At 38.3% G+C, this 72,089-nt stretch overlaps 1 long non-coding RNA gene across 2 annotated transcripts; it reads left to right on the top strand.

The window, feature by feature from the left end:
• The first annotated feature begins 13,251 nt into the window (after positions 1-13,251).
• Positions 13,252-32,977, top strand: LOC149456997 (uncharacterized). 2 transcript variants are annotated; one of them, XR_016313761.1, is made up of 3 exons: positions 13,252-13,369; positions 23,098-23,223; positions 31,927-32,977. It is a non-coding gene; the product is annotated as an uncharacterized LOC149456997 (long non-coding RNA). The 2 variants fall into 2 exon arrangements; XR_016313760.1 differs by lacking the exon at positions 31,927-32,977 and adding an exon at positions 27,257-27,496.
• The last annotated feature ends 39,112 nt before the right edge of the window (positions 32,978-72,089 follow it).

Genomic DNA, 72,089 nt, shown 5'->3' with positions numbered 1-72,089 from the left:
ATCCTCAACTGCTGACCATACAGGGGTGACATCTGATTGGGACAAGTTTCAAGGGGACTTAGCCACCGACCCTACTCTGACAAGCTTCTGGCCCCAGGTAGGGCTTACCAGTCCTGGAGCCGGCGAAAGGATAGTGCAAGAAAATGGGTTGCTGTACTGAGTTGTGGAGAGCATTTCTGAGGGAGGCCGTGCTGGATCTCTTAAAAGCAGCGTGTCATCCAACTGGCGTGCACCAGGTGCCCTTGGACCTGCAGCTTAACCCAGGACAACAGAGGGCCATGAATTCTGTCTTAGGCCTGCACAGTTCTGTCTTGAAAATTCGCTTTCAACAAATTTTTCCTTACGTAAGTACCCGCAGTTGGATGTGCAGCAATCCCCCGTAAAGCTGTGCGAACTTTGCTGCAGCCGTATTGCGCCCTCCACTTACCGCGACTGTAGCTTAGCTCTACGATTCCTGCGCCTCCAACTGGTTTAGCTCTGTTGAGATGTGGGGAAAATGGAGCTCCCGTGACCCAGGAATAATCAGATGATACCCACAGGTTGGAGGTTGAATTCACTCTGTGTCCTGCTCTAACCCCAGACTCTTGTTTTATTCACTTACAAAGAAACACACACGCCCCCCCGCACGGAGGTTAGGTCAATCCCCTCCCACAGAACAATGTATAGGGGGTGTCCATACACAAGAATGTACATCCTGTTTGGAGTGTAGCATTTCCTCTTATCTATACTGAAACCAGTTAAACCAGTTAAACCAGTCCTCCCCCTGGTGAGCTCTCTTTGGAGAGCAAGCTTCCCATCCTTTACATGCTATCAGCTCCTAGTAGTATGTACATTGTCTGTACAAGCATCCCCTAGATTAAACAGTGGCAGTCTGCATCTGAATGGGCCCGATATGATCTTTATTAAAACACATCCATCCAGATACAGTTCAGGTCGGTAGGGGCTTGCAGAGATATACATGAGCCTACACACGGAGTTCTCACTGCCCGGCGCCTGGCCATACGAAGTACATGTGGTACAATGCTGCTGATATGTGGATACAGGCCCGCGGCCTACCGCCGGTGGCATTCGCATCGAATGCCGTGGTGGCATACACGCCAGTCTATAAGCACAGATCTGCCATCTCATCCATTACCGAGCTGAGTACTGTAATATATACATTGTAAATGCGCATGGCCTAATTGCAGCCTTCAGAGCTTTAATTAAGCCACACGAGAGACATATGAATAACACTAATATATGACACATTTAAAGTTCAACCTGTAAATAGAAAATTTCCATGACAGTTCCACTTTTTCTGCCCGGCCTGGAAAGACCACTATCACCACTCACCATGTGGTGACCCTGGGAACCCGGCCCCTCCAACAAGCTCCATATCGTGTCCCCAAAGCCATTAAGTACATTATGAGAGAGGAACTGAATAAAATGCTGGATCTGGGAATTATTCAGCCCTCCCAGGGCCCCTGAGCCTCCCATGTTGTTCTTGTCCCTCAATGATCAAATGGTTAGTGATGCCTACCCAGTGCCCCAAATCAATGACGTGCTGGACCGGCTGGCTGGAGCCTGCTATGTCACTACCCTGGACTTAAGCAAGGGCTACTGGCAAATCCTCTTATCCGCAGAGGGTCAGGAGTGCTCCTCCTTCATCATCCCCTTCGGCCTGTTCAAGTTTCTCAACATGCCCTTTGGAATGAGGACTGCCCCTCCTACCTTCCAGCGCACAGTGGACCAGCTGTTGCAGGGTGTCATGACTTTGCCTGCGCCTACCTTGATGACCTCGCAATCTTCAGCGACACCTGGAAGACCACCTCTGGCATGTGGGCCTTGTCCTGGACCGAATTGCAGGGGCCAACCTCACCGTTCGACCAGACAAGTGCCAGATGGGGATGGCGGAGGTGCAATATTTAGGACATCGGGTGGGATGGCCCACCCCCCAGACTAAGAAACAAGTTATGGCTAACTATTATCGCAAATTTGTTCCCCATTTCAGCATGATTGCAAAGCCCCTGATGGACCTCACCAAGAAGGCCATGCCCTGGATGGTAACCTGGACCCTGGCCTGCCAGACCACTTTTGACCTGCTGAAAGAGGCCATTTCTCATGATCCCAACCTGGCAGCGCCCAACTGCCAGTGAAGATTCCTCGTGCAGACGGATGCCTCTACTTATGGGCTGGGGGCTATCCTCAGCCAGGTAAACGAGGAGGGGGAGGAGCACCCTGTGGACTTCCTTAGCAGGAAACTACTGGACCGGAAGGTCGCCTATGCCACCATAGAGAAGGAGTGCCCGGCCATAGTGTGAGCATTGAAAAAACTTTAACCCTTTTTGTATGGCCTGGATTTCTTCATCTTCACGGACCATAACCCCCTCACCTGGCTGAATTGGATCTTAGGGGATAACAGCCGCCTCTTACGATGGAGCCTGGCCTTACAACCATACATCTTTACTATCCAATACTTACGGGGAAGCCAGCACCAGAATGTACCCCGTCAGCAAGACCCCAGTAAATAAATACAGTCCACAAGTGACTCTATGGGAACCTGTTGAGGTTCCCCTGGTGGCACTTGTAAAATGGAGGGGGTAGGGCTTGTCACTGCTTGCCACTCCCAGTTTGCAGCATCCCCTCACTGTGCTGCCACCAGCAATCTGCCCATCTGCCGAGGCGGCATCCTGCTCCTCTGACCTAGCACCAGAAAGTCTGCTCCCCTGCTTTGCCTGCATGTGGATTCGCCAAATGCAGGCTCCCCTCCTGTCACCCCCCTCCCTGTCTCCATGGGCACTGCGTGATCCCGCTCTCCTGTGCTCCACACCCACCAGAGACAAAGGCAGTGCTCCCTGTGTGTGGCCGGCAGTGAGGGGGCGTGGCTTATTGCCATGGTAACTCGATGCCAAGTCTCGTGTTACCACGGCAACGAGAATGTGCTCAGCTCCATATATAATCCCGGAGCAGGCCCCCCATCATGTGGTTCCTGGCTGCTTCCCCTGCCTGGTGTGAGTGAGGTCTGAGCTGTGGCCAGACCCCCCACTGACCCCCCTCCCTCTCACTGCCTCCTCCACTGTGAGCTTGCTATGTGAAATTTAACCCTAATGTGCCCGGATTTTCCTGTGTGGACTTTAACCTCACAGTGCCTGGATTTGCCTGTGCAGACTTTAACCCTGCTGTGCCTGGATTTGCCTATGCAGATTTTAACCCTCAGTGCCTTGATCTGCTAGCTGGTGAGTGAGTTAACCCCTCTATACCCAGATTTCTCTGCCCTGCGTGGACTTAGCCCAATTTTACCCGAAACCCTTGCTCACGGACTCCAACCCATGCAGTGCCTCGCCGCTCTGGCCTATTGAACCCAGTGGACTATCAGCCCCCTGCTGCTCCATATTGTCACCCTGAGAACCCTACTGTATCGTTGTGTCTTGTGTTGTTCTATTGACTAGCTGTTCAATTGTGCGCTCCCCGAAAAAACCCGCAATAAATGCCCGCATGTCGGGTTCCGTGCAATCTCTGTGCTCTTTCTCTCTCTCTGCGCTCCCAGTTCGTCACAGTAACTTTATTGAGTGCCCGGTAGTTTACTGGATAGGCCTGAGAGAGTTGTCCTTTTATTCCAAAAAGAAAATTCCGGCCCCAGCAGAAGAAGAAGGACGAATGAATCCCTTCTCGAGATTTGAGTTCTCAATTTAATCTTCCTAACCTGGCTTGGAATAATGTGGCCATGTTTAAATAAGCTTAAATGAGTTGACTTTATTTTTACTCATGATGGGAAAAAATGTGTGACCAATAGTTATACAGGAAAATTCCACCTCTTTGCCTTTGCTTTCCTATAGATACATGCCTATGGTTCCTAATATAAAAAAATCCAAAGCTTTGAATGAAGAGAAATAAGGAATCCTCCTCTCCAGGATATTGTTTTCTGACAGCTGCAACTTTGATAGAAGTCGATCAAATGATTGACTTCTCTCAACCAGGGATGGCCATACACTGATTGAAATTTGTCTGGTCCTTGTTGAACCAACCAAATTTCAATCAGTTTTAGCAAGCAAACATGCATTAGTCAAAGCCTGTAGTGTATCATATGTTTTAATGATTAAAGTCTTTGACCTTTATGTGATGCAACGTTTTTATAACATATTCTTTTATGTACCAATTAACTCTTTTTCTAACTTTCATTCATTTATTCATTCTGTGTATATTTATTGCTACGTAACACCAGGTGTAGGAAACATTGAATATATTTTTAGAAAAAAAACAATTAAAATGATTGGATTTTGGTAAAGTTATTCTTTTAGTTTTTTTTCTACCTTTTAGCTTACAACCTTTCTTTTGTGATGGTGATATGAATGACTCACAACATACAGGTGACCACAAATGATCCAGTTTCTTTAATAATTTATTTGTGAGCTAGTTTCTTCCATCTTGGAAGATTCCCAAGATTCTGCTCATCGTGGAGATTGTGTTTCTCATGAATATAAGTACAGTTTTGAGTTCCATTGTAACCTGTTACCTGCAGCAGTTAAGTTATTATTAGTTTATTGTATTTCTGTGTGCAAAAATTAGACATTTTACCTTTTATAGGCTAAAACCTGCATGCATTACACAAATACATGAATAGTTAGAAAAGATTGTGTAGTTTTTTTCCTTTTGATATACAGCTATAATTATAAAGATTCTCTTACCTTTACCAAAGGCCAGGGGCAGACTGACCATTCGAGCACTCGGGCACTGTCCGAGGGCCCAGGGTCAGTAGGGGGACTCATGAGATGTCCCTGGTACCTTTCATTGGCTTTTTCATAGGCTTTTTTTGGTGTGGGCGAGGACACAGGGACCCCATGATCCCCTATTGCCCGGGGGCCCCATGAGTTGTCAGTCCTCCCCTGCCAAAGGCATACCACAGCAGAGCCATTTATTGCTGCACATAGCTAAATCAACTACTAAAGAGTAAGAGTAAAGTGTAAATTTTGTCAACCTTGCAATCATGTACTCTCATTAAAGCCAAATTTCAGTTAAAATATTTGTTTTGAGTTTTTTTTTGATAGAATGGATCTCTTTGTCCTTACTGGAGAGATTTTCCCTGAAACCACACAAAAAGTGTAAATCTTCCCAACTGAGACAGCAACAAAAACCCTAGCCCTCCCCACAAAATCTGAAGGTAAAAAAAGGCATATCTAAAAAGCTAGCATATCCTGTGTCAAAAAAGGGATTTTAACATGTCAATATATATTTTTAAGCATTTCTTACCTTTTTTTTCAAACAATTGTTAATAAAGATATCATGTAAAGATTGTACATGTTGGAGAGAAAATTCTAATAGAGGGATGGACTTGTAACTGTTTCTAGCGCCTTCCTTGTTTTGAATATATGGTTAGTAGGCAGTCTTAAATAATTTCTATGTTAAATAAAGTATTCCATAACACACTTGAAGATGAAAAAGTATATACTGTAGATATATAATATATGGATTGTGACATATTTTTGGTGTTCACATCTTTATGTAGCACCCCTGCATGGAAATGGGTGCATTTTCCACATGCTACGCATCTAGATTTTCTGACCTCTTCACATAATTAAATGACCTCACACATTTATCATGGTTCATTTGAGAATTGTAAGAGACAGAAGGAAGAAGGGGGGGGTGCAAAAGTCTCAACTGCCCCCTGTTTTTTTTTCTCCCCCCTTTACCCCTTTACTGTGAACCCTTGTGGATATTGAAGGGTAATGGGTAGGCTTTCATGTCAAAATGTTTAGATTTTGTTTTGCTTTGCACTTTGGCAATGTGGTTTCAACTTGTGGGGTAATACAGAACTATCTCTGCTGAACGTGCAAGTCCTTCCCATCTTGTAGAGGTATACATTACGATGTCACAATTTATACTGTTGCGCCTTGCATGTAGCTCAGCAGATTGGGTTAAGCACATGGGTGGGAAGTTTGAGCGGAAATCATATTGGCCCTGGCTCCCCATAAGAAACAGCACAGAAACAATGAGGAAATGCCTCTGTTGAAGCAGGGTTTAACTGACCAAACAGGTTAAATAGCAAGTTGCTACATTACTTTTTGATAATATGAAAAACTCCCAGGATAGGGGAAAGAGATGTGGGATTTGTTTTTAATGTGGATTCCGTATACCTTCATGCTTTAATGTGGTTCTGTGAAATAAGTTCATTAAAGAGACATGGTCAAGGTCAGTTTTTTTTTTTGTTTTTTTTTAAATGTTTTCAGGTATAGCATTTTTTGTTATCTCAATATTTTTTAACTATATCCCTAGTAGTTCATTCAAAGTAATATTGGCTTTTGGTGTGAGGTTGAATTTAGTTTTTTGTTCCAGAAGAATTTTATTGAACACAAAGTAAATACTCAAAGGATAAACATATGACATAATTTTATGAGAAGAAATATATCCGCCAGGGACGGACTGGCAACTCATGGGGCCCCCGGGCAGTAGGGGATCATGGGGCCCCTGTGTCCTTGCCCACACTCAAACCACACCCAAAACAGCCCATTAAAGGTACCAGGGGCATCTCATGGGGGCCCCCTACTGACCCTGGGCCCTCGGGCAGTGCCTGATTGCCAGAATGGTCAGTCCACCCCTGATATCCGCTTTACGTTCAGTCAGTTGAAAGCAATGAAAAGAAGGTTGTCCTACCCATTACATAAATTCCAGGTATAATCTCAAGGTAAGACTGGAAAGAACTAAACGGGGTTGATTTACTAAAGGTAAATATACTGTGCACTTGGAAGTGAACTGAAAGTGCAGTTGCTCTAGGTCTGAGGGGAAACTCTATAAAAAAAAAAAAGCTCTGCTGATTTCTATCATCCAATCATGTGCAAGCAAAAATGTTCTTTTTTATTTTCCTTGCATGCTCCCTTAAGATCTCAAGCAACTGCACTTTCAGTGCACTTGCTGTGCACTTCCAAGTGCACTTGGAGTGCACTTGTGGTGCACAGCTTATTTGCCTTTAGTAAATCAACCCCAATGTTTCAAAATGAGACTATATCATCTGAATGTAAGGGTTGAATACAGTGAGCTGAGTTCCTGACAACCACAGAGTTTCAGGTGACACCTGAATGTGTATGTAATGTGCAACAAGTCTTGTGGATGAGGTTGAAATTTTTATTATAGAGCATCCTGAAGTGTTTTGGCTCCTACAGATGTTACACTAGTATTCAGTGCTGGGAGCCTGCTGTAGTAATTCCTGGGCCTTGGTGCCAAAAACAATTATAACAGAACTCTATCCACAAATTTCTCCTACCCTATCCTGGCATAACTGTTAAATACAGTATGTCCTAACACTTAACTCTTCCATGTATCCACATATAGCACAGAACTGTGTGACCAATCTTCTTAAAACTATAAAATAATCAATCTTCCCTACTTATACCAAATCCTCATCCAATACATCCAATAATAAGTAAAATTCAAAACACATTACAACTTATAGCACAGTGGTTAAGTGGTAAGCAAGGAGTGTGTATGTTCTCACTGTACCTGTGTAAGGTAAATTGGCCATAGTATGGATGAATGTGAGTTAGGGACTTCAGACTTAGGGACTTCCTTGAGGGCAGGGACTGATGTGAATGTATAAAACAAAGTGCTGTGTAAATTAACGGTGCTAAATAAGTACATAAAATAGTGCAAAAATACAGTTCAACCACTACAGGATTTACCTTTCATATGTATTTTTGCACTGTAAGTGTTCATGTATTTTGGGTGACTGTCTATAAATGTTTTTTTTTACTGGAATTACATGCTAGGGGGTCCCCAAAGAAAGTGGCTCTGTACCATGCGATTTCTGTGACCAATTACAGTTATCACAACTGTAAACAATGCATGTGAACACCTTTGTGAATTGCACAATGCTGAACACTGACAAAGAGTACAGAGCCAATGAGAGTGGCTCTGTTCCTCATGACCTCTGTGATTAATCACCGCAGTTGCAAGTGTAAATGCTGACTGCTATGATGTTCCACTGCATGAGACACCTCAGATGTTCCACCATCCCAGCACCATAATCTAAATAAAAGTCAGGAAAGAATCCAAAATAGTATAAAACCCTTTTATATACGCTAAGACAGATAAAAAAACACACTTCCTTTCCATTCCCACAGCATATATGAACATAATCTTTAATGTATAAATGAAAGACTGTTTTCATATTAAAGATTGATTGGTCTATGTATATACACCAATTAATTTTATAGGTTTAAAAAGATAGGGCACAGTGCTATGTGTGGGCACACTCAGTGGTATGAACCCATTGATGTTAAGCATAGCAGCTATTTACAGTATATAATCTATGTATAGGTGTATAATGCAGAGTTTTTCCAATACATTAACTCTTCCATTACCTGAATCTTTAATATTGATCCTAAACCTTAAAAGGAGGATTAACACTTTACCTTCCCCGAACACTTAACCTTCAGGTCTTAACACAGCTACACAATGACATCTCAACCATTGACCTTATCCTAGCTTTGAACCTCACCCTAGCCCAAGGTCTAACATTTAACTTAAGAGTTCAAATTAAAGTGGAACTATACTCACCTCTTCTGACATCTTCTGTTGTGTTTTTATTGTTATTTCTGTTGCCATTACTAATATTTTCCCTCCTCTCTTTGTGATATTGGCAAGAGAAATTGCCCAAAATCTCCCTTGCAGGAGCACAGATAGAAATAAAACATTTTTAAACATAGAGTTGGAAAGGGTAAGAACCTGTTAGTATTTTGTTTCTGTTTTTGCCCCCATCAGGTGGAACTTCTTACTTCCTATTTTGTCAACAAGACAAAAATTATGGAAAATCGCCCAAACAAGGGTACAAGCAGAAATAAGAAACAAACACTCTAACCAAAAAATGTAATGACTTGCATTGGTCTTTAACCTTGATTGTAACAATTACTGTATCTAAGCTTTCACCTAACCTAATTTCTAACACTACACAACACTTTTTTGGAGCATACTTACCTTATCAGATGCAGAGGATTTCAATGGCAAAGCATAACAGACCTGCACTAAAAAGCACATTGCTAATTTGGCATGCATGTAGGCACCTCCAGATGGAAACAACTGGTTAAGCTCTTTTAAAGTAGCTGATGTACAACACACTTGTCATTTTTTGATGTGTAACAGTTTGAATAATTCTATAAATATCATGTTTCTATATGTGTCTGTGAAAATGCTGCTGAATTCTCGCAATATGTTATTTCAAGCCCCTGCCACCTATGCAAAAAAACAAGCTGCTAGCACAAAAATTATACAATATCATCTAAACATGTGTAAAACATGTGGCACACTAAAATAACTAAATACTAAAAAAACTCTTTCTTCATAATTAATATACAGAAGCAAATAAATTAATCACATATATAACAAAATATTATAATGTGCAAAGTGCTTGATTAATAGATATATAAAGTGCAAAGTGTTTATTTTATAACTATATAATAGTGATATATAAGCTGAGTATTTCAATGTTTATATAGCTATGATTTAAGCACTTTATATTACATTGATGTGTTGTGATGAATTTATTTGTTTCTGCTGTATATTGAATATGAAGTAGGGGAGTTTCACTTATTTACTTATTTTAGCGTGGCCCATACTTTTTAAATTTTGCGGAGTTATTATAAAAAAGACTTTAAAGCGGAGTTCCACTCAACTTATCAAAAACTGACTTTTAAAAAACAGCCACTTACCTGTCCCTCGGTCCCGTGGTGTGTCCCCCACAGTTCGTTTCACTGGCCGTCCTGTATTCCAGAAGGCCGGCATCTTCAGTGTGGGCACCAGGCTGTGATAGCTTGCGGCTTCAAATCCGGGTACCCACTGCGCATGCGCGCGTAGCGCTGCGTTTCGTGAATGGTCCTGTAGTCTTCTGGGACCTGTCACGTGTCCCAAAAGACTACAAGGAGGGAGGACACCTTCCGTTTCTGATCACCTAGGCGATCGGACCGGAAGTGGGAGCGGGTACCTGTCAAATTCAGGTACCTGCTCCCCAAAGGTGCCAATTGTTAGTGGAGAGTGGCGGAGCAGTCTTTAAAGTGGAACTTCCCCTTTTGGATGGAGCTCCGCTTTAACATAGAACTATAAGAAAAATAAAAAACATATAATACAGTCTTTTACTAGCATGAACACAGCAGTTTTTGTTTTTCTGAAACCACTAATCCCACTTCTTTCCTCATGACATAGTTTTATTACATGTTGATCCTGCCAATAGAACTACTATTTTCTTCATTTCCTGTAATGGATAAAGTGATAAAACTGTACATAAGTGGATACACTGTACATGTAGTTTCCATTTTAAAGAAGTAAAGCCACATAAAAAAAGATCAATGAGGTTTCTCCTAATTTGATTTATTATAGAAACTGGAAAAATAACTGTTCTACAGACAGGATCAATATTACTAAAACTAGAAGAACTCCGAAAACAAAAAATACTGTGATATGATGCAGCCTGATGCTAACAGACTGTGTCATATCTGCCATTTTTTATTCTGCATATAATTACACTTTAACTGTATTTGAACTAATGTTTATTGTAAAACTTTGCTTCCAAGTAGTATTCCAAATGTCCTTCTGCCCTCTTGCATATTGTTCTCCAAGATCAGTGAAGTTTTTGCTAACAGCAAGGAGATGTCAATGTTATTACTTACCTCAGCCTGTTGGTCCTGATAGTATGCAAATATGCGGCCTCTCTGTGGCTGAGCGGCCACATATTTGCGTACGTACCAAAAGTAAACAAATGTGTGCTGAGAGCGCGCACCCTGCACTCTCCAGCCACATTTACTGGCTCCTTCCTGAAAGGTCTCACTACTTGCGATCGGGACCTTTCCTATCATGTGACTGCTGTGACAGCCAATCATGGTGGTCACATGACCCTAAACCTCATCCACATTCCGGCAACATAAACCCCTTAAAGGGCTGGGAGGCACTGGTCCGCAAAACGCGATGTGCAGAATTGGATCACATAGGTGTGAATACCCATAGGATCCAATTCTAGTGCAGACCCAAAAAAGGGTCCTGCACCTTTTTAGTGCAGGTGCGGTGTGATTAGAGCCATACACAATGTATGGCTCTAGTTGCACCACACACAAATCGCATGTGGTTTGCACAGGAATGCAGTACGGTTCCTGTGCAAATCACATGCGATATACCGCACCGCATATATGTGAACCCAGGCTCAGACAAATTCCTTTGCAAAGTTAACAGCCCATTTGCTTTTACTAAATCAACTTTATTGTCTTTGGTCAGCTGCATTTGCTGCTTTCAAAATAGACTGATCGACAGCTCAGCAAGAAACAATTTCCAACATGTCCCTTTGATAGAAGTTGATGGATAAATCGACTTCTGTTGAGTGGGGACAACCACACACTATTCAAAATGTGGCCGATTCAGCAGGGAAATTCAATCATTGTATGGCCAGCTTTGCTCGCTGACAAAAGAATTTGCTATGGGAACTTTGGTGTCAATTTGTAAAAACTGGATCAGGAAAATGTTGAAAATAGTGGGACAAGTGCCATCAGCAATAAACCAAATTCATTGGTTTATATTCAGAATCTGCCCATAGATGGGTCATTGTTTTCCATCATGTCCACTATTAACTTCACCATTATAGGAGGTGCTTGAGAAAGGGTGTTTTTACATCCCCAAAATGTTGTTTTTTTTCCCTCCTCCTCTCTCTTTTCACCAGGATCTGGCTCAGCTTTCCTTTTCTTTACTCTATTCTGGGTATTGTATTCCTGTATTTCTGAACATCAGTAATTATACATTTTAAGTGTAGCTCACTGTATCTATATGCATGCATGTTTTTTTGATGTAATTTACCAGTTGAATGAATATCTTTATTGTATAATGCTTGATATTAAATGACATACTTGGTCATCTGTACCTGTTATATAATTGTATGTATATGCTTAATACAAATGTATTGCTATAGCAGTTTGGCTATGTGATATGCTTACTCTGTATATTAAAAATTATTATTTTTTTAGTCAGTCACTTGCCTGTTCAAAAAAAAAAGAATGAATTTCCCTATCCATAAAATCAAGTTGGACGGAGGAATCCTCCTTACTATGCTATTGTATTTTCCTCTGCTGTCAGAATATACTGATCAGCACTGCAGTCAACTGGCTGCAGCCACTAATTGAATACAAATTTTCCAACATTCGCATTCGAAAGAAGTTGGTTGTTCGATTGAATTTTGTCAAGTAGGATGGCCATAGATGGATCAAAATTAAGCCAACCCCTACTGAAATTTAAACCATCTAAATTTGAATTGATCTATGGCCAGCTTTAGTTGTAACTTTGAGCACCACTTTTCATGTTTCCCAGTTTCCTTTCCTTACACATCTTTGTATATTGTTCTACTTTGCATCCCCCATTACTTATTATCAACTTTATATATTATCACAGGTGATTGAATTTCTTCAGCAAGATATGACCAAGGAGTGGCATATAACAACTTTTTAAAATGACAATAAAAAAGAAAATTCTACTCAAGTATGCATTGCTTAATTTAAAAATACATTCTATTGATCTCAGCCTCCTCCAGATATCCAGTTTACTATATTTTTTTGTGATCTGACTTCCTGTTTAAAGGGTAGCTATGGTCATTTTCCATAGTCCCATTGTGTTTACCAACATAGCCACACTCTCTTGCTCATTCCCAAGATGGACTGGACTGGAGACTATGAACAGTGGGTTATAGGATTTGTAGTGTGGTTACAGAGCTATTAAATAGTAGATGTGTATGGATTATTTTTGGCAAATAAAGATATTGTTTAGTTTCAATTTAAATGTTGCCAAAATCTGGCAAATATTCTGGCTTGCTAATGTTCCAGGTATTGCAATTTTTTGTTTTTCACGACTACATTTAGTAATCATATCAAAGCATGATTTAATAAATATTTATTCCATCTTAGCAAACAGCTTAATTTTAAACATTCAATGAAGCTGAATGGAATAAAAAAAATGTTCTTTTGGTTAAATGACTATACAGCCCTTTAAACAGGTACTGCGTACAGCACAAAGTGTAACAAATACTGATGTCTTTATATTTGAGGGCAGTAAATACCAGCAGATGGTGCTGTGCAGCATCTTATCAAGTATATATCAGCAAGGATATTATCAGCTCCTAAAAGTTTCAATGTGCAGCAAATCTTGAGCTGAAACAAATGTTTGTTGAATTAAGTACTGATTTCCTTCAGTCTCGAGACTGTTTTACAGGCTGAGTTTTCAGACTGTTTGCATATGCCAAAATGTACCCCAACCACATCCAAACTGTTAAACCCTCCTACACTTGCCGTTTAACTGTTTGCACGTTCCTTTAAGATTTGTAACACGCCTTTCTTTAGTTTGCTAAAATGCTAGAGAAGACACAGAGGGGCTGAAAAATGTAAGTAAACCTTGATCCTTGCTACTTTACAACAATAAATTATTTAGAGAGAATTTTCACTGCCCATTGCAAATATAACAAATCAAAGCCGAGTGAACACAGAAAACCAATAAAACTATCAACACTTTGGCTAAACAAACCATTTCCATGATGTCCTATGCAGTCTGATCAGATATAACACATTGGAGAAAGGAAATATAGTGTTACAAGGAGTTAATCAAGGCACAGTACAGAATTGGTCATGTGTGTGCAGGACAATATGATTGCGTCCTTGTTCTATGCACAGCTGACAATTAAGCTTTTACCTCCAGTATAGAGCAAAAGCTTTCTCCCTCTATGTGGCTGTTCAACAGACACATGTAAATGCTTTGTGTCTTCTTGTACTTCATTAATATTTGCATGCTTAAAACACAACATGCAGTCTGTTCAAACCTGGAAAGGATTAACTGTCTTAGTTATTTTTAATGATACACGTGACTTAATGACATGCAATCTCTATGAGAGTAAAATATGGTAAGTGCTACTGTTATGTATGATTGTGATACCACATTACACTTCTTAATAAGCAGGTGAGTAATTGTGTTGGGTTTTGTTAAAGTTTTTTAATGCAATCTATAAAATTTTTATTAATAGGACTAATTTAGAACCTAATTTTTTGTTACTTTGTTAATATGATGCAACAATTTGCATGTGCCCTGATTCATTTCTAATGCTTCTTAAAAATGCGTTTTCTTTTCTATCTTTGCAATTAATATTCTGCTAAAGCAGAGTTTAAGTGCTGATAATGCTTCACATATTTTTAAAAATAGGTGTGTTATTAGTTCTCATTAAGCAGTCAGATGTTATGTGATGGATCTTAATTAAATGAGAATGACTTGTTATAAAGATGGGATGGCACAGATATTAACTGCAGCCTTTTTTTAAATGAGAGAAACCTAGAGAAACACTACATAAACAACAGTACAGCACAAGGCTATAGACAAACTCTCCTGCTTTTTTAAATGTCACTATTTACTGCAATACAAATAAATATAACGCTCTTGAAAAAATGTTATTTCACAATAAAAACATCTCATTGTAAGTATTACATTGAAGTGTAGACTGTGTCTTATGTGTTTGTTTTTAGTTTAAGCAAAAATGAAAAGAGGCTGTGGAGCTCTGTGTAAATGCCTGCAAATGTTTTTTACTTGGTATAACACCGAAAAACAAACTTGAAAGATTACATTAATAATATGGTTTCTTCTCCTAAAATGCAAAAATAGTTCATATATTAAAATAATACAAATATGAAGTTTGACTTCTTCTTATTATTATTATTATTATTATGATTATTAATAACAATAATAATATGTGTGGAAGTACAATATTTTTTATATTTTTTCCATTCCCTTTTATGCCAATTATTTTATTGCATTACTATTAATAATATTAAAGATAAACATTTCTTTAGATACCATGCCTTAATATGCACGTTTTTCTTCAAACAACAGGTAAGCATAAATATGGTGTAAAAGCAGTAAGCAACTGGTGTGTGCGTGTCTGTGTGTGTTCACCATAGCTTGCACTTTCACATTGATTGAAGGAGGGTAAATTATTACGTTTATCAGACAATTTACTTGCATTCAAACACTAAATATAAGGAAAAAAAATGTTTTCAGTTAATTGCCTAATTTTATATTCAAGGATTTGGCATGGCTTTGGTAAATACCTCCATAACACTAAATAGAGCCACAAAAAAGTTGTATTCAACTAAATTTTATAGTGATATCTGAAGTTTGAAATGAAAATTTCAATGGGGAAGTTGAATTTTTTTTTTTCATTAATACATTCTCCCCCTTGGTTGGTTGAACGCCTCTTTAGTGAAGCAAGTGTAGTTAGTGTCCCTACAGACAAAATGGCGGCTATACAGTCTAGGACAATGTGATGTCTTAACCCACACAAATATCAGTTCTATTTAAGCTGAACAAAACCTTCAATATATGAGATGTTGATTTTTTATAAGGTAATATAAAAGCTTGAGAGACATTTGGTAATATACAGTCGGACATGGTTATTGTTTCCTTGAGGAGACAACATACAGTAAAAATGTAATTATGTAATTTATTTCTCAGCATAGTGTGGCAAAAGAAATGTGATTTACAATTATAAAACTGTCTTTCAAATTTTTCTGCAAATTCTAAGTTGTATATAATGTTTGGCTTTTGATGATGAGTGGTTTGTGGTTTGGAAAGTCTTATTATGTGATATCCCTGCTAGATTGTAAGCTCCAAGGAGCAGGGCCCTCCTATCCCTCTTGTATTGAACTGTATTGTTGCTGTATTGTCTCCCTTTATATTGTAAAGCGCTGAGCAAACTGTTGGCGCTATATAAATTCTGTATAATAATAATAATATCTGGAGAGAGAATCAGGCCTAGTATCAGCAGGGCTAGCACAAAACATTATTTGACTTAAAAAAAAAAAAGCAATTTTGAAGTTTATCTAACTGGATGTATGATATTTTGCACAATGACTGACATTCATAACTTTTATTTAATAGGACATATGTCACTTGGCCTTTCAAAAAAAAATCACAGTTGAATATGGTGCGCCACTGATGCTATTTGCCTCACTAAAATAACTTTTATTGTAGACAAAGACATCAGATCATATTGTCTGTTTTATTTGAAAACACCTACAAGGGGAGCAACTTCAGCAATTCTGATGACTGCCCTTAGGGTGAATAATCTCAGGGCATCTAGGTGTTAAATGTCATGAGTGTTGCAGAATGCTTGATAATTTCAAGACCTTCTACTATGGGTAAAAAAACCCCAACTATATATATGTGTGTGTGTATAATATATATATATTAGTTTGACAATCTAAAAAAGGTTAAGGCTGATTCTTGGATAAATCTGTCAAAGTATCAGATGATTATTAAAGATATATATAATAAAATGAAAATGCCAATCAGCTTCCAGGTTTTATTGTCAAAACTTAACTACACAAGCTGAAGTTAGAAGTTGATTGGTCGCTATGCACAGCTGCACCAGATTCTGTGTGCACCAGTTTTTGTAAATCTCACCCTTAGTGTCATGTAATCCTCTCTGAAGAATACTGCCAACTGTTGCTTCATCTTCTTTAGCCTAAAATTGCAGTTAACATTAAACTGCATGCTGCACATGGGAGTTATATAAAAGTCTAATTTCTCAAATACTGTGTAGGCATGAACATATTTACATGCATATTTGCAATTGTTATATCTTTAGGTAAACTATTCACCTATTTTTTTTTTCAGTCATTCACCTATAGCATGTATTTGACAAATATACAGTACAAATATATATATATATATATATATAACAGTATAAATATATATATATAGTAAATGTTTTAAAATGCTGAGTTGCATACATAACAGAGTTCTTACAAGTACTCAGATTCCTAAAATACAATAGTTTCTCAACAATTTAAGGCATTTGTTTTTTATGTAAGCAGATAATGTAGTTTAACCACTCCTTTACATAATATAGAGGCTGCATTAACCACATTTTGGAAATGACCAACTTTGTCACACGACTCCTTGCCTAAGAACAGCTGTCAGTTAATTCCTTCTCTAACTTTAAAACATGGTGGGCAGCTTTATATGTTCATTGAGATCTGAATCATTCCTTCTTTACAGTTCTTGGGTGAAACTAGCTTAAATCAACTCAAATCAAAAATTAATTAATGCATTGTATAATAGAACACTTTTTAAGGGTTTTCTGCATTTTAATAAGCGTAACTGATGTACTCCTTAAAAATAAGATTGTTAGCATTTTATAGTTGGTAGAGCAAAATGTAAAGCAAGTGTTTCATTTTAGAAACAAAAAGTGAACATCAGAAGTTGCTGTTTCTTTTAATAGATAAAAAGGGCTAATTATTAGAGAGAAAGATGTAGACATAGACCTGGGCTGATACAGGCAGACATATAAAATATATAGACAGAAAAAGAAAGAGAGGGAGGTGTTTAGAGACAAGTGGATGAATGGATGGACAGATGGACACATTGATAGAAAGAATACTGTACACAGCTTCTGTTGCTGATTTTTTACATTTTTTAAATTTTACACATTCTTGATAACCAAATGAACACAAGCATGCTCATTTTTAGAATATGGTGTCAAATGAAAGAATACGATTCTAGAAATTAATAATAATAATAATATTAATAATGATAATAATAATACATATTATTATTATTGTTATATAAAACAATAACAAAATGAATAAATGTTTGTTTAACAAAAAAGTGCAATAATAAGTATGTTTTTAAGCATACGCTATAATAACACTCAGTCAATATGTGCTTTCATTAAAAATCATTACCACTGTGGTCAAAGGACAAGTAGTATAATACAAGAGCTCTGATCAATAGCACCTACAGTTAATTGACATTATTACATGTTACTGCTTCAAATTTCTTTCAGTTATTTCTATTAATAAATACACTTTAAACAACATACTTAGACTTTTTTTCTGCCTAAAGTATATCTGAAATCTAATATGACAATATTTATAAGTTCAACTAGTAATAGGGATGATACTTATGTAAACAACTGAAAAGGTAATATTTTTTTCCAGGCTGCAAATTTAATGGGTAAAAAGGAAACCGCAGAGTAGTTTTCACACAGTCAAATAACAAGCTGCATCGGCCCTGTAGCCTACGTAACCTTTTCACATACGTCTCGTACACCTTCCAAATGATTCTGTCTATTTTTAATTTTAAGTGGATTACTTTTCTAGTACGTTCCTTTCACAGCACTCCCTCAGATGCTCTATATTATTAGGTACAATAAGTTCAGCTTCACAAATCTGTTAATACATAATATAATCCTCTTATGTTTAAACCAGGTTAGAGGGAAGACATAAGATTTATATTTGATCATGCAGAAGTGCTCCTAATCAGATTTACTTATTTCTTCTGCGTTAGTGTTTTTGCAATTATCATAATTGTTGTTCTAAATATGTTTGTCTTAATGTCTGACTTTGGGTATAATCTTCTCTCTACAAGCTGTCTTCATGGCAGCGACTGAAATTCCTGTACAGAAAAGACCTAATTAATATTAACATGGCGTCCCTAATGCTTTTACAAGCAAGGAGCAGCTGAGCTGACTGTAACATTTTAAGCACACAGTACTGTAGTGATCAAGGAGCCTCTCTTACAGCCATACAACTCAATAATCCCTTTCTCAGAAAGTCAAAATTCCCTGAGAGATAAGGAGAAAATCAAAGCTGTACATCACAAAGAAAATGACTGGTTCAGCCTCTCTATTAAAATGCAAAAGTTATGGATTTTTGTAAGGGTGATGGGAACCTTTGCTGTTCCATTGATTTCTTTTTATAGTTTGGTGATTTTGCTAAGATCACCTTAAAAGCTTAAAGAAAAAAGACATTTCATCAAAAGGTATCTTAAGCCATATTAACAACAGTACAGTAGCACAGTGTGTGTGTATGTGTGTGTGTTACTTTGCATTTGTTGATATGACTTATTATATCTTTTGTTGGAATGCCCCATTGTATTTGAAAGTAGATCTCAACAAAATCACTAACATTTCATATAAGCTTTAATGCATTAATGTAATTTCAAGAGTAATTTTCAATCTTATTAAATCTGCAGCTTTTATTAAAATAATACCTGCTGACCCTACAATGAAGGTCCTAATTCAGGGACTTCCTGGTTTGGAATGACAATGGTCTCCCAGTTATTATGCACCCTTGATGACTACAACTGGCTGTGCAAACAGAAAACTAGTTCAGAGCAAAATAGAGGTAGATTTACTAAAACTGATGCACTCAGAATCTGGTGCAGCTGTGGATAGTAACCATCAGATTCCAACTCCAGCTTGTTCAATTGTTTGGCAATAAAACCTGGAAGCTGATTGGCTCCTATGCAGACTTGCACCATATTTTGCACTCTCTGGTTTTAGTAAATAACCCCAGATGTGTGAATAACATTAGTGCAAGTGCCTGTGGACAGTAAGTAGCTGAAAGGGATTGGAGGAATAAATAAAACTGAAATAAAAGAAAGGATAAAAAAAACATAATTTTATGAGTAAAAAGAACGAAAATTGGTTATGATGCACAGCACTGTAAATGTCACCCAGAAGGGTTTAGCTTTACTTTAATGTATAACTAATGACAAAACACTTTTCTTAGATTTGGATATAGGGGTGAGGGGTTAGAATCACTGCCAGGTTTTTATTGTTCATTACAAACAACAGAAAATTTCCCAGCACATTTACCAGGCAGCCTACAACAAAAAACAAATTTGCCCTATCTAAAAGTTCATTCATCGCAGCTTGGATGCCACTAGATCTCTTAAAATATGCTCAGGTATCTGGCACCAAACAATCAGTAGCAGATACTTTAAGTTCTGTAAGTTGCGATGTGGGGCCTTCATGGGTTGGACTTGTTTTTCTAGCACATCCCACATATACTTGATGGATTGAGATCTGGAGACGTTGTGTTGGTATGTTCCATAAACCATTTTTGCAGTGTGGCTGGGCACATTATTCTGCTGAAAGAGGTCACTGCCATCAAGGAATATTATTTTCTTGAAGGGATATACTTGGTCAGCAACAATGTTTAGGTAGGTGTTATGTGTCAAGTAAAATCCACATGAATGGCAGGACCAAGGTTTCCCAGCAGATAATTGCACAAAGCATCACACTGCCTCTACTGGCTTTCCTGCTTCCCATACTGCATCCTGTTGCAATCCCTAGCCAAAGTAAGCAATGCACTCACACATCCATATGATGCAAAAGAAAATTTGATTAATCAGTGCAGGCCACTTTCTTCCATCGCTCTGTGTTCCAGTTTGGATGCTCATGTGCTCATTGTAAGTGCTTTTGGCTGTGAGCCCAGATCAGTATGGGCATCCTGACCAGTCTGCAGTTTCTCAGCTACATACACAAAAAACTGCAATGCCTTTTTTTTTTTTTTATGCATTCAACACATTAACATCATGGACAACATACTTACTTGCTGTCTAAAATATCCAAATTTCAGGTGCTGATGTAACAAGATACTCATTGTTATTCAGGTTACTTCTCAATGATCTTAGTGTTACAATATATATACCAATGAAACTACATTCCATGAAGCTCTCTATGCACTGTTGTGCTCATCTGAAGGCTACATGCAGTTTGGAGGTCTTTAGCTATTGACTCAGCAGACAGTTGGCAACTTCTGTGCACTGTGCACTTCAGCATGTGCTGACCCCGCTCTGTCACTTTACATGACCTACCACTTCATGGCTGAGTTGCTGTTGTTCCCAGTTGCTTCCACTTTGTTATAATACTACTAACAGTTGACTGTTGAATATTTAGTAACAAGGAAATGTCATGGACGGACTTGCACTGGGGGCAACCTATCATGACACCATGCTTGAATTCACTGAGCTCGCGAGAGTGACCCATTCTTTCACAAATGTTTGTAGAAGCAGTCTTTATCCCCAGGTGCTTAATTTTATACACCTGTGGCAATGGAGGTGATTGGAACACCCAAATCCAATGATTTGGAGGGGTGCCCCAATACTTTTGGCAATATAGTGTATATTCTTGCAGGCTTTTGATAGTAACATCAGTGTGTAAGCTTATCAATGCAATGGGGGAGATTTACTAAAACTGAAGTGTGAAAAATCTGGTGCAGGTCCAGATTGTATTGTCAAAGCTTTATTGAAGCTGAAGTTAGAAACTGATTGGCTACCATACACAACTGCACCAGATTGTCCAGTTTTAGTAAATCTCTCCCCACAGTGTTGGAACTGAGTTTTCCCTTAGACCCAATGTTTTCTTGCTGCCTCTAATAATCTGCCCTTTAATTCCTCAGGTGCCTCTGTAAAACCACTAAATATGGCCATACATTATATGCTGTTGACTGAGAATAAGTACTGCATATTATAGCTATCCTGCCATGTTGAACTAGTACCCACTAACTGACATAGCGAGGTTGATTTACTAAAAGCACATGAATGTTATCTTTACAAGAGAAGTTGCACTGAGCAAGAGAAGTGTTCCTATAGCTTAGTGAATGAGGTGGAATTTCACTTTGCAAAGAATACACATGATGGGCAGGAAAAATAAAAATAAAACAACAACTTGCATAGCAAATATTCTATTTGCCTTTAGTAAATCAACCCCAATAACAAGTGAATTTTCTTTCCTCAGACAGTGACAGTGCTGAGGAAAGAAAATGCTGATAACCAGCATTTGTTTACACGTGATCAGCTGTGATTGGACACAGCTGATCACATGGTAAAGAGTCGAAATCATTTACCCTCATCGGTGAATGCGTTGTAGGAATGAAAGGCTTATCCAGCTTTTAATCTGCTATAGGCTGGGCGGGCCTTTCGTCCTTCTGGGTTGACATCATGTGATGTCCTCTCAGTCACGTTGCTCATGCGCACCAGAGGAGTGTGCAGTGCAGTGATCAGTGGGGATATGTGTCAGCTGATCACATGCAAACAAATGCCTGTTATCAGTATTTATTTTCCTCAGCACTGTCACTGTCTGAGGAAAGAAAAACCAATAACAGTCTTTTCAGTGACAGGAGACATTTACAGTGATCAGTGACCTAATTATCAGTGCAGCCCCATAAGTGCCAATCAGTGTCTATCAGTGCCAATCAGTGGCACCCAGAGGTGGACTGACAACTCATGGGGCCCCCGAGCAATAGGGGATCATGGGGCCCCTGTGTCCTTGCCCAAACTCAAAAAAGCCTATAAAAAAGGTACCAGGGGCATCTCATGGGGCCCCCTACTGAACCCAGGCCCTCGGGCAGTGCCCGAGTTTCCAAATGGTCAGTCCGCCCCTGGTGGCACATATCAGTGTCCATCAGTGCCACCTTATCAGTGTAGCCTCATCAGTGCTCTTCATCAGTGCAGCTTAACAGTGCCAACTCATCAGGACCAACTCATCAGTGCCCACCAGTGACGCCTTATCAGTGCAGCCTTATCGGTACCCATCAGTGCCCATCAATGCAGCCTATCAGTGCCCATCAGCGCAGCCTCATCAGTGCCCATCAATGCACCTCCTCAGCGCACATCAGTGAAAAAGAAATGTACTTATTTACAAACAGAAAATAAGAAAAAGATTTTTTTTTACAATTTTTGGTGTTTCTTGGTTTGTTTAGCAAAAAAACTGTGGTGATTAAATACCACCTAAAGAAAGCTCTATCTGCCTAAAAAAAATATAAAAATGTAATTAATTTATAGTGCAAAAAAATTAAAAACCCAGTGGTGATTAAATAATACCACAATAAATATCTGTGTGTAAAAAAAATTATAAAAATGTCCTATGGGTACAATGTTGCACATTTTGATTATCATTCAAAATGTGATAGCGCTGAAAGCAGAAAATTTGCCTGGGCAGGAAGGGGGTGAAAGTGCCCAGTAGGAAAGTGGTTAATTATAGACATGCATATGTTATTAGTGTAGAAATAATGTTCATATTTTATTCCAAACTCTACTCACCAATTCATAGCTACTTAGCAAATTGGCTGCTAGAGCTCTGGATCAACTACTACTGGGCTGCTGAACAAAATAACATTGACATTATACACAGAATCACAAATCAGATTTTTTTTTTTCGCTTCACTTCTTTATTTGACCCAAGCTTTTGAAGAGATAATCCACTAAAATGCAACATAAATACTTTATTTTAAAAATGTTTCTTTTCATGTCTCACACCTATACCTTGCAATTTTTTAGGTGAGCCGGAGTAAGCTTTAATTGGATTCAGTGCTACCTCTGTCCCCTCTATTGAACTGAATTGAAGGATCCAATATAACCGGAGCAGAACAGCAAGTGGATACATGTACATTGGCCATGAAAAGGGTAAAATGAACTAAGTGGCTTACCACAAACCATAAATATCTATAGAGATTTTCAGAATAACCACTAGGGGACACTTTCACTGGTTTAGGGCAATTATTCTATTCTCTTACTTAAAGCAGAATCCTAAAAAATGGGCCCCCAGGAGTTTTCATCCATAATGCGCTAGTATGCACAGCATATGTTATGGCAGATTTATCTTGGAAACGATCCCCTCCAGCACTGAAATGTCAGCGTTTCTCTTAGTCTTCCTCCTGGACTCAGACTCTTTGCCTGCTTGATTGGCTGATTCAGGATGACATCACTCCTGTACATGTGTGGATGCACACTGAACTGTGCGTGTGTGGCTCAGTATTTACAAATGCTGACAAGGCAGAGAAAGGCAGATGTGAGAGGAGAAATCAATAGGGACTGACATTTTTTTAATGTTTAAATTTAATTCTACTTTAAGGTATATGTAACCCAAGCATTAAGTCCTCTTCCAAGCTTTTACAAGCTAATGCAATATTCCAAAATAGTTTTATATATTTCAAAATCTACAACTATAATCAAAAATACCTAGTGTGACTATACCCGTCTCTTTCTCACAGTTGTTCTCCTGCATTGTCACAATGTGACAAGTTATTCCAGTGGAGTCTTCAAGCAGCCATGACAACATACATTACACAAGCACCATCAGAAAACCTGTCATGAGAATTGCCCTGCCACTGGAGCAAGTTCATGTAAACAGAATGTAGCTGCAAAAGACTGTGGGAGATCAGCAGTTCTAATTACAACAAAATAAAAAAATGGTGAAAACAATATTAATTTAAAACAAAAACAAAATACACTGTCATCCAATGTAGTATTTTTTTAACCACATGCCGCCCAGCCACCGCATATAAACGGTGGCAGGGCGGCGCTCGTAGGCAAAAGCACGTTTTAAAACGTGTGCCTACAAAACAGGCAGGGGGCGCGCGCGAGGCACGCGCCCGCCCTACCTGTCCCGCGGGTGTCAGCAGCGGGTCCCCGCCGCCGGGTCACGGCCGGTTTTTACCGGCCGTTTTCCCGCGATGAGCGGTGAACACTGAAACAGAGCAGGGCTGCATTGTTTACACACAGCCTGCTCTGTGACAGTTCGTCGCCAAGCTGCAGAGGGAGAATACAGTTTCTCTCCCTCGATCAGCTCCCCCCTCCCTCCCCCCGTTCAGTACACACCCCCGCCCCTTAGTAAAACACTCCCCTCACACAGTGAACACTAAAAATGTTAACCCCTTCCTCCCCAGTGACATTAGTACAGTTTCAGTGGGTTTTTTTCACTGATCACTGTATTGGTGTCACTGGGGATGTCAGTGACCCCAAGTCAGCTCCCCCCCAGTGTCAAAATGTCCGCCTCAGTCCCGCAGTCCCGCCATAAGTCGCTGGTCGCCGTCATATGTCGCTGATTGCCGCTATATGTCGCTGATCGGCGCCATTATTAGTATAAATAAAAATTAAAAATCCCAGTATCTTTCCCGCCATTTGTAAACGCTATAACTTTCACGTAAACCAATTAATTTACACGTTTTGGTTTTTTTTTTAGCAAAGACATGTCGCAGAATGCATTTTGGCAGAAATTTATGACTAAATTTGATTTTTGCATTTTTTTTTACTGGACATGTTTTATAGCAAAAAGTCCAAAATATTATTTTCTTTTTCCTCAAAATTGTCAGCCTTTTTTTTTATAGCGCAACAAATAAAAACCGCACAGGCGATCAAATACCACCGAAAGAAAGCTCAATTTGTGGGGGAAAAAAGGATGTAAATTTAATTTATGTACCGTATTGCATGACCGCGCAATTGTCCGTTAAACTAGCGCAGCGCTGTATAGCAGAAAAATGGCGTAAATTGCAGTATTTATACCATAGTTTGTAGACGCTATAACTTTCATACAAAGCAATCAATATACACTTATTGGGATTTTTTTTACCAAAAACATGTAGAAGAATACATTTTGGCCTAAATTTATAACCAACTTTGAGTTTACTAAATATTTTTTATAGCTGAAAGTAAAAAATATTGTTTTTCTTCAAAATTTTTGGCCTTTTTTTGTTTATAGCATGAAAAATAAAAAGCGCACAGGTGATCAAATACCACCGAAAGAAAGCTCTATTTGTGTGAAAAAAAGGACGTAAATTTCGTTTGGGTGCAGCATTGCATGACTGCGCAATTATCAGTTCAATTAGTGCAGCGCCGAGTAGCAAAAAGAAGCCTGGTCATTAAGGTGGGTAAATCCTCTGGAGCTCAAGTGGTTAAAGGATAAGTTCACCTTTTGGACAAAAAAAAATAAATGCACATTTTTTTTCAGGTGAAAAAAAGGTGTATTTATTATTTTTGTCCAAAGGAACCTGTGAAGCACTGAACCAGCGATCAGTAGATTGCTGATGCCATGCAGGTCTCCTGTAGACCTGTCAGAATATCTGTTTGCCGTACAGGGATGTCCACAGTTCTGTGGTAGTTCATTGAAAACTACAAGCCCACAGATGCTAAGACTGTCGGGACTTGTTGGCACTCACTCAGAGAACACTGTGAATGAGTGACACGGCCATATTGGCGGAGCCACCATACAGCCACGCTGTTTTCAAATCTGATAGTATGGGAAAACTTCTCCCTGTACTATCTGTCTGGGGGGGGGGGGGTGACAGCGGGTGCAACTGCAGCTATGGGTACATGTTACATGTTCTACCCTAAAAATGGGTAGAACATATAATATGTTCCAAAGGTGAACTTATCCTTTAACTAGAAGATGCCTACAGTCTTCAAGGTTGACATCAAGTGCCATTCAATCTGGGAGTCTAAAGGAGTGCAGAACATCATGGACCCATCCCCTGAGTTGGGTGTTACCATGACACTCTGTACACAGGATAATGATGGGTATTATGTCAACACCACTCTCTGCTTTATTGAGGACCATCCAGGTCAGAGAAGAAACGAGGAGGAAAAGGACCCTGTGGCATTACCTGTCCAACCTGAAGACATTTCTTTTTCTAGAGAAAAAGCAAAAAATGATGTCTTAGGGGCCTTCAAGAGGAGGAAGAGCACTTGGTAGGTGGGGGCCCTGAAGTCTGAAGCTGGACTTGAACAAATTTTGAGTTAAGATATCAGCCACATAGTGGATGCAATGTTTTAAATTATTGAACCGAACCATACATTTATGTTGTGAGAAGAAGCATCAATACACAACCACTGTGTGGCACTGCAATGCAGGTAGAAAAGGCTGCATATGTAATGAGCAAATATGTCTGGCCGTATGTAAATATAAAATTAAAAATTATACAGTAACAAGATTTACAAAAAAAAAGATAGTATATACGTCCATTACACTGGGGCTCTTCCTATACTGTCTGCCTAAACATTCTGTTATTTAAATATTTTATTAATAGTGGAATACTCATTCCATTCAATACTACTATAGTTAACAACATACTTGTAAAAAAGATTTCAATACCTAGTTAAATATAAAGTATGTATTAAATGCAATTGGATTAAAGGATAGGATGAGTTTTCAGACACTGGAAAACATATGTTCTTTGAGTAATTTTTGGCTTTAACATTACTCAAGTAATATAAAAAATCAAACATACATACAACTAGGTTAATAAATCAAAGCTAATCATTTCAATTTCACATTCAAAATTTGTATGAAACATTTATGTTTTTATAAAAACATTAACTCTACTGGATAACCTAGTTGCAGCATTGAGTTTTGGTAGACACCCTGCAAGAGAATAATGTTTATACGGCTCTCTCCATCCACTCATGAACACTATCTCTCTACTGAAAGCTATGACTTTTGGCACACTCTTCAATGTCCAATACTGGGAGTGTCAGATTCCTGTGCCCCCCACCATCTTATGCTGAGGTTCTATTTGGTGGACTCTACATTATTACATTATGACGCAGTATGCAAGTTTTTATGTGTATTGACATTTTTTTACTCTTAAATGTAATCACCAAGGCAGTGCAAAAAACAAAGTGAAAACACAGTAACTCAAGAAGGTTTGTTTTTTTTTTTAAGGTCTGATCAAGCAAAATGGATTCCTCTTCCTTCCAAACGAAGCTTGTTAGCTGTGAAGATGTTTACATAGATATCTCCATGTTTGGTTAATTTATTGGAACCAAGTTTTGTTACAAACCACATTTATGTATGCTTTAATATAGTAAAACATACTGTATATAGTAAAGGGAGTCTGCACTCAGACTATGCACATTAAAGTATTACCTATTTTGAAAAAGCAATAAAAGTGCTTTCACAAGGCCTTGTTTAGCTCTGTAACTGTAGGCATTATGGAGATGTTAACCTTAAAATATTCATAGCAGAGATACTGAAATCACAAATCTGTTCCCTTTTACTTTTTATGAAAGCATAAAAACCAAACATAAACTGATGGACTTTACTGGTACCAGGAAGAACCCAAATTATAACAGTAAAAATTATTTTTATTACAATTTTAAAATCCAGACTAACAAAAGTCATTAAAACAGTCATGAGGTCATCACTCAATTATACTAATCATCTCTTCTTTTCAAACCAAATAGGTCAATGCATTTTTGCATACATGCTTCGTCAGGACCTTCAATTAGGATTAACAGGAGTATGAGCTAACTATAAAAATATATATTACAACATATGCTTAAATATATTTAATAATTATAAAAAGAGAACACAAAACAGAAAAAAAGAAGAAAGACTAGTGCACGCACATAAAATTTTAAGGTGTCCCAATTGAGGGAAACCGAGAAGAGAGGCTGGTGGCAGATCAACAGGCTAATACAACATTATCAGATGGAAAGCACCCAATGACATCCTCACTTTCCAATTTATCAAAAATTGGTGTTCCTGGCTATCTAGGCAAGATAATAAATTAAATAATGGTCTAACAACAATAAAGAAAAAACAACACACCACAACCTATTAAAATATTATTTGTCCTTGATCAAATTTGATGGTGAGCATGTGCAAAATAGAGTGCATTACTGGATTTTAAACAGTATAAGCACTTATTTATAATGTTTTACATACTGCATATTTCTATACCTGCAAACGGGGCAAGCCTGAAGTGAACTATCACTAAAGTTGCACTTTATGGATAGATTGTTCCAACCTTTTTTAGTTCAATGCTATTTAGGTTGTGGTGTCCCTGTTAGATATCCACCACATCCTTATATTGTTTGTAATATTTCATTATTGAAGCTAGGAAGCTCACTGACGGCTTGTTTTATTCATTGTTTATCAAAGTGGAACTAAAAACAAAAATAAATAATTGTGATCAGGCAGAATTTTATTGCAGAAGAGACATGTGTATAAGATGAACCAACAAGTAACAACACACCTGATATAGACACAGGTGACTCTATGAACACCCTGTAACTAGGCTAGGGCTCAACAAAATAATCTTTGAATGTATTTCACTGAATTAATGGGGCTGGGAAACATTTAAAACCCTGCAATCAGCAATGTTATCAACCTAAAATTTCCAGATGCTTTATTTTTAACGCAAATAACAACTGATACTAGAAAGGGCGTTGACATTTTTTTGGTGAAAGCTATGAACATTAACTTGGTGTAGTCTTACACTAGGCATGATCTTCCTTTATTGCATGAATAGCATAGATAGCTAGGGATAGCATCCCAGAATCTAAAATTAGACATTTTCTAATAAGTGTGTTGAATTTCCTTAACAGTCAGTAACCACAATCCCAACCTTTTTCATTTTTGCAAATTTAAGCCAAAAAGTCATTACTAAAATGATCCCTTCATTCTTGGTACACATGGCTAGGTCTATAGTGTGATGGTCTATGTATCATATATTTAAAAACATGTTTAATTCCACAAACATGCATGTGCCTTCCTCACTATGGTAGGTTAGCAGTGCATTTGCATCATTCCATCTATCACTAGGTGTTTTTGTGGCAAACACTACACAAGCACACCTACGGTCAAGTTATAAAAATAGCGTATGCCTCTTTGGGACAAAATATTATTATTTATGTATTTATTTATTTATTATTTATTGAGTGATTTGCAGGTATAGGTTCACAATGTTAAAGTGTTACTAAATCCATGATCCTGCATTTCCTATATCTGGTCATCCACAGTACACAGAACACGGAAATGCGATTATTTTAGTAAATATAAACTGCTAAATACATAGTTACACAGTCACACTGGTTAATCTTATAGGAGGAGTTTTCATTTTCCTCTGCTTGTCTTATGAGACTGCATGGTCTTTGACCCTCTACCCAGACAGTACTGATTGGCCCTGTGCCAATCACATGCACCCTCCCCAAAAAAAACCCCTCTCTGGCAATACACACCAAACAGGGCATGTGCAGACTTGCTACTGATGCTCAGAGATGACAGGATCAAATAGTCTACAAAGGATTAACCCATTAGGTTCCACAGTGAGTATAATTTTAATGCATATACAGCCTGATTTTACTGTTGTGGGTTTAATAACACATTAAACTGGCCATAAATGCTTCAGCAGTCTGAGTGAAGAGAAAATGAACATCCACTGTCAGCAGTGTGTAAACACTCCTGTTTCGTGACAGCTGCTGGTATCATTCTAGCATCCTGGTTGTAATTTATTCTCCCTGTCTTCCTGTCCACCTTCAAGGTGATTAATCTAGCCAGTTTCTGGGTGGACACCAAACCTGATCAAGCCAGCCAAGCCTGCAGTCTCATGCTTGTGATAGCGTTGTAACATGTGTTCCAAGCTCCCTGTTTGTCTGTCCTGCCTGGTAGTTTGGATTCCCTTATTTATAACCCCAGATTTGAACACAGGCTATTTTCTGAACTCTGTCTGCTTTTTGACTGCAGATTTGACCCTGACTATTCTGAATCTTTCCTGCCATGTACCTGGACTGTCATTGAACCATTCTGCCTGTCTGCCAACCGCAAGTACCTGTTTACTGTGCTCAGTTCAGGCCTCTTCTGGCATTGTAGCCAGACACTATAGCATTGTGTATAAAACCTGGGGGCAACCGGGGACTGGTAGGCCTGCTTGACTTATGAAAAACGGACTGCTATAGATGAAAAACACAGAAGCTAGCTATCGTGTCTGACCACCTACACTTGGGGTAAGCGTGACATCCACACAAGTAAGGTTGATGGTAAAATCACCCCGTGTCAAGATATTGTATTCTGACAACAGCTCCTTGTGGTGTCAGAATAGACTGATCAGTGGCTGCAGCTTCTGATCCGTGTATTCTGATACCTACTTACAATATGAAGACTAATCTACTAAATGAGCAACTAATCTGCTTCTCCAATAATGTTCATGGAGAAGAGAATAATTGCTGCTACATTTTGCTTAGCAAATAAATAGTTGTTACTACACAATCATAACAAATTGTTGCTCTATTGTTTCCTAAAATCCTTGTGTAGAAGTTCTTACTGACAGTAATATATGCTGCAAAGTGAATGTTTACTCAACAGCTCAATCACAAAATGAAAAACCACAAATCACAAAATCACAAAATTAAGTCAAAGTCTCTTCCCTTCCCTGATTGCTGTGTTTAGATTGGGCACTACAAGATTACAATACGAAAGCTAGAGAGAGACTGAAGGCAAGCAGCTTCTTATATGCTCTTTTCTTAGAAATGCTATATTAATCATGTATCATGAGTAAATGGTTTTCCTTTAAGTTAAGTGGCAGATTTGCTTTAAAATAACATATCTCAAGGTTTTTGTTTTGGTGCACTCAAAGAGAGATCAGGAAAGTACAGATGTTGAAGCATTATTTGGGTCCAGGTAAGCTCACAAATGCTCTAATGAATCTGTAAAGTATATTGATGTCTTTGGAAGATGTTGATGTCAAAATGTGCTAAAGATAACATACAATATATATTACAGCTTGTTATTTTTGTGTGTTTTTTATGATAACCTGTTCAAGACTCAGTACTCAACTGTTCCATGTCAAAAGTTATTTTTTTCCTTTGCTCACAAATGTAATGCTCATTTATGGAAACTAGAGTAATTAAAACTGTAGTATAATGTGAGACTGTTCCCCATAGCAATCAGAGTTCATATTTTTCAACCTTGTACTTGAAACAAAAAAAATGGTAATTGAATGTGTTACAGCGGCACACAGAAAGGACATGAATTCTACTACAATCATCATCAACAAGATAATTGCATATCCAAGTCCTTTTGGTTAAACATATCTAAAATGCTGAATGAAACTTTGTTTTTTATTTTCTTCCTTCTCAAATGATTCCGTCTTCAGACAGATTTTATTAAAGTAAATATGTGTGTACTGAAGTGATGACCACCCAATACATTATTTTCTTGGGTTTCTATAAAATAGTTAAAAGAGAATACTTAATAAAAGTAGACCTAAACCCTGATGACAAGTCTGCTTTTGTATATTTCTCATAACTTCTGAAACATCTGTATAATCTGCAAAAAAAGTCTCAGGAAGTACAGTAGGTATGTTCATGCAGAGCCAATAATTGTCCAGCAGCAACCTAATGACCTGCAGCCATTTTGAGCTTGGCAAAGTAGTACGATGATATATCTGTATCTAAAATAATCTAACATTCATTTAGAACACTTGAATTATTTTTAAGTCCTACAACTTGTTGATTAAGTCCTGCAACTGTAGCTTTTAATAAATTGTTACTGTTTAACGAGGACCATTGTGATCCCATTCTATTTTTTCATGTGATGTATCGATGGTGAAGAATACTGAGGAGGAAGGAACAAGATGAATAGCTGATACCACATATGCCCAAAATGGGGCAACATGTTTGTAATGACTTTGATCTGTATTGAGGTCCACTGCACCAGGTGAGCGCATATGTGGCACATACCTTGAGAAAAGAGGAAGGACGAGATAAATCACGGTGGTGGAGGAAATACAGCTTTATTGGATATTGAAGGACTATATAGTTTTTTGAATCATGGACTGTCACATTATTTGATGGGATTGCACTGCATCATGGAGGATGTTATATACTACAACTTGACATGGTGTGGAAAATAATACTCATTATTATTCATTTCATTCTGGGGAGGTTTCTTTCAATAGAAATATCATATCGGTTAAGGTCTATAACTTCCCCCTCTTTTTAAAGAATAGCAAAATGTAGAATATGTTATTGTGTCTGCTCCTTGAATATTAAAAAACAATGAATTGGTTACATTTTTCCAACCACAGATTGAGGCCTTAAGAATAACATGGCTGATTTACTAAATGGGTTGAACATTTTCAGTTAAGAACATATTGTGAATGTTATCTTCAATTATAGAATCATTTGAAAAGCAAATTCCTGTTCACTTTAAATAGCCATTTATGTGTAAATGCCTGATAGAACCAGGGTCGTTGTTTCGAATCGCAATCACGGCACCACCTGTCTGAAGTTTGCATGTTCTCCCTGTGCTTGAGTGGGTTTCCTCTCCTCCTCCAATTAACTCTCACACTCCAAAGACATGCTGGTAGGTTGATTGGATCCAGTATAAATTGACCCTAGTATGTGTATGTATGAATGTAAGTTAGGGATTTTAGATTGTACACTCCTTGAGGGTAAGGGACTGATGTGAATGTACAAAATATACAGTATGCTGTATGTAAAGCGCTGTGTAAATTAACGGAGCCTGGAATAATAAATAAATAATACATATCACAGAATTCTTTGAGTAATAAATCCCAACTCCTTTAATAAAACAGCTTCTCCATGCCTTGAGGTTTGATTTATATCTAACTTCACTGTAGTTTTTTTGTAATATTATGCAGATCTTTTCATTTATATATTCAGACATTTTATGATCCATATAGATGCTTATTTATCAATATTTACCATACACCTCTGTGATATTTAGAATGTGAATTAATTCTAATGTGATTGTGTAGTATAAATTGCCTTAGTTTATTACATTTTTTTATCTAGAATTAACACACTAAACTTACAAGAAATTTGGGTAAACTCCAAGGTAGGAGCCAACATATAAAGGTGATTACAGTATTGTACCAGACATCTCTGTATTATGCAAGGATGTTTGAACTCTGTGAGAATCTCTCAGTAGTAATTATTATGCCATGCGCCCCATTGGTACAAATACACTAAACTTCTAATTAACATCCATAAGATTAGATTCCCCACATGTTAAGTCTGTAGGAGCAAGGTTGAGTGAAGCATTTTAAACAGTTCCAAAACATTGTATTGTCTTCATTACAATCTTTGTAGTTCAGTGAAGATCAGTTTTGGATAAAATGCACTTAAAATAGTCCAACACTATCATCAAATATAGGAGTGAGAAGGTAATTGTAGTGTTTTCATGTGATAAGAGCTTATGAATCCTTGTTTTTATAAAAGTAATACTAGACAATAAACTTCATAAGACCAAATTTTTTACTAATCCAATAAAATCTTTGTCCTTTATCAAGTTTATTTTTATGCCTGTAGCTAGTATAACTGCATTGGAACTGAAACCTATTTTGGTCCAATAGTCAAATATTTTTGATATGTATTTTTGAACATAGAATGCATAAGTAAATTATACAATATTGAATAACTGTGTACAGTTATTTAATATGTTGGAGGATTACAATTTATTTTAATAACATAAAAGTGTAATCCTATGTATTGAAAATACTATTTACAACAACAACAAAAACAAAACAGCTTATTTCTTAAAAAAAAAAACATTTTGGAATCAAGGGTGTTGATCTACCAAAGGCTGCTCCCTTTGCAGGGAAACTTGCCCCTTGCAAAATAATTTTCTCCTAGCCTAGTGAATGTGGTAATATTCACTTTTCAAAGAATACCAAATAATGTGCAAGGTAAATTAAAAAAAAAACACTGTTTTTCGCCTGCACTTATCAGATTGATGGAAGTCAGCGGAGCTTCACTGTATCCACTAAGCTAAGGGTCAGTTCCCTTGCAGTGTGCAATTTTCCTTAAAAAAAATTTTTTCCCACAGTATTTTTTGAACCTGGCTTTTTCATGTATGTCTGAAATGCCATTTTAGTGAGTAACTCAGTATGATATTTTAGTTATATAAAACAATGCATTTAATTTATGTGATGAGTGACTCAATTCACATTTAACCGACAAGTTGCATTCATATTTTGTTTTGTTGAATTGTGTAGTTCTCTGTAGAATGTTTTGTAAGTTAATAAATAGGCAAGACAAAAATGTGTAAATTGAGGATTTTCCTTATTTGGTTATTAGTTTAATAGTCCAGATAGACCTGATAGCTACAAAAACTTCATCAAAATGCACAGGGCATGTCACATGTTTTGTCTTGCTCCACTTACTGCGCTTGCTTGCAAATACTGGTTGTCAAAATTACCGAAGGGTTTTTGAAACACTGTTCAGAAGCTTTATTAAGAAATGCAATGTGAAAACATTATTGTTGCACTGTTCTTACTCTTCATGCATATGCAGATTAAAGGGGTGGCCCATCTCCCTTGATTATATGTCAAAATTTTAGCTAAGTTCTGACCATTTGGAAACTCGGCACTGCCCGAGGGCCCGGGGTCAGTAGGGGGCCCCATGAGATGCCCCTGGTACCTTTTTCAAAGGCATTTTTGAGTTTGGGCAAGGACACAGGGGCCTCATGATCCCCTATTGCCCGGGGGCCCCATGAGTTGTCAGTACGCCCCTGGCTAAGTTCTTGGCTAACATCAAACTTCAAAAACTCATATATTTGGACTAAACAGGTCATATTCACAGCTGTTAACCACTTGCCTACCAGGCACTTATACCCCCTTCCTTACCAGGCCAATTTTCAGCTTTCAGCGCTGCCGCACTTTGATTGACAATTGCGCGGTCATGCAACATTGTACCCATATGAAATTTTGATCATTTTTTTCTCACAAATAGAGATTTCTTTTGGTGGTATTTAATCGCCACTGGGCGCTTTACTTTTTGCGCTATAAACAAAAAAATTGCAAAAAATTTGAAAAAAAAAAAAAAGTTTCTTTGTTTCTATTATAAAATTTTTCAAACAGGTAATTTTTCTCCTTCACTGATGTGCGTTGATGAGGCAGCACTGATGGGCACTGATAGGCGGCACTGATGGGCACTGATAGGCAGCACTAAAGGGCACTGATAGGCAGTACTAATGAGGTGGCACGGATAGGCGGCACTGATATGCAGCACTAATGAGGTGTCACGGATAGGCGGCACTAATATGCAGCACTGATAGGCGGCACTGATAGGTGACACTGATGATGGGTACTGATAGACGGCACTGACTGGCATCACTCCTGGGCACTGACTGGTGGCACTGACTGGCACAAACGCTGGGCACTGACTGGTGGCACTGACTGGCAGCACTGGTGGGCTGCACTGGTGGGTGGCACTGGTGGGCAGCACTGGTGGATGGGCACAGGTGGGTGGCACTGGTGGGCACAGGTGGGTGGCACTGGTGGGCACAGGTGGGTGGCACTGGTGGGCACAGGTAGGTGGGCACTTCTGGGCACAGGTGTGTGACACTGCAGAGTGGCACAGGTGGGTGCACTGCTGGGCACAGGTGGGTGATCTGCTGGGCACAGGTGGGCGGAGCTAGTGGGCGCACTGCTGGGCACAGGTGGGCGGAACTTGTGGGTGGCACTGCTGGGCACCGATCATCAGGGCACTGATCATCACCCTGATGATCGGTGCCGATCCCCGCTCTGACAACTGCCGGTTCTCGGCAGTACTTTCCTCACGATCTGACAGCGTGAGGAAAGTGCAGCCGAGAACCGGCAATTGAATTTTCCGGTGATTGGGCGTGTCATTGGACACAGCGATCACGGAAATCGCCGTGTGCGCACCCCCTGGGGCGCGCAGGAGAGCGCGTTCTGGGAGGACGTCCACCCAGAACTGGCCGGCCGCAGTGCAGCCGTCATTCGGCTATCTGCGGTCGGCAACTAGTTAATATTTGTAAAATATTTCTTAATTCACCTAGTACAGGGGTAGGCATCCCCTGGCACTAGTGCCAGAGGTGGCACGCAACAGCATCAAGGATGGCACCCAAGGGGAATCCTGGTAGACCCACCTTCCAAACACAAAATCTGACCAGCAGCTGCATATTGAAGAAACAGCGTGGTTGGTGCCCGCCCACCTCTATTTCCACTGGTGTCGGTTCCTGTGTTGCTCTCTCCACACTGAAGCTGTGTAGAGTCCGATTCCCCAGGCTGTTTTTGCTCACTATGAAAGAGTAATTATATTCATTATTTTTCCTCATCTGTGGTACAGCACACTTTTAGCTTGAGCAGGCTCATGGCCAGGCTTTTGCTATCGGTGTACCTGCCCACCCTCAGCATCCATGAACCTGGCTCATCTTGGAGGGGATATAGTCAGAGAGGTTTCTCTTCAAATGGCTATTAACCCCACAGCAATATTTTATGAGTAACTCAATGCAAAGAATAATTTAATGTGGAGGGAGAAGGGTTTTAAAGGCTTTTCTGAACTAACAGCTATTAGGAATGACTAATTTAGGCTACATTCGCATGGGCATTTAGCCACAGTGCAAATCGCAGTGGCAGGAATCTGCTGATTTCTGCTGCAGTTTTTGACATCGGTGAGCAGTTAGATGCAGCAGCAAAGCCCTTACAGTACACTATAATGACAAGTTACTGGGGGCTGCACACAGTCAGTAATTACCCACGGTGATCACTGCTGAACACATACTTTGTGTGCATTCAGCAGCGATCACCACAGGTAATCACCCATTGTCTGAACAGCCACGAACTGCTGGGGCCGCTGACAACTTGTCATTAAAGTGTACTGTACAAGCTTGGTGGCTAGCTAGCAGTTCACAGGTGTCAAAAACAGCAGCTATAATCAGCAGATTCCTGATTCTGCCATTTACTGTGGCATCCACATAGAAGGAGCTACTACTTTACAACAAGATTTGGAACTACTACTTTAGACCATCTATTGGGAACTGCAACTTGAGAACAAATATTGATAACTACCACCTTAGAAAAACAAATTAGGAACTGCTAGAATTGGGACTTCAGTTCTCCAATTCTACTGCATGGTACAGGTGGTGCTGTCTTGACTAGAGCATTGGCTGGTGTTTATTTCTGGAGCATCTATGTGGAAATGGTTTGGTCCATTTTTGCCAGAAGGTGCAGGAATTGGGGCTGATCTGAGGCCTGAAGGAGCAGAAATTGGGACTGATCTGGGGTGTGAAAGTGCAGGAATTGGGATGGACTGAGGTGTGAATGTGCATTAATTATGTGATCAGAGGATTGAAGGTGCTGGAATGGAGGTGAACTGAAGTATGAAGGTGTAGTAATTTGGGTGATAGAAGCTGTAAGGGTGCAGGAATTGGAGATGATCAGAGGTGTAAAGGTGCAAGTATTTGGGTGACCTGAGGTGGGAAAATGCAAGAAATGGGACTGACCTGAGGTCTGAAGGAAAAGGAATTGGGGCTAATCTGGGTTGTAAAAATGCATGAATTGGGGTGAACTGAGGTCTGGTGGTGCAGAAATTGGGTCGACCTGAGGTGTGAAAGTGCGGAAACTGAGACTGACCTTAGGTCTGAAAGTGCAGGAATTGGAGCTGATCTGAGGCTTGGAGGTGCTGGAATTGGGTCTGATCTGAAGTCTGGAGGTGGAGGAATTGGGGTGATCTGAGGTGAGAAGATGCAGGAATTGGAGCTGATCTGAGGTTTGATCTGAGGTTTGGAGGTGCAGGAATTGGGGCTGCTCTGAGGTGTGAAGGTGCAGGATTTGGGGTGAGCTAAAATGTAAAATGCAGGTATTTGGGTGATCTGGGGTGTGAAAATGCTGCAATTGGGACTAATCTGAGGCCTGAAGGAACAGGAATTGGGGCTGATTTGGGTTGTAAAAATGCAGGAATTGGGATGAACTGAGGTCTGAAGGTGGACAAATTGGGGTAATCTGAGGTGTGAAAGTACGGATATTGAGACTGACCTGAGGTGTGAAGGTGCACAATTTGGGACTGATCTGAGGTGTGAAGGCGCAGGAATTGGGGGGGATTTGATGTGTGAAGGTGCAAGGTTTGGGATAATCGTAGGTGTGTAGGTGCACAAAATTGGGTTTCATCTGAGGTCTGGAGGTGCAAGAATTGGGGTGATCTGAGGTGTGAAGGTACAGAAATTGTGATCAGAGTTCTGGGGGAGAGTTCTGGGGGTTCAGGAATTGTGGCTTATATGAGGAATGAAGGTGCAGGAATTGTCGCTGGGGACTGGGGTGTGAATTTGCAGGAATTGGGGTGAGCTGGGGTGTGAAGGTGCAGAAATTGAGGTAATCTGAGGGGTGAAGGTGCAGGAATTGGTATGATCTGATGTGTGAAGGTGCAGAAATTGAATGCTGATCTGGTTTGTGAAAGTACAGGAACTGGGGCTGTCTCTGGTGTGAAAGTGCAAGAATTTGAGTGATCTGAGCTGTGAAGATACAGGAACTGGGGCTGATCTTGGGCTTGAAAGTGCAGAAACCAAAACTGATTTGAGGCCTTAAGAAACATGAATTGAGACTGATCTGGGGTGCAAAAATGCAGGTATTGGGGTGATCTGAGGGGTGAAGGTACAGGAATTGGTGTGATCTGAGGTGTAAAGGTTTAGGAATTGAGGTAATCTGAGGTATGAAGGTGCAGGAATGAGGTCTGATTTAGGGTCTGAAAGTGCAAAGATTGGGTCTGATCTGAGAGAACTTTATTAGGGTGACCGCTATCACCTCACACTTCATTTCCAACTCTATATTTTGTAGAAGTCCTCGTGTCAGGGACTACGGGTCTCGCTGCAGCGCACAGGTCTGCGCATGCGCAGATTGCCTAGGCACACTAATGTGCAGGCACTAGGACCTGGGCATCCGCGGCGGCAATTGCTGCCGCACATGCGCACTCGCGCATGCGGGCGCGCGCCTGGCACTAATGACGGTGCAGGGTGCACTATTTAAACTGGCCAGGCGGTGATCAGTTTGCCGCAAGGTCTAATTCATGTACCTGAGTTCTGAAGTATGTTCCTGTTGCCGATCCTACTTGTCCTGATAGTTGTTGACCTTCTCCTGCTCTGACCCCGGCTCGTCCCTGACTACTCTTCTGCCTGCTGCTTATACTATTATTGGACCTCCCGTTGCTGAACCTTGGCTTGTGACCCGGCTATTTTCTGTCTACTGCTTGGTACCTATCTGCCTCCACTTTTAACGACCTGGCTAGTCTGACTACTCGGGATCTGGACCTGTCAGCTTCTTCACATCAGGCTCACCCCTGGCACATACCCTCAGCGGGACGCCTCTACCACAGTTGGGTGCACTCAGGGGTCGCGACCTGGTTTCAGTCTTGCACCAAATCCATCCCCACCATCAGGGGCTCTGGTGAAAAGGCAGACTGGGACTTAGACTCCGCGTCCTGGGGAATCCCGTTCTGTGGATCACTAGAGATCTCACCGGGCGGTGCCTGACGCCTCGGTTGACATATTAATTTCATACCTCACAGCAATGTGTTCTGCACATGTGTTCTAGAAAAAGGGTAAGTTATCATTTACCATCCTTGAAAGCTCATTTATTACTATTATTCAAATAGTTTATAACATTTACTGTATAAAAATTCCTTTTTCGTGATTGAATGTGTAAAGTTGACTTTTTTGGCACTCTCAATTTCTACAAAAAGATTTTTTGGCGCACTATGCTCAAAAGGTTGCCTACCCTTGTCCTAGAATATACCTTGTAATAAAGCTTTGATTTCTCTTGATATAAAAAAAGAATTCAATAAGGTAGAATGGCAATATCTTTGGAGGTACTGTCTGGCTTTGGCTTTGGGCCCAATTTCTTCAGTTAGGTGCATCTTCTACATGCAATTTCATCTGCTAAGATAAGATCAAATGATTCCTTGTCCAAGTCCTTCTGTCTACACAGAGGAATGAGACAGAACCCCCCTCTATCACCAAACATTTGTGTTTTAGCCATAGAACCCCTAGCAGCAATCATTCACCAGCAGGATTTTGGAGGGTAAAGGGGAGGATAAAGTGACTATGTATGCTGTTGATACACACCTTTTCATGGCTGATACCTAAGCCTCTCTTACACACACCATGTTCTTGCTCTCAGAGCTTGGAAGGTTTTCCAGCCTACTCGTCAATTAGAATAAATCCACCCTCCTCTCCCTGGACTCCTTCCAAGTCCCCTGACTCAGTAGTGGGCTGCTTCAATACTTAGTATCTAGGTCTTCCAAGACCCAGGTGAATACATCTTGTTAAACTTACAACCCATTATATATAGATTTAAATTGCAATTTGGCTTGGGGGAGGGGCCTGAACATGGTGCTGTGAGGCTGCATGTAGCAGGATCTCCAGACACCTGCCAGGGGGTTCAGATGGAAAGCTGCCTAGAGCTTACGTAGATTCTACCTGATTACCCGGCAGGTGCGGTGCTGCGTTCCTGCAGTGTCTCTGTGAATTGAGAGCCCTTGTGGCAGCCAGAGGTAGCTGGAGGTCCCGGCCAGAGGGGCGAGTTGCTGTACTCCAGCACTGAGCCCCCTGTGGGGCTAGACAGCCGGTGATCGGAAGTGGTTGGCGGTGAGCAGGGGAGTTCCGAGAACCTGGTGGACTGGGAACAGGAGGTGGTGGCATCTGAGGTGATAGGGATGCTGGAAGCGCTTGGGTGGCTGCCCATGTGACAGCAGCCAGACGTCTGAGTGGCAATGGAGAGTTGAAAGGCACTGCGGAGTAAGAGCAGGCAGAGCTTGCTGAAGAGAATCCCCCCTGACTAAAGCACCATATTGTGGAGATCCTGAGACAGCCCAAGACATGGGACATTTAGAGACCTTCCTCAAGTATACTTGATAACTTGGATCTGAGGTCCAGGTGGGGACAGAAGAGTGAACAGGGATGGTGGAGCCCCCATACTTCAGGCATGGAAGGCGTCAGTGAGCTGCTGTGGGTAATGACATGACGCTTAAGTTTCTATTGTATCTGATGTAAATAAGTGTATACCTGAGAATTGGGGCAGCCAGAAGGTTATATGGCTGGGTGATCTCAGAGGTCGGTGGAACTGTTAAATTGTCCAGGTCCAGGGTCTGCAAGCAGTGACATCAGAACTCCCTAGGGATGTGATAGTCTGATTTCACCATTACAAGGATAAAGAAAGACTATGGAGATAATTGTGTGAGACCCCTGAAATAAAATATGGAGAAACAAAGCTGCAAGTTTTTGCTGACATTGCATCTGAGACATTAGCCAGAAATTATTTTGGCATTGAAGATTTCGGTAGGAGGAAACAGTCCAGGCCCTGATGGATACACTGTGGGCCATTATAAGAAATTTAAAGAATTATCGGTCCCTAAAATATGCACATATATGAATGCATTAGGAGAGGGGTTGGGAATGAGAGAAGAATCACTGCAAGCATATATAACAATTATTCTTAAAGAAGGGAAGGATGGCTCACAATGCGCTAGTTACAGACCTATATCATTATTAAATACAGACACCAAATTGTACGCTAAAGTCTTAGCAACTAGAATGAAAGAGATGATGCTGAAGTGGATACATTTGGACCAAGTGGGATTTATTCCTGGCAGAGAAGGGAGGGACAATAGTCTAGGATCATTGTTCCTTCTACAAAAAGCAAAGAGAAAGAAGTTGCCGGCAATAATCCTGTCGATTGATGCTGAAAAAGCTTTTAACAGGGTAGATTGGGAATTTATGATAGAGACGCTTGAGGCTTTAGGATTAAAATGTTCATGTGGATAACAGGGCTTTATAATGGCCCGTCAGCAGCTGTAAAGGTCAACAGGTCCCTTTCACATTATTTTAAAATGTACAATGGTACAAGACAGGGATGTTCACTATCTCCATTGTTATTTGTAATATCCCTGGAACCACTCCTAGTGATGGTAAGAAAGGGTGTAGACATCACAGGAATTAAGACAGGCGAAGCAGAACATAAGGTAGCAGCGTACACAGATGACATGTTGTTTTATATTGTTAACCCCAGATGAACATTGCCTAATCTAATAGTATTATTAAAATATTATGAAGAGTTATCAAATTTGAAAATAAACCCTTCAAAGTCAGAGATTTTAAATATTAATGTCTCAAAGACAGAGAATAAGATCTTACAAAAAGACTTTCCATTTACATGGTGGGAAAGGGAATTAAGTTATTTAGTAATAAAGTTAACTCTCTCAATAAAGAACATATACCAGGTAAACTATATCCCACTAATAAATGAAAAAAAGGATGAGTTGAGGAGACTCTCAATGGAATGGATTTCCTGGATAGGTTGTATACACTTGATAAAGATGGTGATAGTACCAAAAATCTTGTATAAGTTTCATATGCTCCCAGTACATATTCCAGGGTCTTTCTTTGAGATAATAAAAAAAATTATACTCAGGTTTGTATGGGCAAATAAGAAACCAAGAATTATAGGTTTTGTGTAATAATAAAGGGAAAGGGGGTTTAAAGCTGCCTAATTTTAGGAAATACTATATTTTGGTGATATTATCACGTATTGTAGACTGGACACATAATTCACAAGGTAAATGTTGGGCAAAAATGGAAGGCATATTAAGTAAGGCGCAATTAGAGAAGATTATTTCGATACCACATATATTTCGTATAATAGATGAAAATACTAATACGTTGCCATGGAAGGTATTAAAAGTTTGGAATGCAATGCACAAGCAAATGGGATGGAAGTATAACTCAATATTAATTCCTCTGGTGGGAACGTAGTATTTTCCACCAGGGAAAGATAATATTTTGGGGAAATGGATTAAAGACAGAATTGCATGTTTAATGGATATAGTAGATAAAGGGAAGTTGTACACTTTTCAAGATTTAAAAAGTAAAAAAGATTTATTTTTCACATTAGACGAATAGAGGTATTACCAATTAGGACATTTTGTCTCAGTGCTCCCACAACCACTGAGGATGCCGGAGGACATGAATCCATTTGAAAAAATGTTGAGTTCAAAAATAGTCCAAAAACATGCCACCTCTAGGATTTAGAAGATCCTTATTGAATTGGTGGGATCTGGTCCACCGCTGTTGGACAAGCAACAAAAAAATAAGATATTTAAATTAACGCATGGGGTGATGAATATGAACACAGTTGAAATGAATTACAAATGTCTAGCGAGAAGGTATATTACACCAAGTGTGGCACATATACAATGATTAGAAGTTTCACCTTTATGTTGGAGGAGCTGTGGGAATAGGGGAACAATGGCACATATATGATGGGATTATCCTAAAATAGAGGAGTTCGGGCAGGAAATAATCCAATATATACAGAAGATAGTGGGGACTATCATACAGAAGGATCTGTGGGTTTGTGAATTTTATAAATCCGAGACTTCAGTGAAACAATATAAAAGTAGTGTATTATATCATCTAATTATCACGGCCAAAGGACTTATTCCCAAATTCTGTCAGGCCCAAGAACCCCCAATAATAAAGGATTGGATAAATAGGGCTGACTATATAAATAAGATGGAGAAGTTATATCACACGGAGGAAGATAAAATGGAAACATTTAGAAAAGTGTGAAGTAGATGGTATGACTTCAAAATATCCAAAAGATATCTGGATGCGGTAGGAGTATAAGGTGGTAAGAGCATGGAGAGTTTAATTGAATAGTTGAAGGGTTTTGCATGAAAATTAGAGAGATGAGGGAGGAGAAAAGGGATATAAATATAGACAGGAAAATATTGAAGAAAATAGATGTAAAGAATATGGAATATGGACAGGGGAAATGTAATGGGGGGGTGGAATGATGGTGGGAGGGGTAGGGAATAGGTAATTCATGTGGAATTTTGCATATTTTTGAAATATTTGTATATAGTGTTTATTTTTGTAGTGAAAAAATGTAAATAAAAGATATAATAATAAAAAAAGTAATTGCAATTCGGCTTAGTGCAAACTCCAGCTATCAAAGAACTTCAGCGCCCAGAAAATCAGGAAGACTTGGCAGTGACCATTCCTTGGATTTACTTCCATGCTTCCCAACTCCAGCATATTGCAAGGTAGAGAATGGGAGGCATTCATTCTCAGCTATGAACAGCTCTCCAATATCTTTTTTGGTAGATCAAAGCCCCTATATTGATTAGAAACTATGACATACTGTATGTGTAAACATTCTTAGTCTTTCTCACATTGCGCCTTATTTTTAGAGTTTGGGAATTGATTAAATGTATTCTGGGTATAGATATAGTTAAAATATTCCAACCTCTATGATTTTTCCCTGCATAAAATTATTTTTATAAATATCTCCAACTATGCTATTCCTGAAGAGCCTAATTCAGTCCCACAGGAACCAACATCTCACCTACCCCCATATTCGATGAACCAAAGACAATTAGCACAAATGTCCTAATTTCCTATGCCTTTTCCTAATGTCTACTTAAATTCCTGCTTATGCTCTCTCTACATTGTAAATGGGGATGGGAAATTGATCTCTATTGCATATCAGAAAATGACTGCTTCTGATATAAACTTTCCAAGAACCTTAAAGAGTAACTGTTTCTGCTACTCATAGGCTGCCTCCGACATTCATTCTACACAGAACCTACCAAAAACCCTGAATTTTTTACATAACATGGCTCAAACAAGACCCTTGCTGCTCTAAATGCAAAATAAATCAAGGTTCTTTGAAGATATCAAACCTAGTTTGTTATTGGGAAGGGAGTACTGTATATCTACTCTCAATTTAATTCTACACTAACAAACATTCCACATACATGTATCTTTGGTTTATATAATTATTCTTTACTATATAACCACAATTCTTTGACTATTTCTAGGGTGCTCTTTGTGATGCACTGGATGGCTGTTCTTATATGGGTTTCAGCCCATTCAACATTTGATTCTTTGTTGCTGGAACTAGACAAAATCATTGCTTTTGAAACAAAAATCACATATCAATCTCAAGGTTCTACTCGTAGCTGTTCATTGTTATGTTCTTGATGGCTGGCCTATCAGTCATCCCCATGATGCCAACCATTGACAGTTCGAAAATCTGCTGATTTTTCGTCCGAAAGATTAATCGGCCAATTTTCGCACTGTTAGTGGGTTAATTGGTTGGCCAGTTTTTGGCTTTTTTTGCACTTTTGGATTTTCGGTCATGTTGGAAAATTTGTGGAAAACGACCAATTTTCGCGGCAATGATGGCCAAATTGTATGATCGTTTTAAGAAATATGCGCATGAGCTGTGACCTGGAAGGAACAGAAGTTTTGGCTGTTATATGGGGTGAACTTTATGACTTGGTCGGCCAATTTTTGTAATCGTTGGCGGTAACGTCGGTTTAACGAACGACTGATTTTTCGTTTATCGTTTAGCCTTTCCTACACTCTGAGTGCAGTAACACTTTACACTTTTCTTGTTTAGAACTCTGATATGGACAAAGCGTATAAACCCTGTACTAGCTTACATATTGTACTTAAGTATTTTCAAGTACTTCATATGCCAGTATATGTTGATATGTAATCTTCTAAAGTCATCAGTCTTGTGTACCTGACATTATCATTACTATATATGAAATTTGCTTTGTCTGAAAATTTGGTAGATTTATTTTTGCACCAATTGTATAGACTACTTCTCTGTAATTTGTGTGTTCCTTTTTCTTTTGTTTTGTTTTTTCTTTGTTTAAGGTTAAAATGTATTTAAATAAACATTATCTGCTAAAAAGGTTTTTTTTTTATATTAATATAATGTGTTCCTATTTAGCCTCTATTCAACCTTTAATCAACCCTATAAAGCACTTATATCTCCTTCCCCCTTTGCCTTATTATTTTTTGCTATTTTGTTTCTTATGTTTCTATATTTTTTTATTATTATTTATTTTTTTGTTTGTTTGTTAATGTTTTAATTATATCAAAAATGTAAAAAATCCACTATTTAATTTGTAAATAATTTTGCAGTGGTATGTATTATAATCGTAATTTTAATGCCACTACAAATGGGACAAATTATAGAATAAAATGTATACTTTTTACCAATAACAGTATTTTTTTTTTCAACTGACACTACTTAATTTAGAAAAAGTGTGATTTTTTTTAACTTTATTATTTTTTTCATCTAAAAATTGCATACAGATATATAAAATATAAATAAAATATTGTTTTCAAGACAATAGCCACCAATATAAAGCCCTATTTGTCTGGAAAGAAAATTAAAACAAAACAAAATGTAAGTATTACTTTGGTTAGCTTAAGTAATGACAACGTTGTCACCAAAAAAATCAGGCCCATAGCAAAATTGGTGAAAAATATGGGCTCTTTTCTCAAAGAAGAACCATCCATTCGTTTCATAGACCAAACTCTCATAGCAATGGAAACCTAACAGAGGTTCTACCTTTCCCACATTCTCCTTTTATATAAGAATTTAGTTATCCTTCTTTTCACCTACATGTTGTATACTGTCAGTAACAACATTTCTTGTGTTAGAGTGACAGTGTTCACTCACTGTACTGTATCTCTGAAGGAGAAGCATTGCCATACCAGGACAGGAAGTATTTAGGACTACAGGATACCTCCCCTTCTCTCTCCACAGCACAGAGGGAGATGTTCTGTATTCCACAGAGAGAACTGGAAAGTGCAGCGCAGACAGAAAACACAGGTAGGTATCAGCTCAGAAAATTTCTTGCAAGATCTGCAGGAATTTTTTGTCAATCACTGAACAGATAAAATAAATCACTTTCAAGGCATATTTAACAGACCAAAAGGAAACAAATAAGAAGAAGGGTCAGTTCACCATAGACAGTCTGAAAAGTTGTTTCTGTTCTGTGCTGATAGAACATACAGTATACCTATCCAGGGGCGGACTGACAACTCATGGGGCCCCCGGGCAATAGGGGATCATGGGGCCCCTGTGTCCTTAACCAACTCAAAAAAGCCTATGAAAAAGGTACTAGGGCATCTCATGGGGCCCCCTACTGACCCCGGGCCCTTGGGCAGTGCCCGAGTTTCCAAATGGTCAGTCCGCCCCTGTACCTATCAGTGTTCTTGTACGGTACATTAAGAATGAGACTAAATGAATTAGACTGCAAATCCTTCCATGTGTCACAAATGACAACTTGCCAACAAGTTGTGCTAGAATCCTATGTTTTGTTTTCAACCCATCTATGACACCTTGTCATGTTTAACAGGATGTACTGTACTGCATCACTTATAGAACCTTAGTACAGGCATCTTAAGAGCCATGTAGTTGTGGATTCTGCTTAAGCAGGGTAAGAGAAGACAGTTTATTTACTAAAGCTGGAGAGTGCAAAATCAGGCTCACCTCTACATAGAAACCAATCAGCTTCTAACCTCAGCTTGTTTAATTAAGCTTCGGCAATAAAACCTGGAAGTTGATTGGTTTCTATGCAGAAGTGAGCCTGCTTTTGCACTCACCAGATTCAGTAAATAAACCCCAGCAATATTATTGTATGCAGGCAATTCCTTTCCTAAAATATTACAGCAGAATAGAAATAAAATGTTTGTTGATGAAAAAAAATGAATGAGAGGGTACAGATTCCATCATCTCACAACAACGTCAAAACTCAATAACATTTACAGATCTATAGGTGTGCAATTCAAATTAAGTTCCCTCTTAGATTGTAAGCTCCAAGGAGCAGGTCCCTCCTAACCCTCTTGTATTGAACTGTATTGTTGCTGTATTGTCTCCCTTTATATTGTAAAGCGCTGAGAAAACTGTTGGCGCTATATAAATCCTGAATAATAATAATAATAATAATTACTCTATATGATAAAAAAAATGACCAGCTGACCCAACATTATATCTTGCTTCAGTTTTATGCAAAACTTTTCTTCTATGAGATGAAGCATGGCCCTACTCTATTCTCCCACTTAAACCTACCAATTGGTTAATTAGATCATCTATTACATTACAGACCTAATAGGCAGAATTTAGAGCAGGAATGTGTGAGGCCACGTTCAGCTTTTGAAGGAAATCAGTCATAAGATATGAAGGGTGAATGCTGAATTTTCCTTCTAACAACAATCGGGCAGCAGATGTACAGAATCAGGAAAAAGAGGCAGAATCAGGGCTTGGCTGAGGTCAGGTTAGCAAAGAAGTTCCAGGAACACAAGGCAGGAGACAAGGTTGAGTCACAAGCTGGCGTCAGCAATAAAGTATCAGGAGAAAGCAGAGTCAAATGAAGCTGAGTAAGAACATAGAAGCAAGCACTGGATCAAGTCACAGGCAATAGGAGCTCAGCAATCTTCTGCATTCCTGTACAGCTTTAATTAGACCACTGGGAGCCAAAATGTTCATGATCACACACACGCTCATCGATGCTAATATGTGTGCACACATAGCATACATGCATTGACACATGTATAGTTCCTCCTCTGTACTCATATCTTCATGAACAGCTGCATATGAGATTATCCTGACACTACCATTAATATTTTTAATCACTAACTTGGAACAAGTGTGAACATTAGGATTTCCTATCTGACCATTTTGCACATTTCCCATGTCAGTGATAAAGAAAGTATTAAAGCCAGTGGTCCTGTGTTCTGTAGGCCACAGAGAAAGCTGGGGACATTACTAACTAATAAGAGTGCAGCAATGGCAGAGAGCGCAGGAAGTTATCAGGTCACAAGATTTCTGACAGTTGTCAGAATTCACAAATAGCTTCAATTGCAAATTTTTTAAATCTATATCACCAGGCCATTAATTAAAGAAAAAAATATTATCCCATAAGACTATAATTGCATTGGAATATTTTATTAATGTTATTTACCTGTACCAGCAAAAGCCTATCTTTTGTGGGCATCCAGCAGACCTGAAACTGCTGCTGGGCACCGACATCTCAGATGTGATGACAGGAGCCCCGGCAGACTCACAGCTGTCACTCAAGTGACATTCTATAGTATTTCCCTTCACTCCTCCCCTGGCAATCAGCACAGTGGCTAAATGGTTAGCACTTGCACCTGGCAGTACTAAGGTTGTTGGTTCAAATCCCAACCACAACACCACCTGCCTGGATTTTGCATGTTCTTCCTGTGCCTGCGAAGGTTTCCTGCAGGTACTCCGGTTTCCTCCCACACTCTAAAGACATGCAGGTAGGTTATTTGAATCCTGTCTACATTGGCCCGTGTATGTATGAATGTGAGTTAGGGACCTTAGGTTGTACACCCCTTGAGGGTTAGGGACTGATGTGAATGTACAATATATATATGTAAAGCGCTGCACAAATTGATGGAGCTATATAAGTACCATAAATAAATAAATCAAGGAAGGTGAAGGAACGAGCAGAGATGTGCAAGGAGGGAAGGGGCTGTGTTAGAGAATTGGTTAATCAGTCTTTCTGGAACGTTCAATGGCATTGCAAGCAAAGCAAATATTATTTATGAAAAGGAAAAGTTCTGCGAGTGAGCAGTTAAAAAAAAACAACCATATATATAGACTTTCCGGCACACACCAGCACCCCTTGCCATCACATACAACCAGTGCTGCATTCCCGCTGAAAAAAAGGCATGTATATACTGTATATATATATATATATATATATATATAAAAAGATAGATAGATGGTTTTGGGTACAGCTGTATTTACAATGACTACAGATTTTCACCTGTCTACATTTATTACATAGTAGAGGATGGTCATGCGGGATCATTTACAACCCAGCTTGGACTTGCAGGAATAATAGTACCATAAGTATAGCAGGGGCATAATATGGGCACATATAGGTGTAAAAACATTAGAGCATCACTGCCAGTTCAATATAATGCAATTTATTTGAGCCTTTAGTTCAAGAGCCCAAAAAAAGAAATTTTCATATGCTGAATTGCTATTTTACATGTTACGTGTTACCAGTACATGTTAATGCAGATGTTTTATTATTTATTTTAATGACCATTAAATGACAGATAATCTCATTATAAGGTGAAGCATAGGAGGAAAATACCAATTCTCAACACTGTTGCTACAACAGATGGTCTGTGTCTGAAATGGTACAGCTTGGAAGATACAGTTTCTTATTACATTTACAAAAGTTGCTGATGGAGATATTCAGTAATATGTCCTAAAAACGAACAATAAGTAATGTCACTGGGGCTCAGGATAATGTTTCAGTGGGGAATAGATGGTTTTCTAGGCAAAGTCTGATAAAGAAATTAAATACTATTCATCTGTTTATAGAAACTTTGATGGTCATTGGGAACATGAATATCATTGTGTGAATTTCATTACTGGAGCTGAGGAAATTATATCATAGGGCAAATCATTTTTACTATAGAGCTTCTTGTAGTAATGCATCCCTGTCATAGTAAAGTTCTAAGATTTACTTGATACTATTCTATAATTTAAAAGGTAACTCCAATAAAAAAAAATCAAAAGATTTTGCCTTTTCTTATGGACTCCTTAAAAAGATATTTAAAAAAGTATACAAAACTGTAACATAGCAGTCTCAAATTTCCATGTAGTACTAAGATGCCATCCAGTGAAACTGTTAATAAATATAAACAATATTGAAATGTATAATATAGTTAACTGCTTGCCATCCAGCCACTGTAGAAAAACAGCCACAAGGTGGCACCGCTGGGCAAAATCACGTTTTAAAATGTGATATTGCAATACAGGTAGGGGGCGCGCCCGAGGCGCGTGACCGCCCTACCCGTGCCGCGGATCGTGTCCGTGGGTTTCAATCACCGGGTCCTGGCCGGTCATTACCCGCCGTGTCCCGGTGATTGCCGGCAAACAGTGACACAGAGCACGGCTGCATTGTTTACAAATCAGCTCTGCTCCCTGTCAGTTCCGAACACACTGATCCTGAGAGAGGAGTTTATCTCTGGGGATCAGCATTTTCCTGTGAAGCACACACCCCCGCCCACTAGTAAAACACTCCCCTCACACAGTAAACTCTTTCATTGCCTAAAAAAGTTAACCCCTTCCTCCCCAGTGCCATTAGTACAGTGTCAGCATTTTTTTTTTGCACTGATCACTGTATTGGTGTCACTGGGGATGTCAGTGACCCCAAGTCAGTTCCCCTCCAGTGTCAAAATGTCCGCCGCAGTCCCTCAGTTCCGCCATAAGTCGCTGATCACTTTCATAAATAGCTGATCACAGCCATAAGTCCCTGATCACCACCATTATTAGTATTAAAAATAATCCCAGTATCTTTCCCGCCATTTGTAGACGCTATAACTTTCATGTAAACCAATTAATTTACATGTATTAGGATTTTTTTTAGCAAAGACATGTTGCAGAATACATTTTGGCGGAAATTTATGACGAAATTTGATTTTTAATTTTTTTTACTGGACATGTTTTATAGCAAAAAGTCCAAAATGTTTTTTTCTCAAAATTGTCAGCCTTTTTTTTTATAGTGCAAAAAATAAAAAATTCACAGGCGATCAAATACCACCGAAAGAAAGGTCAATTTGTGGGAAAAATAGGATGTAAATTTAATTTGGGTGCAGCGTTGCATGACCGCACATTTGTCAGTTAAAGTAACGCATTGACGTAACACAAACCGCTTCCTGACCGCCCTATAGCAGAAATATTGCTACAGGGCGGCATGGGTGCGCAAAATCTTATATATATACATAAATATGCATGATTGCGCTCCCGTGGTTTTCACGCCCCTCCCAGATAGCATCAGATTGCCCGTCAGTACACCAGTCATCACATTTACCCCTTGATTGCCAGGAGCATGCCCATGTACAGCAAACCTCCATTGCTAGTATAGTGTCTGAATGGATCAATATCTTTGATCAGATCAGCACTAAACCAGCATTCACATTAGTATAGCGTCCCCAAAAACGCAGTGTTAGCGGGATCAGCCCCGGCACCTGCCAGCACCTGCGTTTAGCCCCTACGCTTACCCCCCCCCTTTCTCCCCCAGCAAGTGCAGTGTCAGTAGGTCACTGTTACTTGATACATTGCACACAAAACTGCAGTGTTCGCAGAATCAGGCCTGATCTCTGTTAGCACTTGCCGGTAAATTTTGATGACTCTCATATGCAGCAGAGTGCCAGTACTAGTGCCGCGCTACCTTTTGGTGAACTGGCGAGTACCAGCGGTCTAGTACATCTTGATACCTCCTTGATTTTTGGAGCTGTTTTTCACGGAATATCTGTATGCGTTGATTGTGGATCAAAGCAATTTATGTGTACAACAATTTATCGCCGCCAACCCAAATTCAAACCTTGCCAGACCATTCACATGGAAACTCATTACGGGTTCTGAATTTACATTTTTTGGGGTCTAACCCTCAACATGGGCATTACTAAAAGAAATTAATTGCTGTTGTATCGGTCCACAGACCCGATTCATCATATGCCGTGTTCTCTGCTGCCATGGCCAGGCATAAATATTTGAGTATAATGTGATCTTCAGGTGGTTAGAAGAGTGAGTGATCTGTGGCATAAACTTCTAATGCTGGGCATAAAACGCCCCCACCCCCCAAAATGACCCCTTTTTGGAAAGTAGACACCCCAAACTATTTGCTGAGAGGCATGTTGAATCAATAGAATAATTTATTTTTTTACCACAAGTTTTTGGAAAATGACAAGAAAAGGTTTTTTTTACACAAAATTGTCAATTAAATGATTTACTGCTCACACATGCCATGGGTATATGTGGAATTACTCCCCAAAATACATTCTGCTACTTCTCCTGAGTATGGGGGTACCACATGTGAGAGACATTTTGGCAGTCTAGCCAAGCACAGGACCCCAAAATCCAGTAAGCACCTTCAGGCTTTTAAAGGACTTTATTTCCTCATTACACTTCCAGACTATCTATCACAGTTTCGGAGGCCCTGAAATGCCAGGATAGCACCTAACCCCCCCCCCCCCCAATGACCCCTTTTTGGAAAGTAGACACCCCAAGGAATTTGATAAGAAGCATATGAAGAAAAAAAACCAAAAACTTATTTTTTTCTATTTTTTTTTATATTTCAAAACCTTGAGAGAAAAAATGAGATTTGCAAAATACTCACCATGCCTCTTTTTAAATTCCTTGGGGTGTCTTCTTTCCAGAAAGGGGTCATTTGGGGGGGGGGTTGGTGCTATCCTGACATGTCAGGGCCTTCAAAACTGTGATAGGTATTGAGGAAGTGAAATGAGGAAGTTACGCACCTTCAGGCTTTCAAAGTGGTCATTGGATTTCAGGCTCCAGTATGTGGCTAGGCTCCCAAAAAGTCTCACACATGTGGTATCCCCAAACTCGGTAGAAGTAGCAGAATGTATTTTGGGGTGTAATTCCACATATACCCATGGCTTGTGCGAGAAATAAATCATTTAAACGACAACTTTGTGTAAAAAAAAAAGTTTTTGTCTTTTTCCAGAAACTTGTGGAAAAAAAATAAATCTTACATGGACTCAATATGCCTCTCAGCAGATAGCTTAGGGTGTATACTTTCTGAAAAAGGGTCATTTGAGGGTGTTTGTACTATCCTGGTATTTTAGCACCTCAAGAAATGTGATGGGCAGTCAGAATGTAAAAGCTGTGTAAATTTAATTATCTATAACATAGTTTGTAGACGCTATAACTTTCACACAAAGCAATAAATATAAACTACTGGGATTTTTTTTAACCAAAAACATGTAGCAGAATACATTTTGGCCTAAATTTATTGTGAAATTTTAGTTTTTTGGGATTTTTTTTGCGACCGAAATGAGAAAATAATGTTATTTTACAAAAAAAAAATGTCTTCAACAATATTTTTGTTTATAGCGCCAAAAATAAAAAGTGCACCAAAAGAAAGCTCTATTTGTGTGGAAAAAAAGGACATAAACTTCATTTATGTACCATATTGCATGACCGCAAAATTGTCCGTTAAACTAGCAGAGCGCTCTATAGCAAGAAAATGGAGTAAATTGCAGTATCTATACCATAGTTTGTAGACGCTATAACTTTCACACAAAGCAATCAATATACACTTATTGGGATTTTTTTTACCAAAAACATGTAGCAGAATACATTTTGGCCTAAATATATAACTAACTTTGAGTTTACTATATATTTTTTATAGCTGAAAGAAAAAAGTATCGTTTTTGTTCAAAATTTTCGGTCTTTTTTTGTTTATAGCGTGAAAAATAAAAAGCGCACAGGTGATCAAATGCCACCGAAAGAAAGCTCTATTTGTATTGCTATATTATTTGCAATTTTTTTCACATGAAATTGGAGTTACCCTTTGATAACTTTATATAAGACTGTGGAAATGCAATATAATAAATTATAAATGCATATTATACAAATCTCAATGAAAGCCATCTGTATTTGATTTGCACAAGTGATGGCTATGTGATTTGGTCAAGTGAGTAATATGGAAATAAGAGGAAAGTTGAAGTTGATTTACTAAAGGCAAATATAATGTTCACCTTGCAAAGGAATTTTTACTTTCCAAGGTGATTTTTCCTTAGTCAGTGAATGAGATGAAGCTCTGCTGACATTCATCATGCAATCATGTAAAAACAAAAATACTGTTTTTGTTATTTTCCTTGCACATGTTTGGGTATTCTTTGCAAAGTAAATTTTCACCACATTAACTAAGCTAAAGTGGAAATGTCCTTGCAAATTGAACAGTCTATTTGCTTTTAGTAAGCCAACCCCATTGTCAGACTTTAATATATGACACAGGCTTATGTAATAAAGAAGAAATGTTACCAGAGTGAAACCAATTTTAAGCAGCAGAGATGCATTGTCATTAAAGTGATATGATGCAACAAATGATGCCATGCTACTCTGTAATGCTATAAACAACACAACTAATTAGTAATCCCATTCTCTTGTGAATCCAACTAATTTATTATACCATGCTAAAACATTAATGCTTTGTTAATACAATGATTTAATGCTATCAAATTATGGAAAAAGAAAGGGTAAGGGATGGAAATAATTATATGTATTGAATCCTGATTTTTGATAGGTTGTTTCTGCTGTCAGTCAGTGTGTGTGTGTAAGTGCGTGTGTGTTGGGGGGGGGGGGGTTTACTAAAGAACATTACTCATAGGAAGACTTTATTCCTTCATGTGTCCACCCAATGTGTGCCGTGATTGGGAATTGCTAGATGCAAGAAATTTAATGGATGGTGTATAACTGTGGGGGAGCAACCCTAGTATTTACATGGATGTTTCCATAAATGGAAACAAATAGATACAATGTTTCAACCGCTGTATGGAGGGAATGTCACAGAACTGTCAGAAATAGGCTATTTCTGACAGTTCTGTGACATTCCCTCCATACAGCGGTTGAAACATTGTATCTATTTGTTTCCTTCTCCTTCTTCTCATCCTTCTCCTTCTCCTTCTTCTCATCCTTCTCCTTCTCCTTCTTCTCATCCTTCTTCTCATCCTTCTCCTTCTTCTCATCCTTCTCCTTCTCCTTCTTCTCATCCTTCTCCTTCTTCTCATCCTTCTCCCTCTTCTCATCCTTCTCCTTCTTCTCATCCTTCTCCTTCTTCTCATCCTTCTCCTTCTCCTTCTTCTCATCCTTCTTCTCATCCTTCTCCTTCTTCTCATCCTTCTCCTTCTCCTTCTTCTCATCCTTCTCCTTCTTCTCATCCTTCTCCTTCTCCTTCTTCTCATCCTTCTCCTTCTCCTTCTTCTCATCCTTCTCCTTCTTCTCATCCTTCTCCTTCTTCTCATCCTTCTCCATCTTCTCATCCTTCTCCTTCTCCTTCTTCTCATCCTTCTCCTTCTCCTTCTTCTCATCCTTCTCCTTCTTCTCATCCTTCTCCTTCTTCTCATCCTTCTTCTCATCCTTCTCCTTCTTCTCATCCTTCTTCTTCTTCTCATCCTTCTTCTTCTCATACTTCTCCTTCTTCTCATCCTTCTTCTCATCCTTCTCCTTCTTCTCATCCTTCTTCTCATCCTTCTTCTCATCCTTCTCCTTCTTCTCATCCTTCTCCTTCTCCTTCTTCTCATCCTTCTCCTTCTTCTCATCCTTCTCCTTCTCCTTCTTCTCATCCTTCTCCTTCTTCTCATCCTTCTCCTTCTCCTTCTTCTCATCCTTCTCCTTCTCCTTCTTCTCATCCTTCTCCTTCTCCTTCTTCTCATCCTTCTCCTTCTCCATCTTCTCATCCTTCTCCTTCTCCTTCTTCTCATCCTTCTCCTTCTCCTTCTTCTCATCCTTCTCCTTCTTCTCATCCTTCTCCTTCTCCTTCTTCTCATCCTTCTCCTTCTCCTTCTTCTCATCCTTCTCCTTCTTCTCATCCTTCTCCTTCTTCTCATCCTTCTCCTTCTCCTTCTCCTTCTCCTTCCTCATCTCCAAGGGCATTTAAATTAAAGGTACAGTGTTCTGCACTAATTTAAAGGCTCTCTGAAGCCTAGAAACCCTTTTAATAAGTTAAATTCGTAGCGAATTAATTCGCATCGAATCGAATTTCTTCCTCAAATTCGGCGAATCAGCCGAATCGAATTTTTTAATAATTCGCTCATCTCTAATTTTCACAAAAGATTTCCATTAATTTATTGTGGGCCAAAGCAATTTATACACACAACAATACTTTGCCACCCACCCAAATTCAGCTCCTGCCAGACAATCTGCATGGAAACCTATCACGGTTTCTGAATTCAAACTTTTTTGGGCCTAACCATCAACATGGTCATTACAAAAAATAATTAATTGTGGTCATATTGGTCCACAAACCCAATTCATCATACGCCCATTTTCTCTGCTGTTAAATATATACCCAACAAGCAACAAATTGTTACATCACTAGACTTTGAGTGGTTATACCAGGATGATCCCTGCAGCACCAGGCATCACCCTGCTATCATTTTTTTTCAGCTGGCAATCGGTTTTCATGTAAAAGCAATCCTAACGGCTAATTAGCTGATGTATCACTTTTACAAGCACTGCCTTCCACGGCTTTCTTGGGCTCTCCCATCCCACCAAGGAACCTGAGAATGTAGCTGGAAATTATGTAGGCTGACCATAGAGTTGATCAGAGATGGCTCCAATCACCTCTGGTCTAAGAAACCAGAAGCATTTCTTTTTTTTTTTTCATTTGCATTTAGTGACTTTGGATCGCCCCGGTCTGTTGAGCAGTGCATATTCAGAACATTCACATTGGTTCTGCTGAGTCCATTCTCAGGGCAGGAGAAAAGTGTTTGCTGTGTTGGAATGGCTTCAATCACCTCTGGTCTAAGAAACAAGAAGCATTGAAAATTTAATCATTTCTGTTTCACGGGGTACAAACAGCACCATTTTAACAATTGGGAAAGCATCTGATCACATTGATCTTGGTGTGATAAAGTGCTTTAAAGGCAGAGAAGAGATCTAGAGTCAAATAGACCCCAGATTTCTCAGAATACCTGTCACTGCCTATTGCTATCACAGGGGATATTTACATTCCCTGTGATAATGATAAAAGTGCTAAAAAAACAAAATGAGAAAGAAAGTGACAAAATAAATAATAGAAAAAAATCCCCCTGGTACTCTTGCACAAAGGCAAAAGCAAGCATTGGTCCTGTGTCAGTATGTAAACAGAGATTTCACCATGCATGTGAGATAGGACCGTGAACATCAGATGGAGGGCAGTAATTCTAGCACTAGACCTCCTGTATAAATCTAAAGTGGTAACCTGTAAAGGCTTTTAAAGCATCACCTATTGATATTACAAATGTACGTAGTTAGTCACCGTTGTGTGGGCGTATGCAGTTTTAAAGCATGTCATGTTTGGTATCTATTTACTCAGCATAATATCATCTTTTATATTTTATCAAACAAATGGCCAATAATTTGTGTCTTTGTGCATTAAAATTCAAAAAAGTTTATTTTTTCCCAAAAAATTGTGTTAGAAAATAAAAAGGTGGGTATTGAAATGTTTTATGTCACAGAGTATTTGAGCAGTGATTTTTCAATGGCCTCTGCTTTAAAACACTATATCATGTTTGGGGGTTCAAAGTAATTTTCCAGCAAAAAAAAAAGGTTTTTCATATAAACAAAAAAGTGTCAGCTAAGACTTGGTCCTCAAGTGTTTAGAAGAGTGGGTGATGTGGAACATAAGCTTCTAATGTTGGAAAGTAGACACTTCAAGGTATTTGCTAAGGGGCATGATGAGCATTTTGCAGATCTCATTTGTTGTCACAAGTTTTTGGAAAATAAAGAAGGAAAACAAAAATATATGTTTTTCTTTTTTTTTTTCAAAACCCTGTGACAAAAAATTATATCTGCAAAATACTCACCATGCCTCTTATTAAATTCCTCGGGGTGTCTTCTTTCCAATAAGGGGTGTTTGTACTATCCTGGCATTTCAGGGCTTCACAAACTGTGATAGCTAGTGAGGAAGTGGCATAAGAAAATATGCCCTTTGAAAGCCTAAAGGTGGCCATTGGATTTTGGGGGCTTGTATGTGGCTACACTGCCTAAAAGTCTTACACATGTGGTATCCCCATACTTAGGAGAAGTAGAAGAATGTGTTTTGGGGTGTTATTCCACATATCCCCATGGCATGTGTGAGCAATTTATCATTTAAGTGACAAATTTGAGTTAAAAAATAATTTTTGTTAAATTCCAAAAATTCGTGGCAAAAAAATAAAATCTTCCATGGACTCATAATGCCTCTCGGAAAATTTCTCGAGGTGTTTACTTTCCAAAAAGGGGTAATTTGGGTTTTTTTGTACTTCCATGACATTTTAGCATCTCAAGAAATGTGATAGGCAGTCACAAAGTAAAAACTGCATAAATTCCAATATATATATACCATGGTTTGCACATGCTATAGCTTTCCCACAAAGCAATTAATATACACGTATTGGGATTTTTTTTACCAAAGACATGTAGCAGAATAGATTTTGGCCTATATTTATGACTAAATTTGAGTTTATTGATTAGTTTTTATAGCAGAAAGTAGAAAATATTTTTTTTTATTTATATCACAAAAAATAAAAACATCCAGTGGTGATCAAATATCACCAAAATAAATCTGTTTTTGTGTAAAAAAAGGACTTAAATTAAATTTTGGTACGGTGTTGCATGACCACGCAATTACCAGATGAAATTGCGCAGTGCTGATTAGCACAAAATGGCCTGGTCATGAAGGGAGGAAAACCTTCCTGGGCTGAAGTGGTTAAGTGGGAAACAGGTGACATATCTTCGAGAACTTTTTATGAGAATAGATGTCCAAGGGGTCCTAGAACAAGGGGAGGCTTCTCTAAATCATACTCCTTATTTTCTGACCCCACTGGAAAACTTTCATATCATGTAGTCTGGGAAGCTAGCTAGGGAGACTATTCTATTCTATTCCATCTGGTGACTGGAGTTAATATAGCAAAAAAATGCTGAGACAGGGCTTTCCAATGACCTCTTGGATAGGATCCCCAGGCAGCTTAGAGCCCTCTTATTTTTTATCCTCTTGGCTACCAAAATAACTACAGAGTGAATGTGAAAAACCCCTACTAATAACTATGTACTTGCCAAAATACCCTGGATTAAGCTCCATGAAAAATTGTCCAGCACCCACAGGACATTCCAGGAATTAAATTGTCACACCTTGTACATTAGCCTAGCATGCAGCAAATGTGCTAAACATGGTAAGGTGTTGTTAGATGTGGTTTTATTTTTTTTTTTAGGCTAAGAGCATTTTAGGCAAATACAGAAAAATAACTGTTTATTTTGCTAGACTTCCAGGGTTCTTGTAACTTCCTGCACACTTCCTCCTGTGAACTGCATCAGAATGCCTATCTATATAATAAGGATGAACTGCGGAGGAGGGGATATTGGTCCCAAACACGATAGGCCTTGCTGCTTTAGGCCTGGTTAACACCTATGCATTTTTTGGTGCTTTTTGCAGAAATGCACTACAGTCCATTTCACATGGTTATCTATGGGACACGTTCACTGCGTTTTTGGAAAGGGATTTTCAGTAGTGCGTTTTTGATGCATTTTTGACACGTTTCAAATTTTGTAATATGCCCAACAACAAATTGGACAAAAAAGCATAAAAAACTCAAAATGCAACAGAAATTGTGTGAAAAATGCATCAAAAATGCATCTGCAAAAACACAAAACACACCGCAAAAACCACCACAGAAACAGATCAAACACAAACTGCACAGGTATGAACCAGGCCTTAGTCACTGATACAAAACAAGCATTCAATGAGGTAAATCAAAATACAGTTAACTACTTATCTGCATACTTACGAGAAACCTTAAGTTATTCTAGAGGTATGACCAGGGAGTGAACTACAAGCTTTGTGATGTCATTGGTTAGGAAGGGCCGTATTTTGGAGATGTTGGGTAGGATGAGGCGGCAAGCTTTGAACATTGATTGGATGTGGGACCAAAGTATAGTTCAGAGTTCAAGATAATACCTAGTACCTTGGCATGAGGAGACGGGTTGATAATTGATTGGATGTGGAACCAAAAGTATAGATCAGAGTCCAAGATAACACCTAGCACTTTGGCATGCGGGGACGGGTTGATAGTTGTGCCACTGAGCTTGATAGAGAATAAAAAAAAAGTAAATAAAAGCATTAGGTATCTGAATTTGACCTGGAATCAGCTTCTTGCATGAAGAAATAGAAGCAGCAAAAAAAATCCATTTCTGTAGTTGTACTGCAGTGCTCATGTGGTAAGAAGGAACATCCTGGTAGGAAGAGAAAGCAGAGTGACAGCCAGATGAGCTTTCCAGGCACAGGCTCAGAGAGGGACAAGACCTATAGATGTTAATTAACTGAAGTTGAAAAAAGTCAAATCCTCTGCCCTGCCAGACATGGATGTGCTATATGGCAGAGTTGTGTAAATCTTAGAAGTATATAAATAGAAATACATACACTTTGCATGTAAAATACCGGTAATGCTTACAAATGTATTTCATTATTGTATTTAGCTGTTTATCTAGAGTTAAGCTTTAATACTTTGCCTTTTAGACTGCCCAGACTCTGCTCTTCTACATGTTATAACCCACATTCACACTTCTCACTACCTTGTTTTAAAGAATCATAACAGCAAAAATATTATAAAGATATCAATAATATTGTAAATTCTGATCATATTGAAATTATTTGTATATTTCCCTTTTATGCAGCCCTCAATATGAGGCCTGTCATTGTTTAACCTCAGTAAAACATTGCTGTATTACATTTACTTTGCCATAGATATATTATTACTGCTTTTCTTGGAGCCCTAGGATAATTATACACAATGGCTGTGTCGTTTCATGTGCACTGGCTTGGCATTTTGTAAGGATCCACCGATCTACTTCGTCTGCTCTTTTTATGACTGACATAGCAATACCCAGATTGTTCCGATATTTATGCTATCTGTGGCTTAGCAAGATAATTAAAGGATATAAATTAATCAAGTGCAATTAATTAGAAACTTTATGTTCACAGCAGTCCTCCTTTGCATGTATAATTTATATTTATTGATTTCCTGGCTTTCATTAGCCTATGAGATAACAGCAGAAATGCATTAGAGGAGAAAATGCACAATTAGCGTGAGGGTGAAGTGAGGCATAATTGATAGATCAGAGCATGTTTGGGGTAAATATAGAGGTTTGTTATCTGTCATAAGCAGTCAGAATGGATGAGCTGTGTCTGTGTGTGTTTCTTTTACATATCTCTACTGATTAATGTGAGGTTTAAAGAGCTGTCTTAATGGAAAGCTGATAGGGTAGCTGAATTTACATTTTAATCAGAGTATTTATGACAGAGAAATCCATTGGGCACGGGAACGTTCTATACAATATAATATAATTTACAAGTAGTTTTTACACATTGTGCAGAGTGCAGACAGAGGAAATATTGACTTCTACATCAGATGGCTCATTTGCACTTATACAGATATCTGCAAAAAAACCTGCAATTTATATTACGTTAACATTTTAATTCTAGCCTAATGCACAAGGCCTAGCTGTATATTTTATTATGATTCCAGAAACGTAAGTCTAAGCAAAACCTTAAAGCAAATTAACTCTTTAAAAAAAGTCCATACTTCCCCCACGCCTATTTTAATGATAATCCAGTAATTTTCTAGCTGGTAATATCCCAGGATCTTTGTTTTTCTGCTGCGATGTCCACACTGGGCAGTCTTCAGTACTGCAGAGAGTGGCACTAACATCATAACATCAGTGCCATTTTCTGCAGTGATGTACAGTAAGTCCTGGTTGATGTGGTGATGTACCCCCTATTCACCTTGGGTGTGTCCAGAACAGCCTGAACTGTTGAACAATGCTGACTGTCAATCAACCTGGTAGAGGACTTTCTGAGGGGGACAATCCGAGAGAGTAGGTGAAAGCTGTATTTTCTTGTTTTTAAAAATTCTGGGCAGTTTTTAATAATTGTTAAAATTGAAGTTCTGCTTCAAGTTAAGTTGCAAATCATTTATTAGTTGTAAAACAGCAATAAAACGTTTTACAGACCAGACACATTGATTAAACTAAAGGCATCTTCCAAGATAAACCAAAGCTTTGTCTCTGTTGGAAACCTTTCTGTGCTAACTTCCCTGTTTCCCCAGAGATGAAAGTTATAATGTCATATTTTGCTTACAGCAATACCTGTAGGTGATTTTTAGTTTTGTTATACTGACTTTTTAACATTTTTATACTAGTTTTTACACATTGTGCAGAGTGCAGACAGATGAAATATTGACTTCTTCTATACAGATATCTGCAAAAAAAACCTGTCATTTATATTACGTTAACATTTAAAGGTTTGAATTGGTGTTAGAAACAGTAGGAAAATGAGCCTATTATGAGATAATGGGTGATGGGGCAGAGGCTAAATTAGATATGTATTAAATATGTATTAAATAACTTTGCTGTTCAGTGTAATACAGTCTTGCCTCGCAAAATGTAAATGGTGACAATACTACTAAAATGGACCTAAATTAATGTGTTAACTTTCAAATATATTAATAAGCACCAGCCATGATTGAGCTTCTATAACAATTTTAATAGTGTTCAATTAATATTATTGTTTGGACTTGGTAGTGCTATGCATCAATGACTAAGAACCGCAGTGTGGAACTTTCTTGTTAACTTAGTACTTGTCAAACAGATCATTTGGGTTTTAGGGATTATTTACTGATCGCTGCTCAAGGTGGGGATAAACTGGTCTGAATTGTAATCTTCCTTTTCAATAGAGGTTCTGTAACCGAATGCATATTGTCTTGATCATAGGACCAGTGGTGAATTTTTGTTGTGTGCCACCCTAAGCAGGAGTAAAATCATGCCCCCCCCCCCAAGTTGGGAGGGAGAGAGAGATTCCAGCATTCACCCGTCATGATCAGGAAAGCCTGACGTCTTGCTTCTGCACTGATCTCTGACAATAATCTGGGAATGAGAGTCGGACATCTTTCAGCAGCCTGCAGAAGCCCACAGCCTGCACTGCTGTGCCTGCACCTCACCTGCTCCTCATCCTCACTGGCTGCCACATGTGTCACTTCTAATAGGAGGAGTGGCACCACCCCCTGAAAAATTCTGCCCTAGGCAAACACCTTGTTTGCCTCATGGTAAATATGCCCCTGCATAGGACCAGCACTGAAATTAGTTTGATTAGCATTTTCTTGAGGAAAGGCCAACATTACAGTTACCAAAGTATTAGAGAAATAGGCTTTTTTTACTGTGATTTGAAATCTAAATGATATACCCATCAAAAGAGAAGGCTACTTTTGCTGGTGTAAACCAACCCCATGCAAACAGAACATAGGGTTGTGATACCACACACAGCACAACCAAACAGATAGCTCAGAATCCTAAAGCCTCATACACATGATGAGAATATCAGACAAATAATTGTCCACTTCTTTTTTTTTTGTATGCTAGTCTCCATATCAAAAACGAAGAGCTTACTTAGCTTACAAATAATCTCGTACGACAGAATTAAATTTTCGGAAATGATCTAATGCGTTGTATTGTATTTGTATTGTATTATCAGACAGAAACTGTACTGATGAGATGAAAATCGTACAAACTTGTATTGTACGTGAAACATGTTCATGGTTATACCTTTGGATAATTTCAGATGAACTGTCATGATCAGCTGACGATAGCTGTGTACCAATGATCAGATTATCATACAATCTCTTGGAAAGCTGTATTTTCATATGATTTTCTGATTGTGTGTACTAGGCTTAATTCTGTCCTTATGATGTTTTGTTTTTTTTCTGTGACAGTAATACATTATAATTATGACATTATGGGATTGATTTGGAGAAACATTTAATAAATTGTGACTGTGACATATGTCAGCACTGAGCAGAATAGAGAGGAAATATAGAATTGAGAAGAAATATCAAACACCAGAAGAAATTGCATCTGCTGTTCTCCAGTAATACTACAACATGGAATTCATGCTTAACTGGCCAAAAGAAAAAAAGGTAAGTACAGGGAAGGATGAACAGGCATGCAAGTCAGCATTAGGAAGACCATAAAAAGTCATCAAGTATGGAAAACAGTGTAAACATTTTGACACTAACCTCCAAAAGTTGATGGATAGCCACATCAAGAGAATAGATATAATCCAGATTAGATTTTCATTTACGGAAATCTTATCTCAAGCTCATCTCTAGTCCAAATCAGCTTAAATACATTTAGTATTAACTAGTACTTCTGGATTGGATATATGATAACAAGTTAGAGAGGAGTGAGATGATCCATTTGAAAAAAGATTTGATCCACATTGGTTGTTTGCTGGAGACATAGGGGTGGGATGTTCACTTTATAAGGGAGATTGCACTATGCAAGGGAATGTTCCCTTAGATTAAAAAATGTGGAGACAATTCACTTTGCAAACAATGCCTATTTATAAGAAAGAAAATAAAACAGTATTTTTGCTTGCACACAATTGGATGATTCCACATTCACTAAGCCAACACAGTTTTGCATAAGTTTTCCTCCATGTGTGAAGAATTATGAGGTTTAATGAGTAATGTGGATAACACAGCTCACTGTATAAAAGCACTGTAGAGAACATCAGTTACCATTTTTAGTGTGATCTTATCATGATCGTACAGTATAAATCATAGAGCTCTTCACCCAGGACTTATTTTTGGGAGGTCACAATCCATCTCAGAATATTCAATGTCTTTCAAAGTTGTATATCTCAAAGAAGGTATGCACTGCTCTAAAACCCGCAGATGACTTTCAAGGGCAGTGTCAGTGGGATTTGTTTAGTAAAGAAATACAGGCTTACCCTTACCTTTGTAAATGAGGTGACTTCAATCATCCAATTATGTTCAAGAAAAACTCTTTCAATGCACATTAAAGAGTATTCTTTGCAAAGAGACTGCTAGAAAGCTTTCTTTTTATAAATGATCTATTCTATTTTTCTCTAATAACCACCCTCCCTGCTTCATGGGTCAAAGTCAAAGCTTTTCTATACAGTGAAGATGTCTCATATGTTGTCCCCTTCTTCTGGCATGTTGACACATCTGAGCATGTTAAAATGTTTTTCTTGCTCTGCTGTCTGTAGAAATGTATATCTTATAACACTCATTAGATCACAAGAAATTGTTGATGACTTTTTGAAGTATTGTTGCACAAGTTAAAAGATCTATTTCTTCAGGAAGACATCTGTGTGTGAGCCTCAATGCCTTGTAAAAAGTCATTAGTCCCCCACAAATGGTTCATTCGTAAGGTGTCGTCAAACCCTGCCTACAAGGCCTTTTTTTTTAAGAAAAACAAATTCTCCTTCTGTTTCAAAATCTGTAGGCTTCTCTGCCGAGAGAGGGGGGCTAGAGAGTGTAGGTACACGTGTCCTTTAAGATTTAAAGTGAACTTTAACTCTGTTTTGAACTTTTTTGGCTAGTAAATAAGTCATAATAGAATGTGGAATTGCCATTGGCAGGACTTGACCATGAAGTTAGGGACATCAGACCTCTGTGACAAAATGGTTATGAAATAATAGCAGGCATTCTATAGTGTTTCATCTTATGCAGAAATATAGCTTTTAAAAGTTTTAAATTGGGTACAGATTCACTTTAAAATTGATTTCAAACATTAAGATGACATAGGGTGAGAGTGTCAGGGAATTCCAGGGTAGCCACAAGAATGAGTGATTTGTGCATATACATCACAATGTGAGCATGGACATGTGTGAGAGTCAGCAATGGTGCTATACAAGGGAGGCTCTAACTCAAAGTCAGTCATCACTGGTCTTCATTGTGTTCTTTTTTTCCTGAGTTCTGCCTGTATTTCCTCTTTTCTGACTCAAGTTTCCTATTCCTGTTATTCTGCCTCCAATTCTGTTCCATGCCATTGCCAAGTGCTTATTTGCCCTATGTTCTGATTCAGCTGTGATTTCTATGTATAGTTCTGCTGCTTGAGTGCTAGTGTCTCTGAACTCTGCCATCTTGAACTCTCGACAATCCTGAGTTCTACATTAAATTCTGCTTGTTCTCCTTTTGACTCCTCACACAATGATGCTGATCACACATTCTGCTGGATCTTTCTGGTTGGCATCTCCAGTTCGGTGTTTAACAAACTACATCCTCAGGCACTCTTGTTCCCCCTGTCACTGTGAACTTCCTATCTCACCTTCAAGGGTGCTTGGGCAAAAGATACAAAAGAGGCTGCCCTCATCATCTCTGTCTCTTATTAGGTATGAGACAGTCCTATACTGCAAAAGCTTTGGCTGATTATTGTAAGTAATACTTAGATTGTATTCCGCACCTAAAAAGATGTTTAAGGCCGGATTTATTTAGGACCCTCTTAATGCACAAGACCTATAACTGGGATGTTATTTAATATTATATGCTTGATCTGTTTTTCAAGGCTACAGAAAAGATTTCAGGTGACTTAATGAGTTATGAGTCAAAGAACCAGATACTGGAACTGTAAGTCTATTAATAGTTACCCATACTTTATGGATGTGAAATGTATTTTTCAAGGTTACAGTTTGAGAGGCAACAGCTAGTCTGAGACAAAGAAAATTGTGTGCAGAGAGAGAATGCAATCTGATACCTATGGTGTTTTGACAAAGAATGCAGTAAATGTTCAATACTGGACTTTTGCATCCATTTAAGCTAATATGGAGTGTCTTATTTCTATCAAGTAAATCACTATGTCTTCAGTATTTTCCATCTTGTACAGCAGTAAACTTTAGGATCAACTTGGAGGTTGAATCAATCTGCTATTTATTACCTTGAAATGTGACACGCCACTTAAGTGCCCTATTCCCTTATGGTTTAAGTTGAGCACTGCATTATGTCCAAACCATTAAGAAACCAAGAATTATTCATAATGTATCTTTAGACTTCAAGAATTTACTTTCATATAAAACACACTGTATCCATATGTTATTGCTTGCAAAACTCTCTGAAATGAGTAAATCACTGAATATTATATAAGGTAAATGATGTATTGCTTTTGATTGCCATTTTATTAGGTTTTGAATGTTCTTAACTAAATCTATAGAACTGTATATGGATTTATAGTAAGTTTATATATCTAAAGTCATAAATAACTAAAGTAAGAAAAAATATGCTTTAAAAAAATGTATGGTAAGGTGATGGATGTACCAGGCAAAGTTGAAAAAAAATAAAATAAATTTGGATACAACAATACTACCAGAATAAATCATAAACACTGAAAATCAGCAGCTAATATCACCAGTTTAAAATATAAAGGATTGATTTTTTTTTTATATTCATTTATTTTGGAATTATACAGCATTGAAGAATATTTGATGAACTGCTTAAAAGAAATACATTGTGCCTTCATGCTAACAAAAGGTAATTAATAAAATTGTCATAAATTACAGTACACTGCTTTAACACATATTCTTTTTTATTTTAAGAAATAATTAGTTATCAGTCTTAATAATGTCTATGTCAACTAAGTGTACATCATAACATTGTGTCATTTTTTTTTTCTACTGAAAAAAGGAAAATGTTCAGCTTGTCACACGTGTGGCCAATTGCAAGTTGTGCTTTTAGGCAATTTATTTTTCAAATTCATATTAACCATACTAGATAACAAAGAAATATTTATATATCCAGAATTATTATTATTGTTATTATAATTTTAAAGCTTTACATTTGTTGACTTTATTTACTTCTATATGATATTTTTGTTTATATATTTTACTTCTATTTTTCAGTTGTGAATAAAATGTTTATTGTTTTTGTCATAATGAATATTAATATTAAAATACAACTACTACTACTACCAATACCTTCTTTTATCTGTATCCTTTACTCTTATTTGTATTGAAATGGGAAACTAAAACATAATTTTATTGGAAACAAAATTCCTATAAGAAATAACAAACCAGATAGTTTGGTAATGCAGTTTTTGTATAGGTATGGGTTACTGTAAACCAAGTGTTAACTATTTAATAATGCAAACGATACAAATAAAGAGGGTGGTGTCCAAAGCTTGGTAAACCATGCTGACTTGGTGTTTATGAGCAGTCCATTACACTAATAGGTCTCCATTAATGAGAAGCATTTTAACTGCACAATCATGCCTTCTGTACATTTCATGATGTCTTAAATAACAGCAAACAATTAACCAATAGACATATCCAACAAATCACATCCATTTTCCAAATAAGTAAATATATCACTGCAAAATGATGCCTGCTTTTACTTATTTATTACTTATATAGATATATCATGACTTTTATAAGGCTGTACTAGCACTGTATGAATATTTTTTACTAAATCATTACATTGCATTAGCATTTGTAATATTTAACTTTTTCTTCTGTTTGAAAAAATATAATTTCAGTTGAAGTATATGCAAACATTAAGACTTATTTTTAAGTATTTTTTTTGTATGTTTTGCAAATGACAATGTGACAATGGATGTTTTGCAACATTTCCTTTCAAGAATCAGTGAAATAACATAACAACAAGAATATATAGTCTAGTTTTTCCAAATGTATTACAAATAATTAATTATTATTTTCAAAAAATTCTCCTCCTTGGTCACCATAATATTTTTTTATGGAACAGCACTAGAGATAGAAGAACCTTCTCCCATTAATGTAGTTTTCTGAGAAATTGGAATCTTAGTTAATGGGGTGGATTTACTAAAGCAATACAGTAGGTTAACCCTACACAGTGAACATTCACATTTACATTATTTTAGTGAATAAGGTTCAAGTGAGTACCATGTTCAGGCAAAAATCCAATTTTTAATTTTCTCTTGCAGTTGATTTGGTATTTAAAGAGATCCTAGTGTCACCTTATTTACCAATAAACAAAACAGAGAGCTCACTCCGCTCATGCAAAATCTTCAATAAAAAATGTATTATTAAAATACTTAAAATATTTACCAAGGTACTTAATAAACAGCATGTAAAACAAACTATCCAGGTGTGAATCCCCTTGAATCACAGGATACAAATTAGCAACTGTAGAACATATAAAGCAACCCACTGTCAGTGTCTCAATTGTGCACAATGCTGATGTGTTTCAATAGCCAGACCCTCTTCCTCCAAGCTTTTTATTGAAGAGTTTTATTGAAGACTCTGCACTTAGCTGTGTGCGCTCTTTTTTTTTTTTTTTAGTGTTGCCTAAAGTTTTAACCAGTCTGAAGAGAGTTGCAAGGCCAAGAACACTTTTGTCTGATTGCACTTCTCTTGGAGCATGTGAAGGAACTTAGGACAATTAGCTATCATTAGGAGTTTATTCTTGATCGCTTGAACACTAGCTAGGGGCAATTTTGTTAGATGACCTTATTTACTAAGCAAAGTGAATAGCTAAGTGAAAAACCTGCACCCCTTTAGTAGAACATGAACATCCTTAAACATTTCTGTGAGATGCAACAGAAAACCAGGTCAACAGCAGAATGCAAACTTCACACAAGGCAACAGAAACTGAAGCAGGAAGAGGCAGAGAATAAAAATTATACTTTCAAAAAATTATATTCACACACATAAATGACTTAAGCGTCAATCTGTCAACAATATGAATTTAGAAAATTATGAATGATAACACTTTATATAAATATATATGTGTACAGCATGCTGTATATATTTATAAACGCATACAATAAAGCAATTGTAATGCATTATATATTTATATATAATGAAAAAAACATTTTAAAATATCCCCTTTTAAAGACTACTAAAATCTCATGTAAGCTGCCTTGTAGTAGTTCCTTTGGCAGATGCAGTAAACCCATTTTGAAGGGTTTGCGTCAATGGGCTTTTGCATTCTCATGCAAGCCAATGTAAAATTAAAGCTGGTGAAATACAGATTAGGAGGAGGTCAACTGCAGGTCAAATGTACCTGTCTGAGTTATCTCAGAAGCATTGTTAAACTGAATTGATGCTAATTTGAATCATTTGGCACTAGCCAAAATTCCATTGATACTGACTCTAAATAGTTCATTTTTGGGAGTTTTTGTGGGATTTTGGATACTTTTCCACTCAATAAAAATCCCACTTTTTCAAAAAATGAATACATTCTTTTAGCCTGGCTTCATACCTATGCATCTGTTTTTACATAGTTAGTCTGGCTGAAAAAGACAAAAAGTCCATCCAGTTCAACCATTAAATAAAAAAAAAAGTAGTAATCCTATACCCACAATTGATCCAGAGGAAGGCAAAAAAAAAACCCAGCAAAGCATGATCCAATTTGCTCCTGCAGGGGAAAACATTCCTTCCTGATCCCCCAAGAGGCAATCGGATATTCCAATATTCCCTGGATCAGCTTTACCTATAAATGTTAGTAACCAGTTATATTCTGTGTATCCAAGAAAGCAATCCACTGAGCTGGCCAGAACCAACTCTTGAGGGAGTCTATTCCACATTTTCACAGTCTTACTGTGAAGAAACCTTTCTATATTTGGAAATTAAATTTCTTTTCCTCCAGACATAAAGAGTGCCCCCTTGTCCTCTGTGTTGACTTCAGGATGAATAACTCTACACCGAGTTCACTATATGAACCACTGATGTATTTATACATGTTGATCATACCCCCCCTTAATCTCCTTTGTGAATTGGTAGCCAAAACTGAACTGCATATTCCAGATGAGGTATTACTAATGATTTGTACAGGATTAAAATGGTATCTCTCTCTTTGGAGTCTATACCTCTTTTAATACAAGAGAGGGTTTTGCTTTTTGTTTGTTTTATATTGCTTTGGGTTGGTTCATTGTCATGCGTTTACATGTTTTACCATTCCTGTCAACAGCCTTTTAAAAAGGGGTGAAAAAATGGACATTAACTTTTTCGGTCAATGAACCACAAATATTAGACCATTTATCAGCAATGGCAAACCTCTGCACATGTGTAAAAAGTGATATAACATTTAAATGCATATATGTGAATGGGCCAATAATGTTTTTCTTTATGAATGCACAAATATTTTAACCTTTTAAAGGCTCACATGTTGTTAGTCATGTGTCCTATACCTAGTTGCTATGAATATTAAAATAAATAAAAAAATATTAAAAGAAAATTATGGCTGTGAAAACCTCCCAAAAATATCTATCGAGCTGGAACTTAGGCTGACAGTACCAATCAGTTACTCCAATGAAACAAACAGCAATTTACACTAAGGACTAAGGTCCATATCCTTCAGTGGAATTGCTACCCGATCAGTTAAGGACTTAAGGCATTTAAGTGTATAACTGCTGCCACATAACACCTTTATTTTACATATGTTCCATTTTGATGAATTCATGAATGTCATTGTTATATATATATATATATATATATATATATATATATATATAAATAACCTTTATATTTTCAAGTCTTTCAAGACACAGATATGTATGGTACAAATGTCAATGCATGAAGATATGAAGATCGTGGAGACCATTAATACTAGATAATTTCTTCAACTGTTTAAACCATCATTAGGATTAGGATAGTGCTTTATTAAAGTGGAACTTAACTGCCTCAATCATCATTGAATATTTTTAATGCTTATGCTGCTAGCATTAGTAAACAGATAGGAAGGTATATTATATTTACTTTTTTTTTTCATCCATTTCAGTTACTTCCTAGTTTCTATGCCTAAACAAATGATGTCATACATCCCAGGAGTCTTCAGGAGGGGGGAGGGGTTTTCT

Source organism: Staurois parvus, unplaced genomic scaffold, assembly GCF_062004578.1.
Source record: "Staurois parvus isolate SC_StPar_1 unplaced genomic scaffold, SC_StPar_1.0 ptg000339l, whole genome shotgun sequence".
In the NCBI taxonomy this organism is placed as follows: domain Eukaryota; kingdom Metazoa; phylum Chordata; class Amphibia; order Anura; family Ranidae; genus Staurois; species Staurois parvus.
The sequence above is the reverse complement of the archived record's forward strand: the minus strand, read 5'-3'. Positions and strand labels throughout refer to the sequence as shown.